Genomic DNA, 72089 nt, shown 5'->3' with positions numbered 1-72089 from the left:
CAGGGTTAACCATGTGGACACGGCCTTCTTTGGTCATGGTAATTTGGTTATAGCAGTTACTTACGGTTAGTGGTCTTCAACATACTCCCGTGTTGGGCTTCATGGTGGGCGGTCAGCTTAGCTGCTGAAGGTATATATATATATATATAATTCATAGATAAAACCCCCTCTGCAGTAAAACATTATCGAAGGCCGAAAAGGCACCGGATCAAAGTAGTAAAGTTCAATTAATTTAGTGATTGCTTGACAAATGTTTCTGCGATTACGTTTGAAACGAAACGAAAAATTCAAGACATGTGCCCCTTCCTCATCGCCATAGCATTCAGCGAGTGCATTGACCAGACCCACAAAGCGAGAAAATGAATTCTAGAGGCCTCTTGGCTCAAAGTTACGACAGGCGAATTACCAGAGAGATTAGGAAACTTGTCAGCATCGGTGACAACACAGTGTTGGTCATGCCACATCCTACACAAAAACAAGCTAAGGGTGTAATATGAGACACAGAACTCCTAAAATGCACAGACGAGGAAATCCAAGCATTGAGAGATCAAGGCGTTCTAGCTACGAAAAGAATAACATTCAGGAAAATTAACAACAATATTCTAACCAAACACGTCGTACTGACTTTCAAAATTGCGATTTCTCATGCTGTTAAGGCCGCTTAACTAAACCGTAAAGTGAGGCCATATTTGCCCAATCCTCGCCGCTACTTTTGGTGTCAAAAATATGGGCAGGATCCCAGTTATGTCGCGGAAGGGCAACTTGTAATAAGGGGTCACGCGGATCACGGCGACTAAACATACACAAACAAGTGGCGCTGTGCGAACTTCAAGGGTCAGCCCTCGGCTTTCTACAGATCTTGTCCCGTGTGGAAAAAGGAAAAAGAAGTGACTGCACTGAATGTACGATAGAACATATCATACATTGAAGCCAGAAAGAGAATCGCATTTGTCGATAGGGGCACTTACGCACAGGCTACGCACAGAAGGCATGCGCCGCCAATGGTGTCAATTGGCACCCAGGTTGAGCTTCCGAACAAGGTGTGAGTGCTGCGGGCCTCACCCTGACAAAAAAACAGACGCATGTCCCACCGCTCTCTCCAGGGGCCTCAAGGCTTCTGCAGGGGGAGCACCGAGAGCGCACCGCAAAGCGTTGGCAAGACGGGTTATACAGCGCTCTGTATAATCCGTCTTGGCAACGCTTCGCGGTGCGCTGGAGGGCAGCGAAATGCACGGATCGTGGTGGCTGGCCACGATAGAGAACAGAAGGGACGTGTTTTACCTCCGACTCTGATCAGCCTCTGTGTGACGTCGAGTGAATGGAAGCTTCGCGGAAAGATCGGTGGCATACAATTATCTATGGTCGCCACTGCAGCGTCATATGATTCTCGTCATACTGTCGTCGTGGCACCACCTTTGCTTTGCAGTCGTCGTTAACGAGAACATCATCTTACCCTCTTAGCCATGCCATTGTCCCGATACCTTTATGATGACATCGTCGTCACTGCGTCGTCATGATGCATACGTTATCATTCCGTCATCGTGGTGTCATTCGGTTCTTTCCATCGCCATTATTATAACTTCACGATGCTATCGTTGTCACGCCATGGTCATCACACAGTCGCAGTCATACGTACCATTGGTGCCATGCCGTCTTCTTCATGATGTCATCGTTATACCTTCATCATTGAACCGCCTTCGTCGTTCCATCAAAGTCTTTCCATCCTCGCCGCTGCCTCGCAATGCACTGCCATCATCGAGGCATCATGCTCATGCACAATCTTGGCAGGCGAGTGTCATAGCAAAGTGGACCGATACCATGGCTGGTGTGTACTTAGCAGGCAACCGAAGCAACGGAAATCTAAGAAGGACCACTGAAGATTCTAAATGAACCTGTTTTCAACAATATGGCATGTCGCAGCCTTTCTTCATTTGCTAATCGCAGTACCGACAACACTCTTCATGCGATAAGTTCTGCCAAAATTACGTTACACATTTCAAAACCTATTTTTAGTGAGTGTGGCCAATGCATTGTTGTTTCCATTCTGTTCTACAGAGGTAATCTATTGTTTGCCGTCTGTTCACTTTTGTATTTTTTCACTTTTAATCATCCTCTTCCTTTCTTCTTTATTTTCTTTCCCATAGAAACTAAGGTTGTCCTGTCTTTTTTGTGCTCTGTTTGTGCCCCAGTATTTCGCGCTCCGAATTTAGCCATGCCTGAACAGGCATGCAACGCAAGTTTGCCAATGTGCCTTTAACCTTTATTAAAGCCCCTCACTTTAATATGTGTGCCACGCAGAGCCCTTACAATTACCCCTTCTCACAAAATTTCAATTCGGCGCCTAATGAACATCTTTCGGCATTCAAAAGAAGCATGTAACGTTTCCGATCGCTCATAATTGCACTGACATCGTCATTTTAACTCAGAAGCAACCCCGCTGAGCACTTAAAAGTGTTGAGACCTATTTTAATAACATTTTAGTGGACTAGCAGTTAGCAGGCGGCCGTAAGCTCTTTGTGAGCTGTTTGTTGTTGCTTTGCAAGCTGTTATTGTTTGCAAGCTGTTAAGTAAGGCTTTTGCAAACTCGCCTCAATGTGACGATAAAACAATGAATGAAAGGCAGGGATGGAAACCATGTGGGCTAAAATGGGCCTCTATTTAAGAGCTGCTGGGCCCCGCCTTCCAGTATTATCAGAAAACATTTTTACAAGCTACGCTGAGGCATCATGCACGGGTCGGCTCACAGGCGGCGGGCTTCTTTCCTGCCCCGCCTCGCTGAGCTTCGGAATGACAAGTGATAAATCTTTCAGAGAAGGAAGCATTCGGGCGTAGTCATTTCTAGCATCATTTGCCCAACTAGGTCCGCCTATAGCCAACAACCTTCTCATCGTCCACTTTGACTTGTCGTTCGTACTTTCACGCTGTTAAACGTTGACCGCAAGGCTGAACAGGAACACCCCACCAACTAGCACCAACGAGATGATCGCAGCATGCGGTCACGTGCCGCGGACAACAGAAGCCCGACATGGCGGTTAGAACCCGGCTCACTTGTAGCCGCTGCCCCCCTCGTTCACTTCAATGGGCGATTCCATGTAGCTGTTTCCATCCACTCGTAAATCTCTACCAATGTCAGTTTTGATCGAGGAGAAAGAGCGCAGGATTGAAGAGCGCGGCATTTAAGAGTTAATGGCAGCAGAACAATCTTTAGGTGGAATGTCAGAGTCATAGATATGCGCGCTGTACGTAACAGGATCGAGTGGCACGAAACAGCCTTACCGTGTGTCAAAGCACATTCGTCTAAAGAGCTTCGCGCAAATGACAGTGCGTTGCTCTAGGACATGCTGGTGAGGCAGGCTAAACAGCAAAACTTGCCCTGCGCTCTTCGTGTTTTTCCCTCGCCAGCGCACAGCCTGTATGCCGTTATAACTAATGTTCAAGCAATAAACTGGAGTGTTCGCAAGCTGTCTAGAGTTCCAACCGTTGCCCTACGCAGATCCCATCTGACAACGAATGCTTTCTGCTTCCATCAGCTTTTTTTTTCCATCCAACAGAAGTCATCAGCCCCCTCCGCCCAACAACGTGTCAAGCCTGCCATACCGCAGTTAAACGTTTTTCTGACGCAGACTTCATAATGAACTTGCCGAGAACAACGGATGTGAAAAAAATGTGAACAAATTTGGGAGAAATTCAGTTTCGTTTCAAGTGACCACATGAAATGCAACCACAATAATTATTGGTTTGAGTTCTGTGCACTGTGGGGCCTTGCTTAAATTTGAGGCGGAATACCCGAGACATAGCAGGTGACAATAGGAAAATAACAAATAAGTAGAGGTGGGTTAATATCATTCATTTAGCACACGAATCGAATACAAGTAGTAAGTACCGAATATCGTATAAAACTTCAAATAGACTTGGACGCATATACCCACAAGAGGAACATCTATTTCGATATAGTTAGGTACCACGCCTTAGTGATTAGTGCGTGAAAGAAAGCCAAATTTCAGCAATGAAGGACCCATTTTATGAACAATATCACAAACTGTCATGAAAAACTGCTTCTATAGCCGGACAAGTTTATATCCTAGTTACAAAAAAAGCCTTTGAAAGAATTGCTGCTGTATGACTGTGGTGGTGTGGGCACGGAGGGCCGTTAGCCCAATAGCAACAAACTCGGAAACATGAACGTCGCCATGCGCTACGGACGACTGGTTATCTCTATTGCACAGCGCACTTGTATGCATGACCACACAAGCTACAGATCACAGCGCCATATCTTATGGCATCACAAAACCAATACCAATATACAACATATTCCCTCTGCTCTTTTTCATGGTTAGTAATGGTTGGTACACGTTAGCGAAGAGTCATTTCATCCATTCCCAGTGTTTACACATCAATCTAGGCGCTCAAAATATACACACAAAGGCACAGTGCAACAATGTAAATGCAACAATTATACATGACACTCCTTAAGGTCCTCTCTGAACATAATCCAGATATCTTCGAGGTGGTCTTCTAGTCCTCGGGGGTAGTTACCGACGAGGAAGGTATTCAGGAGAGGGTCGAGAAGAAACAACGTGTTGTGGTGTCCCTTGAGCTGTTACACGAGAGCTGCACAAAACACTAGGCATTGAACTGAGGGGAGTACTGTGTGGCGCTGCCTTTTTCCCACTCTCAGCACGCACCGATGTAGCGCTTGGAGGCTGTGCTGGCTCTGCGTGAACACCTGGCACCGTGAGTACCTTCGTTTGAATGACTAGGCGAAGCTGGACGGCTTGTGCAGGAACCTTGCTTAGCTAGGATGAGTTCGATGTTCTTCAATCGTCGAGATAAGAAGAAGCTGGCCCCCATTGGTCCACCACCTTCTGAGGACAATTGAACAAAAGGACAACATAAATGAAACTGCTGTTCTCTTTTTCACACGAGCTGTGTTTAGTTTCTTGGCTGCTCGACGGGAATCAGAGTACATCTTGCTGTACACTTGCATTTGTGTGACCCTCTTGCGAAACAATGTTCTTTAGCCGAGTCCGTGAAAAATAATGGGCACGGGTGCCCTATGGTGTCCAGCCATTTTCGGGGTAGTCGTCCATGCAGGAGCAAGGCTGGTGCTACTCCCGTGGTTGTGTAAGGTGTGCAGCGATAGACACCCAAAAACTCCAGTGCTGCTTGTAGAAAGTCCTTAAAAAACATGATTAAATCTTTAAACAAGTCCGTTGGCTTGGTATACTATTCGGCCCCTCGCTTCAGTGTGGCTGCGGTCCCATATGCTGTTGTGAGCATTAAAATCACCCAATAACAAAAACGGCTCTTGAAGTTGGTTCACGAGATTTCCTAGGTCGTTTGCGCGATATTTTCACCTGGCAGTAAGTACCGACAGTATACTGTAATGATTTTTTTCATCTGAACGTTTACCAAGACAGCTTCTAAATCAGTTTTCAGCTTTACCTTGCGCACAGGGACTCATTGAGCAACCACTGTAGCGACTCGTCTCGAACCGATTGGGGACTGTTCCCTATGTTTCCGAAGAACGCTATATCGATGCAGAGGTTGTTTATTGCAACATTTCAAATTAGTTTCTTGTAAACACACGACAGAAGAGTCATGCTCTTCAAAACAACTAAAAGTCATCAATAGTACCGCCTAAACCGCTGTAGTTCCACTGCAGAATAGTATCCATGTTTCATTATGTGGATTATTAAGCACTTCACCAAGAAATGCTATCTAGACAGTCACAACAATAACATAAGTAATTGTGCAAAAACCTTGCCAAGATGCCTTACAGGTCAAGTGCTCTTTAGAGGGGCAGTGACAGGAAGGTTACCCCCTTTCTGTTTTCCAGGGGGCACAGCTGGCTGTTTCAACCGTGTCCGGCGAACCCACTTCCATCAGCTCAGAGTCCTGTGGGCGGTCTTGGTTACTGGTACTTGGTGAAAGTGCCGTTTTTCTTTTCTTTTGTGACCCGTGCATTTGTCCAGCCATGAAACAGGTTGACTACAAATAAGATGGCTTGTTCAGCTTCTATAATGGGTATATTGTTGTAGTACCGCAACACCTACTGGCAACTCCAGAATCCGTTACATGTGCAGGCAACACTGTCAAAATAAACAGAGATCGCTACGACATCCGGGTTCCCGGCGGCGCTTTCACTTGATGCTGCGCTTGAGCGTTTCTCGTTCGCGGCGTCGAATACAGGTGTTTCGTCGTAGCCGAAAGGCTCCGTGCTGCCGATCACCTTACTTTGATGGTCTCAAGGATTTCAGCGACGAAACCGCGGAAATCGTTGCGCTCTGCGTGCCAACGTCTGGCCTGCCCAGCGAGCAGCATCAGACTTATTTTTAAAGAAAACGATCTTTTCAAGCAAGCCGAAGGTTTAAAAATGGAGGCGTTTGTGCGTAGCAGGCCTCCGAAAGGTGCAGCGTTAGCTGCGTTGCTCCACTGGTGCCGGTACGATACTCGACTGTTTTCGACCTTCATAGGCAAATCCCCACTGTGGCTCGAGTTGTAGTGTATCACATATAGCATCTCACAATATATAGGCAGTAATGTATCTCTTGCTTCCGGAAGCTAAAACAGGTTTCCAAAATTTAGCGAAGGTATTCTTTTGGGCAAAATCACTTGTATCATTGTAAGGCATGACTTGCAAACGAACTGAATCAGTCGTAATGGAATTTAGGTGTGTGAGCAGTGTTGGAAAGCAAACTAACGGCGCTTTTGGAACAAGTTGGAACAAGTGCTGTTTGCTGTTGCTTCTAAATTTCTTACGAGCAAATAAACTGACAAGTGAACGCGTTGAATGAGAAAACAGCGTCTTCTGCTTGCACCGTTAAACTAAAGCACGCAGAGAAAATCGCATGCCGCCTCGAGGCATAACATGCGTCAGAATCAACTTCAAACCTTCCGAGGTAGATATCATTCCTCCTACCTCACCTGCAGACAAAAACACGTTAGCGAAAATATTCCTGCTGCTTAAAACGTTAGCAACACTAATGCTAGAGCAGAAAGCTATAAACGACCCGCCGTGGTTGCTCAGTGGCTATGGTGTTGGGCTGCTGAGCACGAGGTCGCAGGATCGAATCCCGGCCACGGCGGCCGCATTTCGATGGGGGCTAAATGCGAAAACACCCGTGTGCTTAGATTTAGGTGCACGTTAAAGAACCCCAGGTGGTCTAAATTTCCGGAGTCCTCCACTACGGCGTGCCTCATAATCAGAAAGTGGTTTTGGCACTTAAAACCCGAAAGCTATAAACGAACAAAACTAACTGAAGCTTAAACGTACATCGCGGTATTAAAGCCTCTGCCTAAACAAAGCAGACTGCGCGATTTCAAACGCCAGTAAGATATTGAAGGCAATGTTCTGCTCGCCGGCAAGAAGTCTCGAGTGATGCAATTCGAACAAACCGGTATAGTATCAGTCGTCACCGTTGGCGCCGTTGGCGCCCTCCTTTTGGCAGCGCATGCAGAGGGCACTCCACGTCATCGCGTTGCAGGTAATGCGCAGAATAATGCAGAACGACCTGCAGTGCCGCTATAAGACTAGAGCTATGTCTGGAGCATCTGAAACTCAGTACTAGTCATCTTTAATAGCTATGCTGAGGCATCTTGCACGGGAAGGCTCACAGGTGGCGGTCTTCTTTACAAACCCCCCTCGCTGAGCTTGTTGCTTGTACGCCGGTCTTGGGCTGCGCTTCTGAACGACAAGTGAGGAATCTTTCATGCAAGGAAGCACTCGGACGTAGTTCTTTCCTGCATCTTTTGCAAAACTAGGTCCTCCTGTCGCCAACAACAACCTCCTCATCTTCCGCTTTGACTTGGCGTTCGTAATTTCACGTTTTTAGACGCCGACCACAAGACTAACAGCAACGCCCCACAATCTAACGCCAACGAGATGATCGGAGCATGCGGTCACGTGCCGCAGACAGCCGAAGCCCGACATGGCGGTTACAACCACGCTCACCTGCGCTACCCGACTCGTTCGCTTCAACGGTCCATTCCTTGCAGCTGTTTCCATCCACTCGTAAATCTCTGCCATTGTCAGTTTGAATCAAGGAGAAAGAGCGCAGGATTGAAGTGCACGGCATTTAAGGGTTGATTAGCAGCAGAGCAATTTTAGCCGGAATGTCTGGGCCATAGATATGCGCGCTGTACGTAACAGTATCGAGTGGCAGGAAACAGCCCAACCATGTGTCAAAGTACATTCGTGTAAAGATCTTCGCTCAAATGACAGTACGTTGCTATAGGGCATACTGGTGAGCTAGACTAAACAGCAAAACTTCCCCCAGCGCTCTTCATATTTTTTACTCGCCAGATTACAGCCTGGAAGTTTAGTGTCAATTTCGCGATGCCTTCTGCTTAGACGCAAGCGAACTTACCGCTTCGCAAAGTGATTCAAAGGCCTGAAACATTTATAGCAGCACGTGAATTGAAATGCGAAAAATAGGGGATTCAAGAAAAAGAACACGCACTCTATTTCAGAGACGCAGCCACAGTGACCTACGTGAACCGTCTGTGCCTGCTGCAAAAATGTGTGTGTGGCACAGAAATGACGGAAGCAAATTCAGAAGCTACATTTATGCTTGCATTAAAGAGTTTAGATGCGTAACTTGCGTTAGAGTTTGTGTGATCTTAGGGCCCGTGTTTACAATCAAGCTCGCTCCCGATTAATAGTGGGCTCGTTTGTTCTGCAAAGAATTTGGGGTGTAAGTTAAATAAATTTCCCCCCCCCCCCCCCCCTGCCAAAGACTGCCCTCCGTCGCTCGAACTCACCGCAACTTTAGATGTCTGGGTCTTATGGCACTTGCCTCAATCTCCTGCGCTTGCGCTTTCTGTGTAGACGGACACGTTCCAACACGGTCAGAGGGATTGGACATCGCTTGGTGTTGTTTCCCGAGTCTCTACACACCATTCCTAGACCCTACACATCGGACGCAGGGAAGGGGGAGGCGGCATAACCGAGCAGAAGAACAGCCTCTTCGTGTTTTTACAGATTTTCTTACTTTTCTTGTACCACTAGAGCTGTTGAATGTTTCTTATTGTGTACCGGTGTACACCTGCAAACAAAGAGCATGGGGAGTTGTATGAAGTAGTGAGGGGTACATACCTGTTGGGTTCATTAAATGAGTTAACGCGGTTAGAGATACGCTAGAGTCTTAAGTGCTGCTCACAGTACCTGAATACCTTGCATCAAAATTGATAAAATACCAACTGAGTTAAAGGAATCAAAGAGCCGACAGTGTGTCAAAGGCTGTTCACAATAACTAAGATTAAAAGAATTAGAATCGAGAGAGCCTTGTGCTATCTTAGTTATTTGTGATGTGATGAAAACTGAAACACTCCTTTGAGCAAAGCTCTAGAATCATGGCTAGAGCTACGACTAAAAAATGAAACACGTGTTACCCAACTGCGATGTAATTAGACCGTTTGATGCAGAGAATGTTCACTTCACTATAATTTCATGCAGAAATTATCACTTTGACTACGCGAGTGGTAAGTGCGACGAAAATCTTTGTGACGGAACAATAATATAGGGCCCTATAACGTAAAACTATTCCAATAGTTTTCATATCAATCTTTTGACACCACATTTACGTAACCACTGATGCAAGCATCGCGTTCTGACCCGCAGTGCTGCCTTAACAGCCCAATCAAACGCCCTCTCGTTTATAGAAGGTCGCTTTTGTTTGCTTTCAAAACGAATAATATGGCCTACAATAAGCGCTTTTTCTTTTCTAATTGACTGACAACAGGCGAGGAGCACGCTCATTTGGAAAGGATTTCGATGGGGCCCAGCCAGTGCACTGAAAATAGATAACCGGAGGAAGAGGGTGGTGCCGGCGTCTGCGGTTGGTCCGCTTCCCCTCAGTTAGCTTGCGGTGAATGGTCCAAAATTGTGGTGGCGTGCAACGGAAAGTTAAAAATGCCGCCAGAACGCATCCCTAACAAAGGATAGATGGCAGAGCGATGTCGCACACATGCCGAAAGTGCTCGACAGTGTTGTACTGCCGCGCAAACCTTTCTGTTTTATGCAAACACATCAATGTTCCTTGTCAGCTCCGAGTATACGGTTCCAGAGCGATCAGCGGGCAGCCATATTCTGTTCCTTTCGTAACGGGACAGTCTCCTTCTGTTCAGCAAAGTATTCACTTCGGCATATTAATGCATGTTTAACGCGTGCACGTCACATTGATGGGCTGAGTCTTCACTGTCTTGTGACGTCGCGCGACAGACAGCTGAAGTTGGTGTAGCCGGAAGACTTTCGACCAATAGCAGAAGGTTAATGGCGAAAAAGCATCAAATCAAAAATAGTTATCTTTCTTCTGTTCGGTCGAATCAGGCATAAACAATATGTACACGTCATATCAGATGGGGAGCTGTCCCGTTTTTCATGACGCCACGTGACCGACAGGCGGAGTGGGGGTGGCTCCAAAAAAGGTTTTGACCAATTGCGGAGAGCTGATTGCAGAATTAGAATAGAAAAGTTTCGCATAGCTTTAGGTTATGGCACCCATACATTGCGTAGTCATGATGCATGCATGTGTATATCCTAATAGAGATGTTCTGCAGCATGCAGCCCACTATAAAACCATATTTATGTTTTGATAAATAATGATACAGTGAACCATGTTTCAATACCTTTTATATTTTATTCATTTAGCCTTTCTTTTATAAGCACTCCTGAAGCTATCGAAACCCTCTGACTTGTAAGTCTTCGCTGAACACGCACTAGAACTTCACAGTTCCAGCTTTACAACTTTAACTCGGATCTGCGCTGATGTCACTCCAGGGTGAATTTTTGTGTTCGACATCCGCTTGGCTACAGAAGATGAGAGCTAAATAGTTATATGGGAAACGAATAACAGTGACTAAGCCAGCTACTACGTACAGCACCCATCTCTCACACAGAGTTCGTCGAAACAGATGGTCTTGTTTTTGTAGTCACCCTCTTCCGCTTATGTGATTGCTTCATCGGGAGGTGTTCCCGCGTATGATCAAACTTGGCGCCAGCTTTACAAGCTGGGAACAGTTCTATAAAAAAATGCATTTCGAACTCATCGCCAATGCCTTGGCTTCGACGCGTAATTGTATATGACACAAAGCACAGAGGAAAAAGAGCAAATGCAGTGTGAGTTCAGTCTTGTCCATCATCTTGTGTACTTTTTGCTATAAACTAGTGGACAATTGAAGCTGTAGTATACGAAGCAGGCGTGCCACACAAGAAAAAGAATACAAAGTTGAAATTTCTCGAGGCACAGCCTTAGTATCGTGGATACGAGAATCACAGCCGAAACTCATGAGCCAAAGTGAGCGTTTGGTGTTGTGGTTGTCATAGCAACAAAATTAACAGCGGGAGTAAAAAGCGACGGAAAGAATTGAGACGACCTGCGCGCACATTTGACGCTGTTTGTCCAGAATGACGTGGTATATTGTATGAACAAAACAAGCTGAAAAAATGAATAGACAGTGTGCAAGAATTTGAGGTAACGAAGAAACCAAACAAACAAACAAATCAAACCTTCAACTGAGGTATATGACTTCTACGTGCAACAATACACAATTTCGTAAATTTTTTAGCAAGTAATGGGTACGCTGCTTATATCGCTGGGAACAATTCTATATCCCTTTGCTGCCTCTGGTAAATTTGGTATATATATATATATATATATATATATATATATATATATATATATATATATATATATATATATATATATATATATATATATATATATATGTGTGTATATATATATATAAACGAGAAGAAAGGGGGTTATTACATAACGTTATTACATAACGAGGGTCTCGAATCCGGCAACATTGATGCCTTCAGGTAGCATATGTGGGTTTATTGACCAGTTGCCTTCATCCGGAAAAGATCACGTTCTCGTGACGCCTGCGGCAAAAAAGACGTTCCACGTCCGCCGCCAAGGTCTGTGAGTGGGGGCGCTGGCTAACACTCCCAGGGTTCTACTAGTACACATAAATACCCAAGAAAGTGGATGGGGAAACGCCGCCGCGGTAGCTCAATTGGTAGAGCATCGCACGCGACATGCGAAGGTTGTGGGTTCGGTTCCCACCTGCGGCAAGTTGTTTTTTCATCCACTTTAATTTCCATTAATTTATCATTACTTGATTTCATTTAGTAAGCACATGCAATTTCCCCTATGTTGTACTTGGTGTCAGTGTTTGTTGGCTTCTCATTATATGACTATATATATATATATATATATATATATATATATATATATATATATATATATATATATATATATATATATATATATATATATATATATATATTGTAAGCACTATTAACGTATTTCGTCGTTTTCATTTGTATATAGCCATCATCATCTTCCCTGTTCTTCGACTTCTTCGCGCGTAAGCTGGGGGCGTTGCCTTTTGTGGAATAAACAGCGCTGGACAGCTTGATCGGTCTCGGTATTATAAAGTGGTGGAGGTACGTCAAGATCCCGACGTCCTCTCGCGTTCCCGTCCTCCCTGCAGCTCCGTTCCGGTCGCCGCCTGCACCCAGCTACCCCTACAACAATGGTCACTTCCAACCCCGGCCCTTCCGGCGCCTCAAACCCTACCACTCAGACGCCCCTTCCTGCGGCGCCCTCTTGAACTGTGACGAGCCCTCAGCGCGATCCCCCTGTCTTTGCGGGACTCCGCGGTGATGACGTAGACGATTGGATCGACCACTATGACCGCGTGAGTTCTTGGAACAAGTGGACCGACACCCAGAAATTGAGGCACGTCGCCTTCTACTTGACCGGTGTTGCAAAGACGTGGTATTTCAACCACGAATCCGACATCGCGGATTGGTCCACGTTTACCTCGAAGCTGCGGCAAATCTTCGCTTCCTCGTCTGGCCGTGCAGAAGTCGCCAAACAGAAGCTGGGAACGCGCCGCCAACTTCCCCAAGAGTCTTACACCTCATACATAGAGGATGTCTTGGCTCTGTGCCGCCGTGTGGATCCTAGCATGACGGAAGCCGAACGCGTTCGCCACATCTTAAAAGGCATTGGGCCTGTCGCGTTCAACGCCTTAATCGTGCAAAATCCGGCTTCTGTCCAAGACATCACTTCAACGTGTCAACGCCTCGACGAGCTGCAGTCTATTCGTCTTCCACATGACAGCAGCGATCCTCAGGTTCCTCATTCTCCAGATCTACGTGCTCTTATCCGCACCATCATCCACGAGGAGCTTCAACTACAAGACCTAAAGCGTCCTCCTGCTGCCTGCGCACCAACCCCCACCTTCAACTTGCGCGAGGTTGTAAAGCAGGAGTTGACAGCGATGACTACACCCACGACGCATCTTGCTCCGGTAGCGCGCTCCACACCTACCTACGCGGATGTTGTTTCGCTACGCACCCCTACCGTGACTTCCGTGCCTACTGGCGTTTCCTATGACCATTTGGCTTCCATGGGAACCAGAGCACTTGATGCGCCATCGTACCCTCAGTGGCGTCCACCTCGTCCGGTTTGTTTTTACTGTGGTATACGCGGCCATATATCTCGCTTCTGCCGCCGGCGCCAGCAGGATGAAAGGCGAGGCTATGCTGAGCACGAAAGAGACCGCACTCGCCGATCAGACGACTACTATCCCGGACCGCACTCGTTCCCTCAACAGCGCTCTCCGTCTCCACCAGCTGCTCCCAATCCGCCTCATAGTTCCCGTTCGGCCAGACGTCGTTCTCCATCCCCTTACCGGCGCTCTACATCACCGCTTCGTCCCACTTCCCATTTCGTCGACCAGCACTCGGAAAACTAACTGTTGCAGTTTTTGGAGAAGAAACTGCTTCTTATCGGTATTCAACAATTCCTCCTGTTCGCCCGGCCAACATGCTTTCTGTGACTGTCGAAGGTGTCCGCGCGTCCGCTCTCATCGATACCGGTGCCGCCGTTTCTGTTCTTCGCAGTGATTTGTGTTCCCGGCTCCGTAAAGTAAAAACGCCTTATCTTGGACCTATTTTGCGTGGTGCTAATAATGCATTCATTCACCCTGACGGACAGTGTACTGCTCGTGTTCTCATCGACGGCATACGCCACCACATCGAGTTTATCATCCTTCCAACGTGTATACATGAGCTTATACTTGGTTGGGACTTCCTACATTCTGCTTCAGCCGTCATTTCATGTAGAGAGGAAGTTGTCCACATCACGGATACAGAGCTTGAACCTGTTGCCGACTCTTCTCTTTCATGCGTGAACTTGCCCGTCGCTGCAGACTACGTCCTGCGTCCTGGTCACGAAGACATTGTAGCCGTAACATCCAGTCAGATCGCCGACGGAGACGCACTAGTCGCCCCTTCTTACCGCTGTACTTCTCGCGGAATTCTCATTGCCACCTGTCTCGTCCGGTTTTCACGCGGCCGCGCCCTTCTGTCTGCTTGCAACACGACCCCAGATCCTGTGATGCTGCCCAAAGGGATGACTGTGGCAACCCTCGCCGACACTCATCCTATCTCTCTAGTCACGCTTTGCCCTTCTTCATCGCCAGCACCAACCTCAAGTGTGGATGATTCTTTCCCTCCTCCAGCCGTTCTTGGTTCGGACCTAACAGCCGCGCAGTCCGAAGCCCTAATGGTGGTCTTGACAAAACACAAAGCCTGTTTCGATAGCTGTTCCCCTGTGCTGAGCCAAACTCCTGCGGCTACACACCGCATCGAAACCGATGGTTCCGCTATCATACGACGACGCCCCTATCGTGTATCGCCGTCCGAACGAAAGGTCATTGAACAACAGGTCGCTGACATGCTTGCGCGGAAGATAATACGACCTTCATCTAGCCCATGGGCGTCTCCCGTGGTCCTGGTAAAGAAAAAGATGGCTCAGTTCGCTTTTGCGTAGATTATCGAGCGCTCAATAAGATCACACGCAAGGACGTATATCCAATACCTCGAATTGACGACGCTTTGGACACACTACAAGGGGCGGAGTATTTCTCCAGCCTTGATCTTCGATCAGGATATTGGCAAATTCCGATGAACGAGACTGACAAAGAAAAGACCGCATTCGCTACACCGCATGGCCTTTATGAATTTAACGTGATGCCTTTTGGCCTTTGTAATGCTCCTGCCACATTTGAGCGCATCATAGACTACGTACTTCGTGGTCTAAAATGGAAGACATGCCTCTGTGATCTCGACGATATTGTCATCGTTTCGTCTGACTTCAGCCAACATCTTCATCGATTAGACGAAGTTCTCAAGTGCCTTGCGAATGCTGGTCTCCAGATCAATACAAAAAAATGCAAATTTGCAAGCAAAACAATAAAAGTATTGGGTCATGTCGTCTCAAAAGATGGCATCCAGCCTGACCCCGCAAAGATTAGTGCCGTTCTTCAGTTTCCTCGCCCCCAGCAACAGAAAGATCTACGTAGTTTCCTCGGCTTGGCGTCATATTTTCGTAGGTTTACACGCAACTTCGCAGCAATAGCAGCTCCTCTACACAAGCTACTGGTTACCGGTGCCTCTTTCACGTGGACTAGCGACTGCGAGTCGGCTTTTCAAGCTCTTAAGCGGCATCTTACTTCCGGACCAGTGCTTCGCCACTTCGATAATCGTGCCCCCACCATACTCCATACTGACGCAAGCGCACAAGGTATTGGCGCAGTACTTCTGCAACGTAATACAGCATCTAAAGAGCAAGTCATAGCATATGCCAGCCGAACACTTTCTCCAGCTGAGCGGAACTACACCATTACAGAGCAAGAGTGCCTGGCTACCGTTTGGTCGATTCAGAAATTTCGCCCATACCTTTACGGCCGCCACTTCACCATCGTCACCGACCATCATGCTCTGTGTTGGCTGTCATCAATGAAAAACATGTCAGGGCGCTTAGGACGCTGGATACTCCGCTTGCAGGAATATGACTTCACTATAACGTACAAGTCTGGAAAACGCCATCATGATGCAGACGCATTGTCTCGCTGCCCACTCTCACTCTCTCCAGATAACGCGCCCTCGTCTCCCCAACCACGTCGTTCCGATGCTACGCCTGCCTCTCACCAACTCTCGATAACGCCCCTGGACCAAGTTACGCTTTCATCACGCTCTGATTTCGTCTCGCTTCAGCGGGCCGACTCCTACTGTCGAGCTCTCATGGATCGCCTTAGTGGGTTCGCCGAACCACCCAACAGCCGCTTGCGACGCCAACTTCGACAATTCCGCCTTCAAGGTGGCGTGCTACACCACTCCGTTTACCACCCAACAGGTAACCGGTGGGTCCCAGTTCTACCTCGCTGCCTTCGTTTGCGGGTATTAGAGGCACTTCACGACGATGTATCGGCTGGCCACTTAGGCTTCCACGAGACTTACGACCGCATAAAGACCCGCTACTTCTGGCCTGGCCTATCCTCAACGGTGGCCAAATACATTGCCTCTTGTGCGTCATGTCAGCACCGCAAACGCTCGACATCCCCTCCTGCCGGTTTACTACAACCTCTCCCTTGCCCGGACGCACCTTTTGAATTTGTTGGCATTGATTTATATGGTCCCTTGCCGTTGACACCCTCCGGTCACCGTTGGATTGTCACTTCGGTCGACCATTTAACAAATTATGCCGAGACTGCCCCTCTGCGATCCGGCACCGCTTCTGAGGTCGCCGACTTTTTCTTGCGCGCCATCGTCTTGCGCCATGGGGCTCCTCGCGTTCTTCTCAGTGACCGTGGCAAGGCGTTCATTTCACAAGTTCTCGAGGAAGTTCTTCGAGCCACTAATACCGTCCACAAATCTACTTCTATACTTATCATCCGCAAACCAATGGCCTTACTGAGCGCTTCCACCGTACGCTGTCTGACATGATTTCCATGTACATCCGTCCTGACCACACTGACTGGGATAAAATTCTTCCTTTTGTGACATTCGCATATAATACTGCTACTCAACGGACTGCCGGCTACAGCCCTTTCTTCCTTGTGTATGGACGATCTCCTTCCACCATATTTGACAGAGAACTATTTTTCGCACCTTCTTCGCCTAACGCGTCGCTTCCAGAAGATTTTGCTGCCCGAGTTGCACATTGCCGTCAAATCGCCCGGCAAAGCACAGAAGTTACCCAAGCTGAGCGCAAGCGTTACTGCGACAACAAACGCCGTGACCTACGTTTTCACCCTGGAGACCAAGTACTGCTTTGGACTCCAGTCCGCACCCCAGGCCTCTGTGAGAAGTTCCTTCCATGCTACATTGGCCCATACACCGTTGTGCAGCAAACATCTGCAGTGAACCATCTCGTCCGCCCTGTCCACTCCGTCACTGACCGGCGCCGCCGGAATGTCGAAATTGTTCACGTCTCGCGGATGCAGACCTTCACTCCCCGTTTAGATAATCTCTAATCTGCGGCCAGGCTGGCCGCTTCCATGACGGGGGGAACTTAGTGTAAGCACTATTAACGTACTTCGTCGTTTTCATTTGTACATAGCCATCATCATCTTCCCTGTTCTTCGACTTCTTCGCGCGTGAGCTGGGGGCGTTGCCATTTGTGGAATAAACAGCGCTGGACAACTTGATCGGCCTCGGTATTATAATATATTTTATTCCTGCTTCACTGAGGGGCGGTGTATAATTTTCACAGTAGAACCATTTTTATTCATGCTGCAGTTGATAAACGCTTGAAAAACGTAACCCTTAATCACAGTCTTAAATTGGATTTTTTTCCTGTTTTATATCTATTAACCGCAATCGAGCCTGTCACTTCGCGCAGCTCTGGAAAAACACAGAGCAAAAAAGTAAAACACGTGCTAGCTCTCGGCAGCTGTTCACCGCCCGATGCACACCCTCTGTACTCTCTTTCGGCCTGCCAGGGTGACTGCACGATAAAGCCATTTTGTCGTTCGTCGCTCAGCGGGCGTTCATTTGCCGGTAGTCTGTTGGCGAGAATAGTAGTGCGAACTCGCGGGAGCTGCGAACGCCATTTGCCCCGTAGCGAATCGATGGCGTCTCTGCGTCACAGTGCAGTAAGTACCCCCAGAATGTTTTCACCTGTTCCCGAGTTGTCAGGCAGCGTTAAACGCACTAGGCGCGTATTGTCAGCTCTGGTTCTTTTTTCGAAAGAGGACGAGAGTGTAGTGGCACAATCGGAAACTGTCTGAACCATTAGCTAGCGGAGGGAGCGATTTGGGGAATGAGCACTCGGTTTTCTGATCACTCACTGCTGACCGACAAATTTATCTGCTTTCGTGCTCCAAAGCTAAACTCTTCCTGCGAGGGGCAGGCAGGTATTTTGTGTAGCAAAGATTTCGATCCATTTTGTTGCATTACGTTCGCCGTACTGCCAATGCGTGGGTATTTTTTGTAGCATGCCTACCACAGCCGGAAATTCATCTCGCGCATGCTACCACTCGCTTCTGAACCTGCACGACTGCCAGTGAATCGCTGACTTGAATGTCTACCATAAGTGCCTTTGACAGCGTAAAGTACTTTGTTAGGATTGACAGTTATCTTGGAAATCCTGCTGGCATAGGCGAGCGAAACACGCTTAGCAGCCGGTGATTTAGCTACGAGCTATTAGGTTTCGAATGCTTCTACCTCGCGTACCATGGTCCAGTGTAATCTAGCGTCAGAAAGAAATGCACGCTTAGCTTTTTCTCGAAAAAGTTTCATTTTTTGCTCAAAACTTACGAGCCAATTCAGAACGATAGTCATGAACTTCTCAAGAAGTGGTACCGGGGTTCTGACCTATTCGAACCTATGTCGTGTGTAACGAGACTGAGATTCTAGAAGGCGCTAAATGTTGAACGAGAAACTGCATGGCCGATTCGCAAAGCGAAATTTTGTGCTTAATGTTTTCGACTACCAATGGGATCCAGAGCCCCTACCGAGCATGCAAACAAGGCTGGTATGCAAGAAAACTGACACCAAATTGAGGACATTGCCACGAAGCACATACCTACTTGCTCGGCTAAACACAGAGTTAGCGATAACACAAACTACGCTGTCACTCTCTCGGGCAACAATAAATAGTAGAGGTTGGTGAATATCAACTTTTACAGCGTAAGCTGTTATGGGTTCATTTGAATGGCCGCTTTGGTTGGCGATCGTGCCCACTGCCGCCGCCCCTGCCGCCGGTGCCCGTCCCAGTTATCGCGATGCTCCTACCCACTGTGCCGGATTGGCCTAGAAATGGTTAGATTGTCTTGAGGAAGGTAATGAAGACTACAGAGATGTATAAAAGAAATGATAGAATGACACAAATTCAAGCCCATTCCATCCAGAGAATGTGGATACTCAGTGGAGCTGTAAACATCGTGGTGAGAAAACTTGCGAAAAAACTTGGTGAGAAAACTTTATTGCAGCCCTCATTGCTTCAGGAAGACTCCATTTATTTTCAGGAATAGTACATCCTTTCGAATTTTTTTTTTCTACTTCTCGATCGCTGTTTGTCATTTTCAGGCCCTTTCAAGCCTATACAATTGGGTTGTATTGTTCTTGCGCTTTGTTACAAAATTTTTTTTTGTTGCTCAATGTTATTTGAACTATTTGTGCATGACTGACCGTCATCCTGCTGTTTTGCCAATTGTAAAGTAGTCGGGACCTCGTCAAGCTGTTCAAGCTTTTAGTCTCATACTCCTTCTATTCCAGAGGAAATAAAGTTGTTTGGTTGATTGATTGATTGATTGATTGATTGATTGATTGATTGATTGATTGATTGATTGATTGATTGATTGATTGATTGATTGATTGACTGACTGACTGACTGACTGACTGACTGACTAACTGATTGATTGATTGATTGATTGATTGATTGATTGATTGATTGATTGATTGATTGATTGATTGATTGATTGATTGATTGATTGATTGATTGACTGACACTCAGTAACGACGGTCACAATGGCTTTGTGGTCACCATACTCGCTACTGCTAACACATTCTTTGATAATGTTAAATCGCTACCCATGCGCCACCTGGTGGTCAGTTGGGCCGGATCCCTGTGGCATCGCAAGTGATATGTCTGCAACACGAAACGCGTAAGCCGCTCCCTTTTCGGTCCCGACACATCCACACTCAAATCACCGACGCCCACAGAGGTAGTGTCATCGCAACTAACCCAAGCACAGTGATTGGCCATGACCTTTCGAGGCTATGTAAGCGTATATAAAGTGCATTTGTTTTAAGGGGAGGTGCGCCTCAGAAATCTCCATTCACTTTTCATGAAGCTAACTGATTATATTTATGCCAAACATAGCGTTTGCTCTCCAATCTTTATTTTTTCTTTACTTTTCCGCTACATTTTTGTCACTCTATAGAGGGAGAAAAATGCCGTCGCTCATGCAAGCTTTGGTCTTCTTATCAGGCATAGGAGACTGTTGGAATGTGTGACACATTTCTGTTTATCAGCAAATAACTGCAATTAGGCTTAAAAACTATTCTTCCTTTAGTTTTAATATACGAAAAAAAATTGTTCCTGCCTATTACTATTCAGAACTTCAATTAGTGGCTTCCTAAAAAGCACGTAATTAAAGTTGTAGAAAATACAATATAGCCTAGATACCGCCATTTTACACAGTTTTGTATTTCTGCATGAAAATTTTGAGAGATATAGGGTCAGGTTAAGCGGGATCATAAGTGCAAGTACAAGAATTTCGCTCCACAAGCAGTGAGAACAGCTAAACTTGACGAAAGAGAAAAACAAAGTGAATTTTACACCTAAGTATTTGTGGTTATTTACTTCATTTAGGCAAATTCCACCGAGAGGGTAACAAAATTCCGAGGGAATGTTTTGTGTTGTAAAGGACATGCGTACAGATCTCGTAGTGCTAACTGGCATGTGCCATTCTTTGCACCCGTTCCACACTAGCTCGAGCTCCCTGTTTAATAGCAACTGCTCAGCGTAACACAGAATTTCTTTATAAATAAGAGTCATCCGCAGAGAGCTTAATACTACATGAAGGTTAGCAGTAATTTCTTTAATAAAGATTAAATGGCGTTATTGATGTGGATGAATCAAAATGAATATTTTTATACGCTCAGGGATATTTCACTGGTTGCGGGGCTAGCGCTTCCACGTAATGGGGACTTGCGTACTGCCGACATGCCTGTGGTGCTGTCCGGCGACACAGGTTTTTGGCGCATTCCCTCCGAAGCTCTCCAGATCCTAAAGAAAGCTGGTCGACAGCACTTCGATAGCACCGCGATCGTGTGGTTCCCCGCGCACGTCGCCACCCCCCACTGACGAGGGCCCCCCCTAACTTGAACGAGGTAGCACACCGCTCTGCGCGAGAACTGACCCGCCGCGCAGAATCGGAGACCGCCTGTTCGAGTTCGGAACTCCTGGTTCAAAACACGCGCGAATGCTTGGTAAGGTACAATGACATCAGCAAGCACTACGAGCTAGGCAGCTGGTCACTGCCCTCTCGCCCCAAACTAATATGTCGCAAGGCAGTCGTCTGGCGACAACTGCAAACACAAACCTTCCCCAGTCCGGTGTGATTGCGCCACATTTTCCCCGCGCAATACCCGAGGGCTCATTGCAAGTTGTGTGAGGAAACTAGAGCGCCGCTCACACACATATTGTGGGAGTGTTGTGTTATATCAGCTACAATGGCAGTAGCTCCGGACGCTCTTGCATCGAAGTGGGCGGCCGCTTTCCGCAGCTCTGACCTTAAGACGCAAGAGTGGGCTATCCACCAGGCCCGAGAGGCGGCGAAGAGGCAAGACCTCGAAGTGCCCTCTTGGGAGACCTGAGCCCGGGTCGTCAAACTTTGCCGGATTTAAAATAAAGTTATTTCTATGCATTTATTTTGTCCGCCATAGTGAGGTATAGACACGGGCGCGCTTCAATGCCGGCCACCTGCGTCACCCGATCGCTTATATTTTTTCTGTTTCCTTAGCATTCGTTCGTTGAAATTCCACATGCCGACATACAGCTGTGCGCCGCAATGAAGGCAGAGTGACTACATGTACCGTTTCGACCGTAGGCATACATAAGTCCGTAAAATTACTACGCTGTTGAATGCAGCGACTTCCCCTGTCAACTAGGGCGCTCCATTGCGAGTAAGAGTAACAGTAAGGTCGCTAGCTTTCATTCCACAATCACTCGGTTCATTTACAGGATAAAACTTTTTAGTTTTAATGCGATTAGCATCCGTCTGTCTGTTTGTATGTCCGTCCGTCTGTCCGTCCTCTGACGCCAACCCAGGGACTCATACAGTTTACCAGCTTGGGCCACCAGGTACGTGCTCACATTACTGATGCCGTCATGGTCATTGCGTCGTCGTTGTTAGGACTTGGTCGTCCAGCCCGCATCATTCTGTCCTCGTCACGCCATCGCGTCATACAGTCGTCATGCGTTTGTTGTAGCGTCGCCGTGATGTTTGCATGTTTATTGTGTCAACGCCATTCCATCGTCATCGTCCTCCGGCTCTCGTCATGTGGTCGTCGTGACTCGTCGTGAGGCGGCCTTTTACTCCGACCCAGCAGAGCAAGTTGCCCATTAGCTTGGGCCGCTGCCTAAGTGCTCGTGGTTGCGATGCCCCCGTTGTCGTTGCGTCGCCACTGCTCCAGCTTCGTCATCGCACTCTCGTCATGTTGCCGCTGTCCCGCAATCGGCCCCATACAGTCGCCAGGCACTGGTCATGCCATCGCCGTGATTGGCGCCGTCATCATTCTATCTTCGTTACCTGACTTTCGTGATGCCTTCCTCGTGATGCCTTTTACTCCACGGCTTCTATTTTATTCCATGGCTTGTAGACTTGAACTGTGAAGTCCTCACGTCCAGTTCATCGATCTGCTGAATGTTTATCTACAGCGTGTGGAAATCTGTGAAAGCACTTCGGAAATACATCGTATCCCAAGCCTGAGACTCAAGAGCTTATCACTTGGTTATTAGATACCGGTAAACCAGTGAAGCTACAAGTACTCAACTACTCTTCTGTTTCGCGAAGAACCTATTTTCCTTTCTTTTTTTGCTTTTCCGCAAACTTCATTTAAATGTTCTTCCCCAATGTTATATATCAGAACAGTGCACTTTATTCTGATCAGCAAGGGAGAAGGAGGAATCAGAATATGTACAGACAGCCTTATTGGTTCTCTCCCCCTTTCCGGGCACACCAGGTGACGCTCAACAAGGTTCGGAAATAAACAAAAGTACAAGTAGGCAGTCTGTGATGTACATTCCACTAAAACAGAAACGAAACGACTGAAGATGACAGAACAAAGAAATCTGAAACATATTGTTAACCAAAATGTAAAGTCACGAGAATGCAATTTAGCTAAAAAAAGAGAAACACACGCACTGAAATATACCTTACTTGCACTCTACTCAAAGGGGTCAAGTGTATAACACAATCGTTCGCTATTCATTGAAACAGGTATTCGAACTAAGATAAGAAAGTACTTATAGATATCAGCATTAGAATATTCACGAGCGTGCTTGTTTTATCTTTCTCGGGTGGCCACTTTTTCACCGGCTGACAAAGGCTAACCGTTATCGCTCAGTGCAGGACGTGCCTGCATGTAACGGAAGTTTCTCCAATGTTATCGATGGTTCTATCCGTTTTCGCTTATCACCGAACCTTATGTTATCTGAATGTATGCGCGACGCGAATTCTGTAGTACTTTATGGAAGGCAAGCGGGCGTCAGCGATTACTCTGGAACTTTCGATGACTCATGCATAAAAGCCGACGTGCGTGACCCGCAGATCAACCTTTGACGATCGCCGACTGCGTTCGCCGCTATCGTTGTGCTTTGAGTGTGACTTGCTTTGTGGGCACAGGTTCACCTAATAAAAAGTTTGGTCATTCACAGTTTTGCAACTGTTTTCTTCATTGTCACTACAACGTGACATCTGCTGGACGTGCTTTTGAGTTCATGTGCTGGACGTCCCCGTCAATCCGACACATCAAAGACAACACCAGCATCGCCCCGGACCACTGAGCAAGCCACAGGTTGCAAAACCGGGCCCGGGGGCGCGGACTTCTACCTCACACGACAGGAAAGATCGTGGCCCAGTGAAGAACCACAATGGCCACCCCACTGTCACCCATCGTGCTACAACAGCGCATGGAGGCACCGACCTTCCTCTGATCATCGTATGGAGACGCGGAAAGCTGCCTGGAAACGTATGAAAAGTTTACTACATTTAACAACTGGAACAGCGAGGACAAGCTGCGCCATGCTTTCTCATTGGAAGACGCTGCCAGGACGTGGTTCGAGAGTCGACAAACCACCTTAACAGGGGGGAAACTATTTTGCCTCTACTTCCGGCAGACTTTCACGACCGCTGTGCACAAACTGCGAGCGCGAGCTCTGCTGGAAACCCGAGGGCAACTACCCAATGAGAGTATCGCCATCTTCACGAAAGAGATCACCCGCCTTTTCAGAGTCGTCTATCCGGAAATGTCAGAGGAGAAAAAAAGCCCGCTTCCTGATGCAGGGCGTAAAGCAAGAACTTTTCGTCGGACTGATCCGTAACCCCCCGAAGACCGTAGCTGAGTTTCAGACAGAGGCGACGACTATTGAGAAGACGCTGGAAATGCGTACCCGCCAACACAACCGCCAAGTTCTTTCGCCGAAGAGCGAAATTCAAGCACTAGGCTCCGACGAGCTTCGAGAGACCATGAGAACCGCCCTACACGAGGAACTAGACAAGATGTTCCCTTTGACGAAGCTTCGAGCAGCATATATTGCTGACATCATCCGAGAGGAGATTTAACACTAACTTGGGATCCCCGAATCGCAGCGGCCTCAGCCGGAAGCGATCACCTTGGCCGCCGTAGCCAACCGTTACACTCCTCCTCCGCACCCGCACCAGGGCCCGGTAACGTCGCAGTTCTATCGTTCGCCGCCACAGCCACCAGCTTGCCCTCCCGTCGCCCAGCGCAGCCACCTGAGCAAGACAGATGTATGGCGCGCTCCAGACCAACGTCTGCTCTCTTACCATTGCGAAGAAGCGGGCCACGTCTACCGCCGGTGCCCATACCGCGACTTAGGACAGCGAGGACAGCGAAGCACGTCCACTGAACATTATAGCATCGGGCTATTGAATTACTTATTCCTTTATTTGAGTCATACTATATTGAAAAGATTTATTACTTTCTTTTATTCATTCTATATTTAAAGAAACCAGATGAGAGAAATATATTTGGTAAGATGAAAACAAGATGACTTAAAGTATGGCAACCACAATATACCAGTCTTCTCAGGGTGAACTAAAGAGAAAGAAAGGAAAGCCTACGTGCAGCTCATATTATTCATGAGTAGGAACTGCTCATAGCGGTTTGTGTGACTGAGAATAATCTAATAAGGTGAATATAGGAGACCATACGAGTCAAGCTTTTCATGCACTATTCGAAATCACGGCTTTTTAAGGCGTGAAGCAACAACACGTTCTCTAGTCTGACTCGGATGGATAAAATCAGAGAAGTGGTAGCCATACTGCCTTCGCAGTTAGCAGACACCGTATGGTCTTGGGTAGTTTTGCATAAACAGTGGAAACAGTCCGACAAGAGGTACAGGGGGCCCCAATAATCGCACGGGAAAATTTGTGGCAAGCATTATGGGCCTACCGCTAGCGTGTGGATAAAAGCGTACGCGTGTGCTGCCAAAACTTGAAGCTTCGCGAACGCTGCTGAAAAGTCTGAAACAGCACTTCTTTGTGCGGGTTTACAACGGAAAAACCACGCGGAAAAAGGCCAAAGACCGAAACGTACAGAAGGGTTTGGCAGGATTTCCGAGGAATCGTGTTTACGATTAGAATTCGATTTTTGCTCGCGAGTGTGTTAGCGTGCCATCGACGTGGTTGAGGGTACAGCAGGAAATAGCCTATGGCGAACACGGTGTGTCCACATAGTCATGGTGCACTTTTGAGCGGTCCCATAAAAGCAACAAAAGAAGATAGAAACGCTAAATTTTCAGCGTATACGAGTACAAGGAAAGCTCTCCTGGTTTCTGTAATATGATGTGCAAGGTTGTGCGCACTCGGCTGACGACGCAACACCACGAAGTGCCGCACAGGCAGTGATGCAGCACCACCAAATGCGCCACAGCGGATCGGCCTACGCCCACGCCACTCGAAATGTGGATGGTACAGAGGAACGTTCAGTGCGTTCTGTGGCTTATTAAATTCAAATCCCTAACCAAACTGCAACGTACTTGCAGTTGCAGTGTTCCTTCGATAGCCTAGTCAAAACGAGTAATTGAATACTTGATACGTAAAGTTACTGTATGTGCGGTAGTTGAGAATGCGTTCTTGCGTGCTAGGATACCGTCTTTTTTTTTCTCTCTTCTTACTAGCGCTCCGCCAAGAGTCTGTTGTGCGTGTTCAGTGTTTTCAATTTTGTTTTTTTTTTCTTTTTCACTCTACCATAGTTGTATTTCGTTGCAAGAATTCTGCTACGTGAGTTTGTTTCATTTCTGGGAAATACGGCTACAAATATGGCCTTGGTTATGTCTTTGCTTCGTTCGAGCGACGGCTTTCGGTCGCGAGAAGAGCAGAACTCAAAGCTTTTGTTGTTGCACATCTGACATTTCACTTCATGACACATCAATTACGAGCTACTGTGTGTATTAAAATCTAGCCCGGCCTCAATTTTTGGTCGACCTCCAATGCTATAAACGCTACCAAATGGTCAGCCGATTGTAAGCAGATAGAAAAAAATAACTATTCGTCTGCGAAGGCACCATGCAACATCTTCGAAACACGCATTTTCGATTATCAAATCACGCAAAATTTTATCCCATGCCGACACAGACAAGTTCGTTCTCTACCGAAGAAAAGCAGATGTGTCGAAGACGTCTTGAAGTGGACTAACGTCTGAGCTTGTTACTACCAACATGTCCAACATTTGCGACTTCCTTTGTCTTCCCCTATATGATAATCATTGTTACAATCATTCCCGCGCCTTAGTGTGTCCTAATAAATTCAGCTATATCTTTCGCCACCTCATCGCATCGGCCTTTCTGTTATTAGTAGTTTATCATTAGTAGTTATTATTAATAATAGTAGTAGTAGTTATTATTAGTAGTTCATGCTAGTAATAATAATATTAATATAATGATTCATACGATGTCCTCCTATGTCACCGTTCATCCCATCAATCAGTGGTCATTGATACATATACGTCCGCCTGCGAAAATGGAATTACTGGACACGTCATCAACCTCTGAATATTTTTACTGCGGCGAGCGTTGTTATTTGCTACGGATAATGAATTAAGCCGATCCTAGGCTAGTGTCACTCTTCCCAATAATATATTTAAAAGCGTATATCTAAAGGCCAATAAACTTACAAAGTCCTGTCATATTCATTCACTCAGATTCCTTTATTGTTGTTCTTCAGATGCGTGCGAAGATTGTTAATGGCATCGTCTATTCACCGTACCCTGACTTGGAGGACTTCAAGGATGTCTCCACATTCACCTACTTGAACCGAAGATTGCAAAACTACGGTGACAAAACGGCACTGGTGAGTGAAATGCAACAATTCATTTCAGTATTATTATTCCTTCTACATGCGTGGAGTTGAATACTGCTGCATGCAACAATAGCAAAAATTTAGCTACATAAATGCGTTGATACGTGGGATATACATATAGTCCGGAGAACAGCTTGACCGAATGGATAAAACAAGTTTATTTTTCAAGAATGAGCCCTCTAAGATTATTTCATTTCTTCAATGAACTGAAGGGTCCTATGTGTAGCAAAGTGTGCCATTTTTGGGGGTACATCGCCGACACACAGCTCGGATGCACTGAGGGCACCATTTTGCCTTGTGCGCACAACTGATAACGTGGAAAGTGCAGGCCTGACACTTCACAAAGAGTCAAAAAACTCTCCCCGTGAAAAGGTTTCCCTCTTGTGATCTCATTCCAATTTGCATGTCATACTCATTTTTCTGTGCCTAGCGACCAACGATGGTTTATTGCAGCTGCCTAAAGCCTCCTGCCACCACAAGAACGCACAGGGACACAAGTGGTGATAATAAGTTAACTTTTTATTATTCCTGTATGTCTTAAAATATTTCAAACACAAGCTACAACCCTTGCACCACGGTTCACAGATTCTCAATATTTTCGTTTTCGATTTAGGAAAACACAAATTAATAATCTCCTTCTTCTGCTACGACACGGAGAAGCTATAGGGCATACGGTTCAAATTATTTAAATTATGATAAAGGGTCTCAAGCGCGACAAAAGTTAGCCTGCAGCCCCCACCCTCATTTTCCATCAATATTAGACCAAAGTATTTGCCCGTATTTTTTTATTATTTTACGAGCTGTATCACTCTACAGCTAGGATTTCAAAAGCACATTAACTACCCGAGATATATGTCTTCCGCATACCTCACTCCATAAGAGTGTGCGAGTACTCTTCCAGAGGCGAAATTTTCAAACCTGCATTTTCTTCCGAGCACCATCGAGGACAACAGCGTGTCTCAACCCGTTTTCACGCCTTCCTCTGTTTTAGATATTCTGTAGAACGTTCTCCTATCTTAGATATTATTTTCTATACGTCTGTAGTGAAGGATTGGTTTGCATTTTCAGTTTTCTTCTTGTTTGATTCTATTTTTTTTAGTGCCCAGAAAGCAAATAATTTGAAACATCTTTTTCTTTGCATTGCTTTATACGTCTAAAGCGAGATGTTGCGCTGTTTCCTTTCCCCCAGACATTTAGATTGGTACATGCCTGAACTTAAGTAAATCAACACTCTACGATATTTGGGGCCAACAAGTGTTAAAGATGAGGCTGATTGCTAGTATGGATTCAGTAGACCCGGAACTGTCACGCCTAATACCAGCCACTATTGAAAACCCCTTAAGGCTATCCGCGAGTAATGGCGTTTTGCACGACCAGCCTCGGTCGAGACACGTGGCAGCCCCGTAGGTTTGATGGAAAAGAAGTGCACACGCAAAATACTGTATACGGACCCTCACAGCGACGGCACAAGTGCGCTTGGAATGTCCATATAACTGATATCGCAATAGAACGGTGCAACCGGAAATGCGGATGATGCCGAGCGACGTGCGAGCCATGCGGGAAGAAAGTAAAACGGACGTAAGTAAAATGAGGCAGGCAAAAAATTGAAAAAAAAAGTTTGCAACCTGATGCAGCGATCAGGCAAGCGGGACTCGGTGTGTCTGCAGCTGTGCTTAGGGGAACAGGAGTTTTTGGCTGGTGACAACTGGCTCGGAAAAGGGAGTCACAGGCAACGCCTTCTCCCGGCGTCCACCTGCACCGAAACAATGTGCTCATGATCTCGTCTGTTATGAAGGCAGACCAGGGATGCTGCACGTCACCGCTCACCAGACCCTCCGTTATGGCCCGACAGCCATGGCATAGCCCCTTCATGGCATAGCCCCTTCATAAAAGCAAACATTCTCATCCAGCGGACGTAGCACTAAGCTAAAACGAAACGCCTACGGCGTCCCCAGAAAGTAGGCCCCCCAGTTGAAGAAAAAAATTCATCTCGGTACAGGAATCATCACCTTCTCCAAAGAGCAATCTCTGGAAACACTTCGTTTTTTTTAAATATTTTCTAAATGTGGGAAGAACAAACCGCCATAAAATGCTGATTCAGTTTTGCATATGGATATATAAACATTTATTTGAATATACAAAGAGTATAGTTAACACAGGTTTTTGAAAAAAGCAAAGAGATTGGTGTGCACAACCAAACAAATTTTGGTTGTGCACACCTGCACAACCAAATTTTTTTCCTTTTGTTTGCCGTCGGGTGTAGGCGCACATCTTCCTCTCACTTTCCTTCTCGGAAAAAATGACAGTACAAAAGTCGTTACGTTACAACATACATTTCGCCCCCTCTCTATGCTCCCGATCTACATGTTTTAGAGCTTTGGTCTCATGAAAACTTGTAATGTGAACAGGCTTGTGAAGTTCACAGCGAAATGAAGATAAGAGCATGTGCCCCTGTTATGAATGTTCTTGTCAAGTGGCTCTCTGATATTTTCGCACAACGGAAAAGTTAGTGTGAACCTCTGTAGCTAGCCTGCGAGAACCAAGCATTTCTGTCAGGTCACGTACAGTGAGAGTGCTTTCAATATTACGAGCCAGTTGGAGCAACGGTATCCTAGGCACAACATCTGCCAAGCTCAGCACATGACCCTAAGGGCACCAATAATGTCTACATTATCTTCCTACCACCAATACTTGCGAAAAATACCGACCCTGGGAAACCCAAGCTGACGCTGTACAAGAATTCTTGATCTGATCTTTGCATAGGACACAGCTGGCATTTAACGTCAGTGTCATCTTGCATAATCGAGAGCGATCATTTCTTCGGAAAGCAAGACGCCTGTGTGCCCATTCTTCATTGCTTGTATGTTGACACAACTGTATTCTTTTTAAGCTGTATTTTCACTTCACGTGCAGCAACGAGAAAAATAATGCCAGTCCATCGAGTCATCTTAACAAGGCCAGAAGTTTGTGGTGCATGTCGAGACTTCTTTTCCATGCGTCACGCATCTTATGGGCTCTTGTAGCTGCATTATGAGAAATGACACTGGTTTGTGAGACAACTGATGCAGAGGTCAAACGCGAGCGCGCGAGCCAAACACTCGTAGCTGTGCACACCAAGGCACGGGTGAACGCTCATACGGGCCTTACAGTCATTCTGTATTCGAGCATTGAAACTGTAGTGACGTAAATTGTGGGCGGCTTTAGTATAGCGCAAGTGGCACCACGCTAAACACTAAATTATAGCGGGATGCCACTGCGCACGCGCAGAGCGCTGCAGCAGCTATGCGCATAACGTGCCTCCGCTTTTTTCTGAATTCAGCAAGGCCCGCTAACACTCGCAATGTACGGAGGCTAAGAAATAGCGTCGTCGAACATGGCGGCTCCCATGGCTCTCTCTGCACAGTGAATTCTTGCGATGGCTACGCTCTCACTCTCGTTGATCACCAGCCAATGTTGGAATGAGCTTTCGCTTCCGCTAAACTCACCTGAAACGCTAGTCATGAGCGCGTAGCGCGTCCAATTTCAGAGATCGTTGGGCGATTCCGGCGCCCCTAGGCCTGTCGAGACGCATCGGTGTAGCAATAACATGATGATTGCTAATGCGCGGTCATGGCTTGGATACGTTTGTCGCGAAGATGGCACTCCCTCTTTGAATGGCATGCTTACGTTTGCGTTCCCGTATGTTAAATTAAATGTCTTGATGGCAGGCGCTTAACATACGTAAGGCAACAAACTCAATTCTAAAACTGCCTACTGTGTAAAAATGATGCTTTGACTTCTCTTGACTAGATGGTGAGCTAAGCCAGCTTTGGAGCTTTGACGACTCGCACGCAGTTGGCAGGGTGAAATTTTGCGCTTCGCGGGGCATCGTTCTTTTACGCTGCACTAAAACTCTATCGAATAGCGCGCCGCAAAGGTTTGGCGTGCGGAAGACGCTAACGCTAACGCAAGCATTTTGCGCTATGCTAACACTGTTCATGGTTATATTGCGCTCAGTTTTACACAGACGATATTAAGGAAGGACAGGACGTGGACGGACGTAGCGCAAACTACCAACTGTTTAATAATGTTAAATAACGCCCTTATATACGAGGAGATATGGCGCGAGGGGGGGGGTATAAAAGATATGACAAGTTCACGGAATGTAATCATAGTTCGGGTCAGGCATACGTGGTTCACTGGCACCCGTTCGCCCTGGCAAACTCAACCTCAGCTTTGATAAGCGCGGTGGACGGAGTGCTTACGCACATTTCTTTTTCTTTTGCTATCGCAAGCGCCTCCCATATTTCTCGCTCCGTTTTTGTTTTTGATGTGCCAATGACTGTGGCGCTTTCTAGAAGCGGAGAGCATTTGCATTGTTTGCAATGTGCAGCCAGGTTGCTGGGTGCTGTCAGAAGCTCGCACGTGTATCTGTGCTCCCGTAACCTATCATTTAGACAACGTCCAGTTTGCCCGATGTATACTTTCCCGCAATCTAGTGGGATTTGGTAAACAACTGAAGTTGCACATTCCACGTACTTTGTCACGTGCTTAGTTTGACAGATCGTAGCACTAGGGTTTGCCTCTTTGGATCCTGCATTCACCCTCTTGCACATGCCTTTTAGTTTTTGTGGAGCAGAGAACAGAACTTGAACGTCATGGCGTTGGGCTGTCTTTTTTATCCTATGTGACAAGCCATGAATCTAAGGCAACACCACGCGCTTTTTCAATTTTTCTTTTTCCTGTGTTTTCTGCCTTTTCCTGTTGGTTCTGATTTCGGGCAACAAGTTTTCACAGATTTGCACCACCATGCTATTTGGGTACCCGCTGTTTCGTAAGCGGCTTACTTGTAAATCGATGCTCTCCCTCACCGCATGGCGGCATGATTTTGACTCATGCCATTCTAAAATCATAAAAAGAGGCATCGCAAAGGCTTGCATCAGTCAAGCAATTGAAAAATCATGCCGCCATGCGGTGAGGGAGAGCATCGATTTGCAAGTAAGCCGCTTACGAAACAGCGGGTACCCAAATAGCATGGTGGTGCAAATCTGTGAAAACTTGTTGCCCGAAATCAGAACCAACAGGAAAAGGCAGAAAACACAGGAAAAAGAAAAACTGAAAAAGCGCGTGGTGTTGCCTTACATTCATGGCTTGTCACATAGGATAAAAAAGACAGCCCAACGCCATGACGTTCAAGTTCTGTTCTCTGCTCCACAAAAACTAAAAGGCATGTGCAAGAAGGTGAATGCAGGATCCAAAGAGGCAAACCTTAGTGCTACGATCTGTCAAACTAAGCACGTGACAAAGTACGTGGAATGTGCAACTTCAGTTGTTTACCAAATCCCACTAGATTGCGGGAAAGTATACATCGGGCAAACTGGACGTTGTCTAAATGATAGGTTACGGGAGCACAGATACACGTGCGAGCTTCTGACAGCACCCAGCAACCTGGCTGCACATTGCAAACAATGCAAATGCTCTCCGCTTCTAGAAAGCGCTACAGTCATTGGCACATCAAAAACAAAAACGGAGCGAGAAATATGGGAGGCGCTTGCGATAGCAAAAGAAAAAGAAATGTGCGTAAGCACTCCGTCCATCGCGCTTATCAAAGCTGAGGTTGAGTTTGCCAGGGCGAACGGGTGCCAGTGAACCACGTATGCCTGACCCGAACTATGATTACATTCCGTGAACTTGTCATATCTTTTATACCCCCCCCCCCGCGCCATATCTCCTCGTATATAAGCGCGTTATTTAACATTATTAAACAGTTGGTAGTTTGCGCTACGTCCGTCCACGTCCTGTCCTTCCTTAATATCGTCTGTGTAAAACTGAGCGCAATATAACCATGAACGTTCACCAACTAGCCCCCTTCATTGCTTTGCTAACACTGTCTTGTCAGCGCAGAACGGTGCACCAGAGCAGAGACATTCCGTAAGCTCTTCTGTCTTTTAGTGCCATGCGAGACGTTCACAATAAAGCTCCAGTCAAAAAGCTACGGAAGCACTATTTTGCAAAGTTCAGTGTATTCCTCGGTTCCTGGTAATCTACAATTTCTCAAAAACTTCGTGGCTCTGTCATTTTGTGTACCTTAGAGGATCCCGATAGAAGTAAGTTGATATTGTTGTTTCGATTCATTGCCAGAAGCACTGCTGATTTTCAGTTTCAAGACTGAATGTTTTAATTCGATATTGTCATTGAGACTGATCGTTATCAACTGGGCGTCAGCATTATCTCTTTGGAAAGGCGTTTTTCTACACGCCAAAATGAAGACCGGCGACTTTATTTGCATCTGTCCTGTTTTAACGTTCAGACTTTCGAATCCATTATTGCCTACACCTTTAGCAAATTTAGGGAAGTGTGCACACAGAGGACGAGCTGGTTTGAGGGGCGATCTTAGGAACAGGTTTAAAATTGACTGGCCTGGTTATCAGCGGCATCTCTCTATCAAAGCAAGGTAATTTTCGCTCGCGTGCTAATGCTGGGCGTCTCGGCGAATTGTACGAGAAGCATGGCGCGAATAATGTATTAACTGATCTCCAGAACCGTATTCAAGTTCGTGCTTGTACAGAAATCTTCATTGAAAAGGTAAGACAATACAAAAGAACTTGTTTTAGAATGTCAGAAGTAATTTCATTTTATAGTATCCCCTTCTGGCCAGCAGTTGTACCACAAGAAATGTCTGTGCACTCGAAAGAAGTTCGCTATATAAGTAGGAACGCGTAAAATCTGACTTTTGCGCGCGAAAAGCAAATAGGGCGTGGATATAGCGAAGCTTCTGGTGGCACTATTGCCGCAGCATTCACGGATAATGATCTTCAAAGCGAATATGGGCCATCATAAAAAAAATCGCACTGCTGCATTTACACTTACTTTTTGCTAGAGTGGTGCTCTGTGCCTAAGCGTGTGTCACTCTTTGTTTTTCATTCGAATCTATGCGAAAAAACGTGCATAAGGTAAAACTGCGCACTTCATTTTTACAAGCACCTGCGCACCTGATGTAAATAAAGAATACAGCAGAGTGAAAACACAGAATAGAGACAACTGAACTGCAAAGTGTGCGCAGCTCTATGTTTTCACAGCAGCTGTTCCATGAGACCTTTCGGATTGCATGCACATGTTGAAACTTTATATTACAATGTTTCAAGAGTATCTATGCTATGCGGCGATGAACGACAAAAATATTTTTGGATATAGCGCCGTATGTCACTTCAAACGAACCAAACCCTCAGAGCCGCAAGCCTAATATCACGATTTTTCCCTCTTTTTCCTAAGACAGAATGAATTTTAAATGTTCATGCTCCGATTTCTGCACACGTTAAACAAGCCCAGTCGGTCCAAATTATTCCAGAGGTCCCACATAATGGCATGCATCATATTGAGATCCTGATTTTGGTACTTGAAACCCCATTACTGTATAGTATTTAATGCCTACGCGTTTATTTGCTAACCCAACGAGAAAAACCGTCAGTCCGCCCTTCTGTCCCATGATACGATTGCTTTCAACATAGCGCCCGCAGCAGCGAGCGAATTAGCCTTCATGCTGCCTCTCGCTTCAACGCGAGCAACGCGGCGAGAACGCAGAGCACACGCAGCTGTCAGCACTCGCCGCGCTGAGCCTCCATCGCAGATCGCTTTCGATACTGGGGACAGCGCGTCTCTCTTCAACGCAAACTCAGCGGCGAGAATACAGAGCACACGAGGTCGTGAGCACTCCTCACAACTACGACACAAATATTACCTCTTTCTTGGACCTGACGAATGTAATGTTTATTGCAGTTGCGTGTGCATACATCGATTGTCACGATTTTCACGCAGATACACGGACAAGACAAAATAAGCTACTCGCAGTTACTGGGAAGACTCAAGACCGCCGCCATCGGTTTTCGGTCACAAGGCATCGGAAGCGGCGACCGCGTTCTAGTGCATGTCGAGAACTGCATTGACAGTTTCGTTGCTACCTGCAGCATCCCGCTAACTGGTGCCACGCTGGTTACATCTGACGTCACGTTTAATGAAGGTGGGTCATGTGAACTACAGCGCGTGAGTAGCGCAGCTGTGGCCTTTCGTCTGCAGCGCATTATTTGTTAACAAAGTCAGCATTGGCATATCTACGCCTGAGACATTGGGTCCAAAGTTAAGCAACTGAGGCTCTAGACAGCCACTTTTACAACAAACAGCCATGAAGAGCACTCTAGGTTAAACGTTCCTGTGCTTACGAAACTACCAGTTTACCTTGCCACCTGTGTACAACACTGTAGTGACGACCACCCCAATGCGTATTCACTGTTAAGCCTAGAAAAATGCCACCAAAATGTGGTTTGACTGTTAATGATAATCAGCAGGCAAGCTGTAGTCTCACGGCACCGTACGCCGCTTCCCTCTGGCCTAGGTAGACGAAAATGTAGCAGTTTTCAAAACCAGTTACTGAACAAAACAGTTTCTGACTGTTAACCACCTGAACGAGTTGGGCTCGCAATGCTTGACACAACTGATACTAGTGAGCAGCGGCAACGGTTGCTCAAATGACGGGCATAACAATGATGTCAGGTTGTGTATTTTTACAGCGAAGCTCTTGATGGCTAGGGTTCGGTGCATTATGGTTCTGCGCGAGCAAAAGCAATGTGTGCAAAAGAATGTGTGCATGGTGATAATGCGGAAAGCTTGGTAATGATACATTGAAATTTTCAAAAAGCTCACTCACCAGCTCCTGAGCTAATGAGCAATTGGTGAGCGTCTTGAGATTTCGGAGGCATTGTCTAGACTTTATTCAATTCGTGGGATACTTAACAAGCTAGAGCTACGCAATTGATTTCATGATACGATGCTTCTTTCTCATGCTTTAGGAATTCCCAATAGGGTGATGGTATTCGTTCAGTGGATTAGTGATGGCATGCTCATAACTGCGTTTTAAGAAAACTCCTCGCATTTAAAAAGAAACGAATGACGAGAAAAAGTTCTTGTTCTTCAGAAGCATGAATACAGCATGCTCTGTATACGCAGATAGTCTCCCATTAGCAATATGTGACGGATGTCTGAGTGACACGATGTTGTGGTGTTGATGAATTGATTAAACTTCGTCTAACACCATCCTGATTAAGTTATATTTCTCGACTCCGTTTGTCCACTTAGTTTCGTTCCACATACATGCAACGCTAAGAATTGAAACCGGATTATTGGCACAATTTCACACCTGTAATTACAAAAGCACCATTATGAAATATCTCGCTGTGCAAGACCTTGCTGGCCTAAATTTTGATGAGCAGTTGGAACAATTTCACATGACAAGTATTATACGGTTTCTGAAAACTGGGCTCCTAAATTTAATTCGCATATCGTGCGGTGTTTTGTAGTTTTCACTGCGATAAGCAAACACTTACAACCTGATGGAGGGCCTATGTGTGGCCTATACATAAAGGCCATAATTTCTGGCCCACCTCCTTGCATAAAACGCTACAGTTCTTCGAAGGTTGCCCCATATTTTCTGTTTTCTGATATGGGCTTAAGCGTACTTTTGTTCACATTTATTGAAAAGGGGTGCTCGCGAAAAGGCCAACAATGAGTTCATAGTGCGTTATCCTGGTATATATATATACTAGCAAAAGCCGTCCACCTGCATACATATACATTCGTAGATCGGTAACTTCATCTCACTTATATGGTCAATATGAGCCTTGTATTAACTATGTCTTACCCTCTGCAGAAGAGCTTCTTGACCACACGAAAAGAACGGACGCAACTCACTTGCTCACAGGAAAACCTTATGTTGATCTCTTCAACCGCATATCATCGGCTATAAAGTTCAAGGTACGTGTGTCACCTTTTCTATGTACAGTGTAGCTGCGTTTTTGTTCGGAAGGAGAGCACATGTCTTGCACTACAATGACAATCGCGCCACATATGAGAAGTGTAGGAGTGGCTCCTTTACATACGATGACTTCTAAGTGAACCATATAACAATGTCTTCGTGCGGCATGAGAGCACGTGCGCGGACACCTAGGAAGCTATCGCTCGGGCTTAAGTGCTGTCGATGTGTTTACATGCTTTCTTATGTTTGTTCTGGGCAACTATAATAGCAACTTTATTATTGCACAGATCAGGTTAGCCCAGAGCTTTACATTTACCATAACATATCAGTCACAATGCCAGTCATGGCGCAGCACGACTGGGAAAGAATCATGTGGCAAAAATTGCAATGTCCATAACTGTCAGCACACGAAAATTCAGCGTCACCATTTGTCATTGGTATATAGCACTTTCTCTAGCTTTATCCCGATGAGGTGCTCAAAGGGATAATACAGTAGGCAGGTTTCTACCTTATTTAGTGATCATTGGTGGCACTGTTACTTTTTACCAAGCTTTCATAAATAAAAACTGACAACCATAAATGTAATACTAGTGTCGCTTTTTTGTAACTTTGTTTCAGTCAGTGTTCTCCTTGACGGACATACCTGGATACATCAACGTCACAAATGTTTCGAGTAATGAAATTGCGAAGTACGGGGAATCTCTGGGTCTTCACACTGGGGCCAAGTTTGTTTGCCATACTACGGGAACAACTGGCGTTTCAAAAATTATTGAAATCACGGAGGAAACGTTCCTGTCCCAAGTTTCCTGCCGAGAGTAAGTTCAGCTTCATTTCTTTTGCTTGGATATACAAATTGCCACTTTTCTGCAGCCAATAAAATTTATTGACATGAGCAATCGAGTGACACAAGAAAGATGCACGTTCTGAAGTCCAGGCTGTCTTGATGACTCCGAAAAGTTCGATATGAATCCAAATTTGGCGGTTTTGTTGAGCAAACTGAGTGCCGAAGCCGGAACTTCATTTGGCAATGGCTATACGATGTTTTTAACTAAAACTTCAATGAAAGCACCACTTTCAGAATATTTGAGCTGCGCACTGGATCAACACTATCAGCTAGTGTTCTACGTACCTTTGTCCGCTAATTTCATGACCGAGTCAGGCTTTTTGAGAAATGTTAGCCAGAACCTTCGTGAATTGTCCGAAACATTTGAGGAATAATTTCACGATACCTGTGCTATTCTACACTGTAATGTTCAATGATTCATTGTTGCGAAAGAAGAAAGGTCAATTACATTGCACTCTCTTTAAAAACGTTAACTCTATCAGTTAAATAACGTCGCGTAACATCAGAAACTCCCGCGTTTACCAAACCATGTTCTCAGCCTGCTATTTGGATGAAATCAAAGAACAGTAATTAATATTTGCAAGAGCATTAGATATTTGCACTATGGCGAAACAGAGCGTACTTGCATTTCTTGCCTCTCCAGCTAATGGCACAACAATAATGGCAAATTCACTGTGAAGAATGAGCAATGCACGAAAGCATAATTTTAAACAAACTCTAGTAAAGAGCAAATTTAATGCAACAAACGTTCCACGGACACTCGACGTTCAACGATGGCGTTCATGCCATCGGCGCCGCCGTGCTGTGCAAGGTTCATCTGCGCGCACGCAGCCGCGTGCTGAGAGTTGGAGATCATGTGATGCGAAGGCGCTAGGGCGAGCTGACAAGGCTGCAGCCTTGACACACGCTGTCGTGCCACCCGCCCATTGTTGAAGGTCTCGTCATCTACCAAGTTTCTCATGCACGACACATTTAAATCGTAAAAGGAGCGGCAACACGGAACGTTCGCCTTTGAACGAGCATGCGCGTTAGCCACTGCCGTCGCTCTTCATCACGCTCACGTCGCGGTCTCGAGTGGTCGCGCTCCTCTTAACTATGTCTTTAAGCATGCGCCATGACTCGTGTTTAAGTGGGAAATCATTATGTGCCCTATGGAGCGGAAAATCAGGCAAGCGTACGGCATCGACCTTTCGAGGTTCAAGAACCCACGTGACCAAGTGATTACGATACGTTCCCGGCGCGGGACCTGCTGCGGTTCGCTCTGCGAAACTCCACGGTGAAAAGCCACGGCGTCACACAGATGCCGTGTCCCTCACTAAAAATAAATTGGCTTTGCCGCATTCGAAAGTTGGTTGGACTCCCGTAAAAAGTGGGCTGAGCCACTCACAAAATTGAGTTTGCCCAATTCGCAAATTCAGTTCGCTTGTGTTCAAATCCTACCTTGCCCACTCCCGAAATTGACTTGGCCCACCCTCAGAATTAACTTTGCCCTATTCGAGCAAATGGCCAAGTGAAAATTATCGCGCTGTAGAGCCACACTGCTTTCGCATTCAGTGCACGTAAGAAAACTTAAGTGCCTCTGTAACGTTTTGCTAGCAAGCGTATGTTTCCTATTATGCATACTGGTCATAGAACTACGAGCCTTACTTCAAGTGATATTCCTTTCTATTGTTATGAACGATCCACACTTCGTGAAAAACTGTTGCGCTTTCTTCGATACCAACAACTAATGCAAACGGGACTGTCTCATACATGGTGATTTTGTCAGAAAATAAATGTACGCGGACCCTGGAAGTTAGATGTACAGCATGAGAAGTGGAGGCCTTCACTAACACAACTCTTGAGGGAAAATGGCTGTTGAAAGGAAAGGAAAAGCAGCCTCTACCGGAGCTTGTTACTAAAGAAACTTTATTCTACGGCACCTCTTAGAAAACTCTAACAACAAAACACGGCATTTAAGAAGAGGAAGCAAAATATTTTAATATGGATGGTTATATTATGATATGGATGGATATGATAAGGAGCCATTCCTTGCTTCGGCTACATGTCTAATACTTGGCTACCATCCCAATTTACTACGGCACTCGTTTCCCAATATCGCACGTCCCCTATGTTGTCCTTGGTGTCAGTGTTTGTTGGCTTCTTGTGATAGATTGAGTATAGCTGTAGAAGATGTCCCCAGAACGCTGGAGAGAATGGAAAGGCTGATATCTCACTTAAATTACGAAACCGTGTTCTTTTCTAGAACTTTCAATCATTCCCTATCTTTCTGCCGATTGCTGTTGGCAGTTCTCTGCTTCAACCAGACTGATACAACTAATAGACTATGTACGCTTACGTATCAGCCTCAAGTCAAAAACTTCGCCTCCTTATGTTAAATGCAGCGCCCTATCATATGCACCTGCTGAAGGGTAAGCTTTGGGCAGCGATTAAGATTGTACTGTTTAGTATGCAAGTTCACTTATAGGCCAATCGACTAATGTCCAAGTCCGATCTTTGCAGAAAATTTGAACTTGCGGTACCGGAAGATGTGTGCATCGGAGGAGGCAACATTTCCTTTTACGTTTGTTTTACTTATGCCTTCTTCGTCATCTCAATCGGAGGAACAATTGTGCTACTCGACAAATACAATCCAGTGCCTGACGTCTTCGCAGCATTCCGAGATCACAAGGTGAGGTAGTCCGTATCTATGGCTCTTTTTCAAGTAGCCTGCGCTAAATTGAGATATCATTTCAACATTGCCTGAAAGTTTCTTGAACAACAATCCAGCGCATTATTACTTTGAATAACAAAGTGAGTGCGTAAAGTAGGTTCGTCAATTCCCAAAACAAAGTACTGGGTGTTATGCAGGCATGTTTCACTTAAGAAACGCTACAGATAAACATAGAAGTGAGAAGTTAGATAAATATTGCATAGGAAGGCATGCCTCAGACAGTGAGATATCGTGTTAAAGGCAACGTACCTTTCTGTCAGTGGCATGAATTTTCTTTTCTAAAACAAAACTATTCCTCTGAAAACATTCAGGAAGAGACAGGCGGTGTGTTCACCATTTTCCTCTCCATCCAGCCGTCGCAGTGAGCCTCTTATACATAAAACTCCCTCACTATTGTACGCACGCCAATGTCTGAATAAATTTGCAGAATCCATTAGGAGAATGTGGCACATGACTTGCACATAGAAGCGTATACAGACCTGCTGCTCATAGCTCATAGCGAGAAAGTCTGCTTCTTGAGCTTTATTTACGTCAAAGCATTCTCTGTCGTTGTGGTTACCGCGCGTATTCAGTAAAGCATCTTAACTGAAGCCCATGCATGACTTGATGTAAATGGCGCCTGCTGTGAACGTGTCCAAGGCGTGCATTGCCTTTCTTCAGCGCGCTCACTACAGGCGTCATTTAAATAAAGATGGTCGTCAAGTTAGGATACCTTTCCAAACCTCCGACATAGCTTCAAGCAAGGAGCAATGGTCAAGCGAAACGTGCCACAAGTAAACATCTCAAGTAGTTTTCTGCTCGAACGAATCTTAAAGTATTTCTTGGAAAAACGCAAATTTATTCAACTGATCGCAAATTCAGCATCCACTTTATTGTATTTTATGGCTGCTCTGAAGCCTACTAAAAAACGCGACGCTCATGAAAACGAATTGTCCCAGATGCGTCCCTACTTTCCGCACACGAACGTCAGTATCAGGTTTAAATGACCCTAAGGGAGTAGCATCAAACCATTTTAGTCTGTTGAAGCATTTCTTCATCACTATTTTCGTAAATTTGGCGACAATAAGTGGGTTATTTGAAGAAAGAAATAAACACTATAGAACTTGTCTCACTATTACTGCCGACGGCAATGCGAATTACATTTGAGCAATGTAGCGACATACGACATTCTTCAGGTTACGTTTATTTACCATTTGTAATCTTAATTCCGAGACATTCGTTGCTTCGGCTATATGTCTAATACTCCGCCACCATCCCCAATTCATTAGGCACGCGTTTGCCAATATCGCGCGTGAGCGTGGAGGTGCGGCGACGACTGCATGACGCGGACGAAGTGAAGATTCAATGACGACGATGAAATTTTATGGACGGAATGGCAAATGCGTATAACGACTACGTCATGACGACAATAAGATATCGAGTAAAAAATTATGAAGGGAGTATAACGACGACAACAGGTATGACGACGAATACATGATGCCGTCTGTGTGGTGATGACGCAATGACGACGATATCATGGCAACAGCTGTATGATCACGACTGAATGATGACGCCATGACTACAATTGAATGACGAACAAAAAATGACGGCAATTTATTTATGAAGGTGGTATGACGACGGTGACATGAAGATAACGTGATGGAAATACGGAAGTGATGAAGCTGGTGAAACGACAGCATGACGACGGTGGCACGAAAACAACAGTATGATGAGAGCGGTCTTACAAAAGTTATATGTCGAAGTTACAGTGAAGTCGATTCAACGACTGCGAAGCACTCCGAGTGCGGTTTGACAACGAATGCATGAGGACGGCTGTATTACAACAATGCAGAGAAGATGGCGTGACATTGGTATAAAGACAATGGTAGAACGATGAATGAATGACCAGCGTATCATTAAACTTGTATTATTACGACAGCGTGACGAAGAAGGCATATCGAAGCTGGAGTGACGATGGTAGCGCAACCACAATGGCTGTACGATGGCGGCCTGACGATGGGGGCATTATTACACTGCCTGACGGTAACGGTATGACAAGGGTAAGAGAATCACGATTGAACGACAGCAGTATGATTGCAATACTACAACAAAGAAACATTCGCGGAGATGGCACGACGAAGGCGCATGAAGAAAATGGCGTGAGGAATACGGGATTATGTTATTGAAGTGATGACAATAATAAAACGGTAACGTGACGACGACAGCATGACGAGTGCCGGATAGCAAAGCTAGAATGACGGCCATGCGAGGACCACGAAGGCATTACGACTATGAGCCCATTAGTGGCAGAAGCTAATAGACAACTTGGGCCACAGGTTCGGGGTCAAAAAAGTGACGACGACGAAATGATGAGAGCTAGATCCCGAAGCTGGAATGAAGATAAGGTAACGAACACGACGGCATCGCATGCAGGAACATATACCTAGTAGGCCAAAGAGGTAGACAACTTGGGACACTGTGCCAACATAAGAGGACGGACGGACGGACAGAGACAGACAGACAGACAGACAGACAGACAGACAGACAGACAGACAGACAGACAGACAGACAGACAGACAGACAGACAGACAGACAGACAGACAGACAGACAGACAGACAGACAGACAGACAGACAGACAGACAGACAGACAGACAGACAGACAGACAGACAGACAGACAGACAGACAGACAGACAGACAGACAGACAGACAGACAGACAGACAGACAGACAGACAGACAGACAGACAGACAGACAGACAGACAGACAGACAGACAGACAGACAGACACAGACAGACAGACAGACAGACAGACAGACAGACAGACAGACAGACAGACAGACAGACAGACAGACAGACAGACAGACAGACAGACAGACAGACAGACAGACAGACAGACAGACAGACAGACAGACAGACAGACAGACAGACAGACAGACAGACAGACAGACAGACAGACAGACAGACAGACAGACAGACAGACAGACAGACAGACAGACAGACAGACAGACAGACAGACAGACAGACAGACAGACAGACAGACAGACAGACAGACAGACAGACAGACAGACAGACAGACAGACAGACAGACAGACAGACAGACAGACAGACAGACAGACAGACAGACAGACAGACAGACAGACAGACAGACAGACAGACAGACAGACAGACAGACAGACAGACAGACAGACAGACAGACAGACAGACAGACAGACAGACAGACAGACAGACAGACAGACAGACAGACAGACAGACAGACAGACAGACAGACAGACAGACAGACAGACAGACAGACAGACAGACAGACAGACAGACAGACAGACAGACAGACAGACAGACAGACAGACAGACAGACAGACAGACAGACAGACAGACAGACAGACAGACAGACAGACAGACAGACAGACAGACAGACAGACAGACAGACAGACAGACAGACAGACAGACAGACAGACAGACAGACAGACAGACAGACAGACAGACAGACAGACAGACAGACAGACAGACAGACAGACAGACAGACAGACAGACAGACAGACAGACAGACAGACAGACAGACAGACAGACAGACAGACAGACAGACAGACAGACAGACAGACAGACAGACAGACAGACAGACAGACAGACAGACAGACAGACAGACAGACGGACGGACGGACGGACGGACGGACGGACGGACGGACGGACGGACGGACGGACGGACGGACGGACGGACGGACGGACGGACGGACGGACGGACGGACGGACGGATTCGACTATTCTGCACACTCAGAATAGGTGAATTAGGAAAACTGCTATTTGCAATAAAAAAATATGGATAGCAACGTTTTATTTTAAAAGGCAACGCACCAACGTCACCATGACGTCATGAATTTCATCGTATTCCTCGAGTGCTTGGGTAGTTGTGCCTATGTTAAGGTTCTTGAAGCTCTCTAAATTCAATTTGTAGCTCCTTCTAATTATAATATAAGCAATCTTTGACAGTCCACTATTACATGGGATAAAAAAGATCACTTCAAAGTTTATAGCACCACATCTAGCTCGTTCGAAAACGTTAAGGCGGCGAGGCCATCCTTCTTTTGCTCTGGGGTTTCCTTTTTCCAGACTCACCAAGTCCCGTCTCAGGGTAAGCACGGCTTTTTTTTAATATTCTGCTGTGAGCTTGTTTTATGCATTCACGCCGACTATAAGTATACAGTGCGACAAACTATTGCAAACAAATAGAAGAAGCATTGCAAAAGTTTTGGTAGTTTACGTCTAATTAAGGTGCTTCCTCCATTTGGCAACATTATCTCACTAAGATGCGTAGAAGGCGGAAAACCATTTTTTTTTGTGCGTGCTGCAAATGCCGTCGTAATCTATGTTACCACTCGAGCTGTTCCTGTAAAGGGAGTGAGTACGGTAAACAAGACACTTGGGATGGTTAATAGAGCAGAATTCACATTTTTGGAAGAGCGGCATTTATACGAAACACAAGCAAAGGAGTGATCTTCTTTACACCATCCTTTCCTTAAGCGTTGGTCTTCTGAAATGTGTAGGAAGTTAACGCTGCACTACTTCGCTTATATTTAAGTTAAAGAAAAGTGTTTGTTGTTAGCGGTGCTCCAGCAAAAGGCGATGAAAAACGTTCGCTTGCAGGTGACCGTCGTGCACGGAACGCCAACGAAGCTTCTTGAAATTGTTCTTGAAGCTAAGAGAGCTGGGCAGTCGTTTCCGCTAGTGAAGAAATTCACCAGCCTGGGAACACCTATCACGGAAAGAACAAAGTTGGCCATCTTGTCAGCGTGGTCACCTTCCGAGCTGCGAAGCTGCTACGGAATGACTGAAGTGAGCGGTTACCTTGCAACGCCGCCTAGCGGAGAGATCACAGCTGGCGACGTGGGCTTCCCAGTCTCTGCAGCACGAATGAAGGTTAGCCACTTGCTGTCTTTCTCCCTCTCACTCATTAATATATATATATATATATATATATATATATATATATATATATATATATACGTTTGGCTACAGTGAACTATTCCGCCCCGCAGTCAACGCACAGAACCTTAATGAAGGACAACGCGCGAACACCTGGTTTGAGTTTGCTGTCTGCTGCTAGGCTTCCAGGAAATTCTCCAAAGCTACTACAGACACCTGTCGGCGCCCGGGAGAAATACTAACGCCAAGCCGCAGTTAAAGAGCAGTAAAGAGAACTCAAAGCCTAGCGGCGCCACCATAGGCACCCGCTGTGGATCACAGGCCACGTGCTCGTGTGCTCCCTCCGATAAAGGCGCTGCGTGTACGTGTCAAAGTCGGTGTCGGTAATTTTGAGAGGATGGTCGCTAAATTTAGTCAGTATAATAACGTCCTCCCTTTTGAAGCATTGGTGACGTTGATGGCTGTTGACTTTGCTCCCGCTAAGTGCCCCTCACCCCTAATTTCTCCCAACGGGGAAGATATGCATCTCCATTTGTCGCTACATTTAAACACACACCGAAAGCCAGTCTTTGTGAATGGAAGCTATTTTTCTCTAGTCAAGGCCCGATTTTGTGATCTCCTACCATTTTACGAAATCAGATGGCGTTTCCATTTTTCACATGCCAACCCTTAATTTGATAACACAGCATTTCTTTAAATATGCAACTTAAATATAAGACGCCTAACAACATATATAGCATACAAAACGATAAATTTTTGAAAACACCACTTCTTCATTTGGAGAGTTTTCGGTAAATATATGTTTATTGCGCTGCGACCCCCCGCAGAATCTTCCCAGTACTGGCCAAGATGCTGTGTGAGAGATTGCAGGCATTGGCAGTGAAGACAGTTTTAATTCTTCAGTAGAGCTAGAGAGGCTGTTGTGAGGTTTTTACCACAGATGCATTAGCGAATATTGGAATACCTTTAAAACAGACAGCTGCCTTTATGACATCTCTCGTAGCTTAGGGCCTACTGAGCGCTCAAGCCGCGCGCGGCACCGCATGTCCACCGTACGCGTGCGGTCGTGCGAAAATTTTCACGTGTCGCAAACAGCTGCACAAATTTAACTTTACAACGAATCCGCACAAGCAGCGCAGACGAAAATTTTTACATCCGTGCTCGATGTAGCAGTTTTTTGCGTAAGACCGCACGCGTGCGGAAAACATGCGGTGCGGCGTGTGGTATGAGCGTATGTCAACCCTTGCATGCGGTGCGGCGTGTGGTGCGGCCTGTGGTATGAGCGTATGTCAACGCTTGCTAAATCAAGTAACGATGAAACAACGCGCTCTTACTTAAATAACCAGAAAAACTTATAACGGAATTAAAGAAATTCAAATTATTTCACTTTAATGAGGTATACCACGGGCAAAGAAAGTTGTGATGTACATAACCAAGAAAATGTGTGGCTTGGCATGTGTATACACTACACATGCGATTAAGGTACGCACGAGTTGGGGAGAGGAAGGGGACAAGAGTGGAAGAAGAAAACCAGCCGAGCGCGAAAAAGCAGATGTTATCAACTGCGCCAGCGCAATGAGTGCTCGAATGCCATACAAAATGATTCCGGCCCCATGGGGGGCAAATCTCCGTGACGAAACTCAATTTTAAATGCGATCTTAACTTATTCAGCTCAGAGTTGCTTATTAATTTTGCTACGGAGGGATCTACAGAAAAGGGGGTTTATTAATACTATCTACAAGGAGGCTAAAAGTGGGACAGTAATAACAAAGATCGAATGTGAGCAACTCGCACTCGGTCGAGTTGCGATCGAGTTGCGAGAAAATCGAGTGCGAGCACTTTGACGTGCATGGTCGGCAAGGGCAATAGCCTCTCGAGCGTAGTAAGTGAGTGGACATCCATAAGAGTGCACCAGGGCCTCCATGAGTAATGTAAGGTTGTAACCGTATAAAAGAAAAAAGAAACGGGGAATAACCGTCGGTCTCATGCCTGGAAGTGTTGTACGCGAATGTCACAAATGGCAATGCAGCGTCCCAATCCTGGTGGTAGTCGGACAAATACATGGCCAACATGTCGGTTAGTGTTCGGTTCAGACGTTCTGTCAAGCCTTTCGGCTGGATTTCGTAGGCCGTAGGGTACTTATGCTGGGTCGAGCAGGACTTCAGAATCTCCAGAATTACCCTCGATATTAACTGTCTGCCTCGGTCACTTAGAAGCTGCCGGAGAGGCCCGTGCTGGAGTATGAAGTTACGCAGCAAGAAGTCTGCAACGTTGGTAGCGCAGCTAGTGCGCAGTGCATGCGCAATGGCAAACAACGTCGCATCATCTGTGGCAACGGCGACCCACTTGCTTCCAGAGTCGGATAAGGGAAATGAACCAAGTAAATCAAGGCCGACGCCGTGAAATCGCTCGTACTGTTGGTCCAGAGGTTAAAGAGGCGCTGATAAAGATCGCTGAAGCCCACGTTACGGTGCCCTGAGTGGGACATCCCAGGCCAATAGGAACATCGGCTTGTACGGTCGTATGTGCGGGACACGACGAGGTGCGCCGCCGTTGGTCGTTCGTGTACTTGCACCAGGACAGTGGAACGGAGCTGAGCCGAGATGACAAGCAGCAGGTCAGGACCATCAGGCCGTAAACTGCGACGATATAACGTGTCATTTTTGAATGCAAAAAAGCAGAGGGAAATATCAGGAGCGTGGGAGTAAACATTTTCGGAGATATTGCATAGAGACGCACCTAGGCGTTATTCGGCAGCGAGCTTGAAGAGTTGAGAGATGGAAAGAACACAACAGCTCCTGTCACTCAGGGCAGTGTCCGGTGGATCGACGGGGTAGCTAGAGAGGTAGTCTGCGTCCTAGTGCAAGCGGTCAGACTTGTCAACAACGCTATATGAGCATCCTTAAAGTCGCAATGCCCAACGACTAAGGCGACAAGTGGGATCTTTGAGGGAAGACAGCCAGCAGAGAACATGGCGTTCAGTAATGATGGTGAAGGGCCGGCCTTGAGGTAACGGCGAAATTTCGCGATGGCCCAAACAACATCGACACATCCTCTCTTTCTGTGATCTAATAGTTTCGCTCAGTAAAGGCAAAAAGGCGGCTCGCATATGCAATAATGAAGTTCTGACCTTGCTGTCGCTGGGCTATAACTGCGCTAATTCCGTGAAAACTGGCGTCGGTATGGATTTCCGTGGCCACGGATTCGTCAAAGTGAGTGAACGCTGGTGGTGGTGTCAATAGTCGAATGAGTTGTGAGAAGGAGGACGCTTGTTCAGGAACCCAGGAGAAAGTCACATCTTTCTTAAGAAGGCAGGTTAGGGGCTATGCTATTTTTGCAAGATCTTTCATGAATCGTCGAAAATAATAAGAAAGGTCAAAAAACCAACGAACGTCTTGAGCACAACTAGGTGTCAGAAAGTTTGTAACGGCGCTAACTTTGGCAGGCGCTAACTTGCCGTATACCTATAGCGTTGACGCGACGGCCAAGCACAGTGGTCTCTCGGCGGCCGAATCGGCATTTTGCTGAGTTAAAGTGATGACCTTCTCTGCGAAAGCCGCGCAGATGCCAAGCGTCTGTGTAGATGACTGGAGAACGTAGGTGAGAAGATGACATGCCATCGAGATAGCACAAGGAAGTAGACCACATGAAACCGTGACGAAGGGAGGCTATAATTTGATCTAAAGTTGCTGAGGCATTGAACAAGTCAAACGACATAATTTTCAACTGATGGAGCACATCGGGTTTATATCAAAGTCGTGTTTTCTCTGTCGTTTTCGTCAGCGGTCATTTGCCAATAGCCGGACTGAAGGTCTATAGAAGAGTACTGTGCGGAATGCATAGAGCCGAGAGCTTCGTCAGGTCGAGGCAAAGGGTCGACGTACTCCTCAGTAAACTTGTTTAGATGCCTATAGTCGACGCAGAACGCCCAGTTGTCCTTTTTCCTGACAAGCACCACAGGGGATGTTCAAGGACTCGTAGATGGTTCCATGATGTCCTTAGTGGGCATTTTCTCGACTTCCGTCTGGATTACGTGACGTTCCGTCGCAGACACTCGGTAAGAACGCCTATCGATGGGACTGGCATTCCCGGGGTCATTACAATGAGTCACAACTTTTGTAGGGCTGAGATGGGACGGAGCGAAATCGAAAAAGTCGCTGTAAGCGGCTAACAAGCGACAGAGGTCGTCAGGCTAAGCAGCGGAAAGGTCTAGGGCAATCATATTCTGTCAGAACGGGTGTTAAAGTAAGTGCTGGTATTAGGGCCTCCAGGAGAATGCGGAATGTCGATAGTAAGGGCCAGAGGGCGCTATGCCGCCCAGCTTGATACCTTCTGGAAGCAACTGTGGTTATGGTCCGAAGCTCAGAATAGGGATACATGTCCGGTTCATAGAAACAGTCACAGCTGAGTGAGGGAGAGCTACGCGCCCTGTCAAAAGAGCGTCTAATGAAAAAGGGATCTCGTAGTCATGATCACAAACCGGAGGATCTGAGGTTAAGATGCGTAGCGGTAGCTGGTCGAAGGCGAACAAACTCGGAGACGCATAAACGCGATGGTGCCTCGGTGGTGAAAGCGTGCACAAAAGGAAGTTCTAACTGTAAAAGGCTCGACGAGTGGTCTATCAGGGTAGAATGGGTAATGGCCGAGGATGAAGTCATGGGAACATTTGTGAAGAACGATGAATGGAACTGAGGTCTGGTGGCTAGCGAACTTCACATCCTCAGTACACATGCCAACGACGCAAGATGTACCGCCGTCAGCGACAAGAACGGCAGGCAACGCCGCGGGTGTGAGACCTTTGCGGAGACGAAGAGAAAGGCTAGCGCTCATAACCGATAATTGCGTCCGCATGTTTGTGAGCGTAGACACAGGCACGTCGTCCATCTCCCTGTCCAAATAACTTTGTCGGGTGGCCAGGGTCAACAGAGGACTTCTGGGTCGGTTGGCCAATGCGCCAATATCTCAGAACACAAACCCTTTAAAAATATCCCTCAAATGGTCGTACGTTCGAGGGCATTTATCCTCAATTTTCTTATGAATAAAGGAGCTTCTTTTTATAAAATAACATTTTCTAAAAACCGCCTGTGTTACATACTAAAATATTAATCGTTCAACTTGATTACTCGAACAGGCGGACTTTACTTCCACGGGAAATGCGTATGAACTAATTGAAACAGTTTCACTACTTGGGTCCTTACCTAATTTTTACTTGGGATGCTAATTACTTTACTATATAGTTTTTAATAGGTGCTTGTGGTGTGGTGATTGTTTTACCTACAGTAAAACTAGTCTTCACGCATTAACCAAGACGCCTGCTTATTTGTCGATGCTTGATATGCTTGAAAGCCGCGTATGTATGATGTGAATGAGTAGTGAACACGTTACAAAAGGCTCGCTGTTTAAGCACGCATTTTTTTTTACTTTGTGTCACTTAATAATTTGTTGGTTTCCAAAAGAAGGAATTTCCCAAACAGCCACAGGCAGAAAATGTAGACACCAAGCGCGCCTAGCGACCACCAATCACAAATGCGACCCATAAACAGTGTCATCGACGTTTTATCGGGTCCGTGACGAAGTCTTGGTTCTTCTCTTAAAAAATGTTACCGTTCTGGCCTTGTTGAGGGGGAAGTATGCGTGGCATACGTTGCTGCATATTGTGCCGGTATTTCTCGATACCTTTTGTAGGTCAACACCTTTTGAGTCTGCCGAATTCATCTCCCTTAGCACCAAAACACAAGAAAACATTTTAGATCAAAATGCTACATTAAAGAACTTGGGCCTCTAACGTAGCTGTAATAGATGATTTTCTATCAATGTTGATATTTTCTTTTAAAGAGCTCTTCCGCTAATTATGGAACTTTTAGTCATACATAGAGTTTTCCCGAACATGATCATAAAGCATTCGAAACATTACATGTAAGTGATTTCATGGCAAGCAACGCTCGTACAAGTGGCAGTAGTTAGGTTTTGACGACCGGTCACTGTATACGGGGTGATCATTTTCACATTATGGCGGAAGTTTTAAAAATCGCCTATTGCAGATAGCATAATTCTAGTCATTAAGCTATTTTGTTCAGAAAGGCGGACATGACTTGCACATGAAATCGAACCACATATTCAATTAATGAACAAAAACTTAATAATTAACTTCTCTATTACTTTACGGTGCACAAAGCAATTTACGAATTCTAGTCGGTAAGCTTGCAAGGCGTATTCACTTGCCGTAAAGATGCTCTGTCTTTGCACATGTCTTTTTAGAAAAACGCTTGTTTATTCATGGAAGCACAAAAGTAACAGAAAATGTATTGAAATGTATTCCATCCCATTTTTCGGGAAGTCTTCCATCATCTGAGAAGGCAATGGCCATGGTGGAAGGTATAGAGGCCACAGTATCAATTCACTACACGCTGCAGCTCCCGCGAGGGCCAAGTTCTTTCCACGGCGGTCTTTTTGAAGACATGGAAGACTGGCTGGACGACTCTGGGTGACTAGCAGCTTCCGGCAAGCGGGACGATAAAGCGAAACTAAGGAACGTGTATTTAAGCATCGAGGCCAGCGCTCGCACCTGGTTCCAGAATCGCGAAGAGGTGCCGACGTCATGCCGTGAGTTACGTCGGCGACTGTTGAAGACCTCCAATCGACGCGACCTCGGCCCGACGGAGATTGGACTATGTCTGTACCTCATCCGGGACACAAGTTCTGAATGCACATACCTGCTCTTCGACGGTCGAAATGTCACTGCGCTATCAGACACTGGTACTGGTTACTCGATTATTAGCAGGAAACTGCCGAGCGTACTCAAGAAAGCCTCAAGAAAGCCTTTGACTGGGACGCATGTTCGCACAGCTGGAGGACATGTTGTCACATCGCTTGGCGAGAGTTTGGCTAGAATACGAATTGCTGCATTTTTGTGCGTGAATGTTCCCTTGATTTGATACTTGTAATTGATTTGCTCCGAGAACATGGGGCAATCATCGACGTCAGGAAGCGTGGCATCACTTTCTCTAAGAAGAAAGCAAGATGATGCCTGCCGCCATAGAGCCGGTCTTCGTGTCCCCAAGGACAGCATCACGATACCAACCCGTTCCAGTGCTATGGTTCAGGTGATATCAGAGGGAACATGCAACGGTGAAGTCCTAGCGAAAGGCAACATTTCCCTTTTGCGGACCCTGGGAATTTGTGTGGCACGAGGCTTCGTTTAACTTCGGGATCGCCACACTGAGGTATTGCTTAAAAAATTTTCCAATGAGCATCGATACCTTTTTCGCTGCACTGCCATCGCCTACGCTGAAGCCTTGGGGGACGTTATTGAGTCTTTTGCGTCGGAAGGATCTGCCATCAATGAAGCATCGCTTGTAGGCATTGGCATTGTAGGCAAAGAGCTGCTGGAGGAAGAAAGAAGGCCCTACGTCAACTATAATTTCAATTCAAGGTGTGCTTTGCTCGTTCCTCTAGAGTTAGCAAGACGCCACACAGAATAATCACCTATGGTGATGCACTTCCTATCCACCAGCATCCTTATCGTGCCTCGCAGAAAGAAAGCGAAGCAATTAAAACACAATTAAAGGATATTATTGATAATGGCGTTATTCTGCCTTCAAGCAGTGTGTGGTAATGACTGGCTGTACTCGTTGAGAAGATGGCAAACTTCGCTTCTGTGCCATAAAAAGAAGATGTTTACCCATTGTCGCACATTGATGACTCTCACAACCAGCTATGGCGAGCTGAGTATCTTTCCTCCCTTGACTTAAAACGCGGCTGTTGGCAGATTGAGGTCGATGAGCGGGACTGTAAAGAAACTGCCTTCGTCACTGCGGGTGGCCTTTGCGAGTTCTGGCTGCCTCAATTTCATCTCTGCTCTGCTCTAGCAACTTTCCAACGGATGATGTACATTGTACTGGCCTGCTTGAACTGGCAAAGCTGCCTCATCTTCCTAGATGAGGCAGCCATTTTTTCAGTCTGCTTTTGCGAGCATCCAATGTGACTACGGCAAGTACTTGAGGTAATACCATCCTCTAACATTGAACTAAAACCTCAAAAGTGCCACTTCGACTACCTAATGCTGAAGTTCCTCGGTCATGTCGTAAGCGCGGGTGGCATCCGTCTTGACCCCGAGTAAACTGTCTCTGTGGCCACTTTTCCAACCCCGTCCGATAAGAGAAGTGTTCCACGCTTCCTTCGTGTGTACGCGTACGACCTACATCTTAACGACTTCTCTCACAAGAGACGATGTGCCGTTAATTTGGAGCACTGAACAAGAAACAGCTTTCACTGTGCTCTGACACTGCCTGGCGTCGCCACTAGTCCTCGGACACTCTGACGAAGACGCCGACACTGAAATTCACGCAGACCCGTTATATTCTTATGGGCTCGGTACTCGTACAATGGCAGGAGGGCGTTGAAAGAGTTATCGCTTTTGCTAGTCGCGCTTTGTCTCCCAGGGTCCAACTATACTACGAGGGAGAAGGAGTGCCTTGACATCGTATGGGTCCTTGCGAAGTTTCGACCTTATCTTTACGGCCACCCATTCAATGTCGTAACAGATCACCAGTCGTTGTACTGGCTCGCAAACTTAAGGCGTCCTTCTGGACGACTAGTACGGTAGAGCCTACGCCTGCAGGAATACGACGTAATCATTGCGTACAAGCCCGAACGCACACACGAAGACGCCGACACGTTGTCGCACACGCCTGTCGAATCTCCTGATTGAGACATTGAGGACAACCGCGCTTTCCTTGGTGCTGTAAGCATGAAAGATTTGTTCACATAGGCGCAGACTGGGAATTACTACCTATAACAGACTGGACCTACCAGACTGCAACGACCTGCCCAACGACATCGCAGCCATCACTTGCTGATCCAACTTTGCCAATAATGTTACCAGTCATGTTTCGTTCTGTTAACACTTGCTCGCCAAAATATATGTACCCACCCCTTATGTAGTACCCCTCATGAGTCTTTAAGGTAATAAAATGAAATGAAATAATCGTACATCTATATAGAAAGGAACACAGACCTAGTCAAGCCGATTTTATGGCTTTTTGTATGTGCTCCTGTCATCTGTACGTTGTATAGATACAAAATAAAGTTCAAAGTTCAAAACTGCAACACACCTCTATCCCGGCAAATGCCTCGTGTACTCTCATCCTTTCCTTTAGGACAGGGGATATTGTATAGGGCCGTGCCAGCAGGGCTTCGTGACCAAATTCTGTTCGCCTGCCACGACGAGCCTCCGTCTGGCTAGACTACGTCAGAGCCCTTGCAAGAGTGCGAAAATTGTACTGTTGGGGCCTGTCGGGAGTGCCAGCGCCGAAGTGGCCAGCTGTGAAACCTGCGCAATTACTGAAACCCATTGACCCACCTCCAAAACTTTTTGACCAAACCGACATCGACCACTTGAGCCCGTTTCTTCTGTCATCTTTGGCAAACAATGTGCAATGATTGCCACAGGTTATTTAACGCGCTACGCTGAAGCAAAGGCTCTTCCTTGAGGCACGCTTCCGAGGTTGTGCAATTTTTTGTACACAACATGCACTCAGTCTTGGCGCCCCATCGTGCTTCATTAGACATTGAAGAACGGCATTTACGGTAAGACTCATTGAAGAGGTTTTCCAACTAAGTTACACGATGCATCAGAAGATGACTGTCTGTCACCAGCAGACAAATGGCCTCACCGAATGGCTGAACAAATTATGACTGACATGCTGTCTATGCAGGCAGACGTAGAGCTCAAAACGTAGGATGAGGTGCTTCCGTACGTAACGTTTGCGTACAACACCGTTACGCTAGGGACCACACACTTCACGCCATTATACCTTGTTTCCAGTCGTGAAGTTCGTACAATAGTGGAAGCAATGCTCTCATGCGACAACTTTGATCACCTTCACAAAGCCACTGAACTCTTCGTGCAGCTCGCCGAAGAAGCACGGCAACTGTCTCGCGCGAACATAAGGAAGCAAGAGCGAATCGACAAACGGCACAACAACCTACGCCGTCGACGAGTATAATACGAACAAAGAGATTCTGGTCTGGACCTCTGTCCGCCGCAAAGGCCTGTCCGAAAAACTTTTCAGCCGGTACTTCGGACCACACAGACTGTAGTAGTAAGTGATCTTGGAATTAGAAAAGAAGAGATAAGTGCAGTACCGCAACTGTCTCTCGCTTAGGAGGTCACCACACACAGAATGCTGTGGCGACAGAGTTACGTTAACTACGAAGTTCTCCTGGCGGAAACCAACCAACTCGATGTTGAAAGGCACCATCCAAGATTGCGCACATTGTGCGGCTAAAACTATGCCGCTCTTCACAAACACCGTAATTTTTGGGCGATGTCCCGTTTTTTTTTTCGTTTCATTTTTTTTTGTGCCCAGACATCAAATGGCCTTTTGAGCGTAAAAGCCGGCATCTGTAGCAGCGACACGGCACCTAAATTTCGATTGGATGTGACACCCCGTCACGAGCGCGGCTCAAAGGAGCAGAGCGGACGAAACGGAACACCTGCTGCAGCGCAAAGGCGTTGCGTGACGGGAGACGGCAGTATGAAGCCGACACGTGGTCCATCTTCCTCTCTTTCACCCTCACTGAGCATAGCTTCTGCGCGCCCATGCCGGCCTTGGTTGCCGCTGCTGCTTCAGTGGTATCTCGTCCCTTGCGCTGGGTACGTAGCAAATATTAAATAATAATAAATAAAAGGCCGCAATTTCGTCCGAAAGGGCCGGGAAGCACCGATTGCGATAACATATTAGTAAATGGCTATACGAATCAAGTAAAGTAGTTTTGTCGACCGTATAAACTTGTAAACATTCGCTAAATAAACTACCGATGATGTAATATGCAAGCGCGACTAAACGAGGACATAGAAACAGCCACACAGAGGCAACGCTGTCTCTTTATCTGTGTCTTTGTTTTTGCAGGTCATCGCTCAGTCGCGCTTACGCATTCTATCATGTATTCAAACCAACTAACTCGCCAACGTGTTTTAACTAAACAAACACGCTGTCATGCGCGCACAGGCATACATGAACGCATCTCGCTCTATGAGCGCGAAAACCCGCTGGCATAATGCTGGAGGGAGGAATCGTGGCAGCAGCAGCGGTCGCATTGACCTTGGTGCATCTCCCGCTTCATCGCGAACGAAAAGTCGAAATCACTGCGCATACGAAGCTACCGCCACTACGCGCGCTCTGCAAACAACGCAGATCGTTTTGAGGATGATAGCGGCGCGTGCGCACACTTTCGCCACGTCGCCGATCGCTTTCAAGATAATAATAATAATAATATTTGGGGTTTTACGTGCCAAAACCACTTTCTGATTATGAGGCACGCCGTAGTGGAGGAGTCCGGAAATTTTGACCACCTGGGGTTCTTTAACGTGGACCTAAATCTAAGCACACGGGTGTTTTCGCATTTCGCCCCCATCGAAATGCGGCCGCCGTGGCCGGGATTCGATCCCGCGACCTCGTGCTCAGCAGCCCAACACCATAGCCACTGAGCAACCACGGCGGGTTACTTTCAAGATAAGGCGCCCACACAGCCGCGCCGTAAGCAGCAGCCGCCGGAGAACTACTAATGACTGGTAATGACTACTAATGACTACAAAATGGCCAATATGTCTAACGACCGCTTGTAATGACCACAACTGATTACAAATGACTAAAAATGCTTACTAGTGGGTAGTAATGACTAATTATAAGGGAAAAGACTTGCAATGACTAGTAATGACTACGAAAGGACCAATATGTCTAACGACAACTTGTAACGAATACAAATGATTAGAAATGACTAAATATGCTTAGTAATGACCAGTAATGACTAATGCTGACTGAAATGACTTGTAATGACTGCATATTGGCTATGATATGACCAACATGTCCAACAACGGCTTGTAATCACCACAGTTGATTAAAAATTAGTAAAAATGCTTAGTGGTGAGCAGTAATGATTAAAACAAAGAAGAGATAGACAAGAGGCAAAGAGGAAGAGGCGAATGATAAGAGAAGGAAGAGTAGGCTTTCGCCGTTCACCTCTTAGGAGAGATCTCAAGAGACCCTGTAATTTTTCAGCATGGAGTCGGTGCTAATTCGAGAGAAGGGAATCACAAGGTCTAATCTGTTATCCTTAAGACGACTTGAAGGCGAATGTCCAAGTGCCGATGGAGTAATTAGCCTGTTTATTTAGCCACGTTAATTTGCCACTTTATTTCGCTGCGTCACGCATCTTAATTGGCTGAGGCATCTACTTTAATTGCTGATTCATGCACCTTAAATCGCCGAGGTATCCGTCTTAATTTGTCTTGATTTCACTTAATTCGCGCTGTCATCCCTCTTAATTTGCTTCTATTTCTTTTATTTCCCTTTAATCGTTCTTCATTAGCTTTCATTATTCTTAATTTGCTTCGTCCTCCTTCTTAGTTCGCTTTGATTCCGTTTAATTTGCTCAGTTATCCTCTTAATTCACTTAGTAATGCACTTCAATTTGCTTTGATTGCTCTTAATTCAGTCTGATTCCTTTTAATTCACTTTCACTGCTCTTCAATCGCATTGAGTAATCTTAATTCATTGTGATTCCTCTTACATCGCTTTGTCATCCTTCCTAATTCGCTTTGAGTCTTCTTAATTTTCTTTGATTACTCCTAATTTACTTTTATTTCTTTTAATTCGCTTTGTCATCATTGCCCTGTCATCCTTACTAATTCGCCCAGTCATGTATTGGTCCACTTTAACTGCCCTTAACTCGCCACCCTTCAACTAAATGTCGTCTCGGACTTTTACTAAATCTTTCTCGGACGTGACAGTATTTTGAAAATGGTGTTATAATGGAAATTCATTTCAAGTGGATGTGTTGCAAGCTCATCAGCTACAATTTGAAATTTGCAATATGTGCTCTAAAGTTATTAATTGAAAGGTTATTTGTGCATTTTCTTTAATAAATTGATATTGTGTTTCGAATTCTTTTGCTAGTAATGCCCGCCTCTGCTAATAATCCAGCTCATGGACAATAATGCTATCTGCTATAAGCGGTTCCTAAAGATTCCGTAAAACCTAAAAATTACCAGCCCGAATACTGCCCTTTATATTCCCCTCGTCATTGAGCATAGTTTGCAATTTTGCGATTGCAAAATTTGCGATTGCATAATTTGGAAGAGTGGGCTTCTACGCTGCTGGTATTAAAGTGTGCTCCGAGGAACACCACATGTCGAAATCATTGCGGTATAGCGCTTACATGAGAAACTTTCTCTACGTTGCCAGGTTGTGGATCCGAACTCTGGAGCCATGCTGGGGCCAAACCAGGGAGGGGAAGTGCTCTTTCACACACCTCACGTTATGGTCGGCTACTACAAAAATCCGGAAGCAACCGCAAGCTTCACCACGAATGACGGTTGGATACGTACAGGTAAGCCAGGTATCCCGATAGGTCTTATGAGTATAAGACGGCAGTGTTTCAGAACGACAGTGAATTTCAAGGCGTCGGCTCTTCTCAACATACTCGGAACGTTTGTCAGATTTAACGTGGTACCTGGTAATAATTAGTTGCCTAGTAATACAACACGGGGAGTAATAAAACGCGTTTAGAAGGAAAACAAAGCAATTTAATCGAAGTGTTTCTAGTAGTCGAACTCCCCAAGAACCTGAAAAATTGATATTCACTTTAGGGCCAAGTGTCTCTCGTTACTTTGTAGACAATCGAACGAGTTTCTTTAGTCAGTGTTCAGCGGTCACCGATTGAAACGCCATAACCGGACCTCGTGACCGTCGGCGCTTTTTGCTCCGCCGGTGAAAGCTGGGTGTTCGCTGACGAGCCAAATGCAGTCACAGTGCATCACAAAGGCTCTGGCCTTCATATGATACAAAAATGCATCTACTCAGTGTTGTCGGTGCCCTCCGGAGGCGCAAAAGGTGCCTCGGTAACTTCGCACTCCGAGTGTCGCCTTTCCATCACTGAGCCCAAAAAAGGTCTGGAGCTTTTTTTTTCCCTGAGATTCAAAGGAAGCGCCCGCATAACGTGGCGAAAGAAACTCCTCAGAATCTATCTCATTACGAATGTCGACGTTAATTAGATTAGCAATGAAGCAATGTAGCGACACCAACTGCAGTGTAGGGACATGACTGGGACCGCCAACGCCGGAACGTGCACGGTGTCGAGCCCTAGCGTCATTGTAACCTACTCTGGGTTAAACGCTCCCCATGGCACCCATGCATTAAAATCGGCAGCCAGAACTGCACCGCCATGTTGCTAGTCTGTGCAGGCGCGCAGGTGCAAGCGACGAGATGCGATTAAGACGAGACGCGCTTGTCAACATGATCCGTAGCCTCCCTCGCCATTGTGGCTCCATCTACTTCAAGCACCTGGAACCGAATTCTTTCACGTGCCGTAAGATCTAGGGCTACGTCAAAATTTCACCAAATTGCGTTCGGAGGTTTCTGAAAAGTACACGGCATTAATTTTACACAATGTCCATACACAAGTGCGACGTGTAAATACTTGTTCTTGGGTCATGTTTTGAATGATTTTCGCGCTACAAAACTAAGAGCTAACATGGCGGCGCCTCCACGGTTGGCAATTTTTTTTGCCAAGCTTTTCCTCTAGGGCTAGTATACAAACTCCCTGCCGCCGGGCTCTTCTTTATTCCACGCTTCCCATTGCCCCTTTGGCTCAGCGTCAGATAGGTTCATTGCAGAGTGACACTTTTCTGGCGGCACGTACCCAGTAACCCAAGTGGGCGTCAAAGAGCAAGGTAAAGTTGTAGACCAGTTGGTGAGAGGTTGTGAATAAAACCACAACAGACACAGGATGGAGGGACAACCGCCCTGTGTTGTCACCTCCCCTCGTCTTGTGTCTGTAGCGGTTTTATTCGTAGCGTCAAAGAGGCTCATTGAAGAGCGGCGCATAACTAATGCTGCATGGCCAGTTATCTAAGTTGGTTCTACGGTTGGTTTCGAATCCTGTTCCCTCAGCACAGCAGCCCGATGCGCTATTCATTAGACCATGGAATACCCAATGACCCAAGCAGGCCTCAAAATCGTTGTTCGAAAGCTGAATCAAATTGGCGACACGTCGATTCTCGGCAGAAGCATAAGTGAACGCGTGTGGTTGGCCTTGGAGGGCTTCCCACACAAAGAAAAAAAAATAGGCTTTATTAAGCGAAATATAATTTCTTGTGCGCACGTCTTCGTTAACTGGCTCTCGTGTGACATGCGTATTTCTGTTTAGTGTTGCGTGCGCAGTCGTGTAGTTAAATGATTAAGGGTATATATATATATATATATATATATATATATATATATATATATATATATATATATATATATATTCGTTGTCATAAGGAAACTAAAGCAGCTGCTATTCAGCGCTACTGCTTGTCTCGTCTCCTTTTTGCGGGATGGTTGCTTCTTAGTCCCGTTTCAGTAGCATTCACCAATGTTCGTGGTACATAGCATAACAGACAATTTCTCGATTCTGAAATGTCACTGCCAAATTCTTCTGTCCTATCAGGTGACTTCGGTTACTACAACGAAGACGGAAGGCTGTTCATACAAGGCCGCCTAAAGGCCACAATAATACCGACCAAAATATGTACTGGACTTCCTGAAATCGAGGAGTGCCTCGCATTTCACCCCAGCGTTGCCGAGGCCGCTGTCCTGTCGGTTTCGGACTCTTACGCTAAAGGATTGCCTGCAGCCGTTGTGGTCACCAGGAAAGACAAGGAGCAAAGTCGAGATCTTGCAGAGGAGATCAAGAACTTCGTCAGAGGTGTGGTATGGTATTTCAGACATTAGGGGTCTTTAGAAGTGGAGGACCTAAAGTTAGGGGACGTACTCTGCTGGCGGTAAAAAACCAACGCCAAGAAAGTGCAAGAAAATGCAAAAGGGCCTGCAATGGTGTTAGAGTTTTCGCATGAGCTAAGCTACATGGATACGCTATTCCTGAAACTCTCAATTTTCTTTTTTGCGTCGGCGGGGGAACTGCTTTTTTTATCCTGAATGCAATCGGACATTACAGCAGCTCTAGAACAGGCAAATAAAACAAAGCCTGGTCTAATTGGAATATACAAGCATTTGTACCGTCAGTGAGGAACGTACGTACGAGTATAAAAAAAATGGTTGAGCAGATTTTCTGCTTTTTCGTTCTCTAGGTGGTTTACAGATGAAAAGCAAAGTGTGCAATAAGGGAACAGGGTAATTGTTCCTACTTGAAATATTGTTATATCATACAAAGTTCTCAAACCAAACAAGCGACACCGTACATGATAATAATTGGTTCCCGCTATTTGTGTCAAATCAGCTTCAGCATTAAATGTTTTCACTTGCCCAAGAGTCAGTCCAAACCTTTATTGCGTTGAATGCGCGCATCCAATATTAATAAGCGATGCTTTCTGACTCACGCCTGCAGTTGACGTAAGGTCACGGAAAGCCAAAGTCGCTTTATTCACTGACTGGCTTGTCCGCACTCGAATAACGGCACACGAATAACCGCACATAACGGCCAGCACTCGAATAACGGCACATTCGTAGTGCCGTGAGAGCTGTGGGTGTTGTCATCTTGCGTAAAGCAATCGCTTGTGCCTAGTACACTCTGTTTCTATAGATTATTTATTTCCCACGAAGTGTAAAGAAAATGAAAGAAATCGCGCTTCGCCATCTGCTAACAAAAAGTGGTAGTCGGCTGTTTGAGTGCCGTGGCGTCAGGGTCCCCGCTTCTAAGATGACGCGAAGATTGCAACTTGCTGTCTGTGCGAGCCAAGCCACAGGATGGCATACTATGCTTGCTACAAAAAACGTTGCCGCCGCATCGTTCAAGTAGTGTGATATTGCTACGACTTGCCACGCCATCACGCTGTAAAAATTTTTACGCCCATAAAGGTACTCAATTCGTCACAAGGCTAACGACCAACCCTTATTGGGACCCTAAACGTAGTAAAAAAAAAAAACGTTGCGGATCTGTTAGCTACCTACCAGATCCGAACTACCTGCTGTCAAATGCAGTGAAAAATCGCTTGCTTTCTCTTTCGGCATGGCGTCATGCAGCGTCATAGCAATCAGCGGGATCCACAACAGCTATTGGCTGATTTATTAATCGCGAGAATAATTTCACTAATACAGTAACTGCTCATTTGAGTTAAATAAAATAAAAATGAAATGCGCTCCGTGCTCTGAAACTTTCAGTCAGTATTGCCTTGCAGGCGAAGAATTGATTGTGATGGCAAATTGTTAGACTGCTGTAGAAAGTAAGGTTAGTCGTTTCGGTAGCATATTAGCTGTTAAAGAAGGAAAATGAGATCTCTCCCGGACCAGGACAAATTTTCGGTCAACTACGAGGCTTTTCTTTCGAGGAACCCGTATTGGTTTCCTTTGTAGCAATTAGCTACGTTTGGGTGAACGTCACATTTTCCGTTTATTAATTTGTTCTCTTAGGTTATATTACCTTGCTGGTTCCCGCACAACTATTACGTCATAAAATTATGTAAACATTCGCTTACTAATTAACAGACAAACGCGAACACATCTCACTCGATGACCGCAGGCACTCGCTGTCAGACCGCTAGCGTGATCAAGAGGTGCAGCAGCGGCGGCCGAATTCCCCCTTCGTGCTGCCTCCAGCTTCTTCGCGAGAACACAACGCACACGAAGCCATCACCTATATGAGGTCGGCTATAGCCATGTAACCCTGCGCAGATTGGCTCCAGGATGGGACGCGGGCAGCACGCTCAGGTGCCGCAGTTAAAGTAGAACCAGAGATTAGTACTAATGTCCCCGTTCTTAGACAATCCTGCAGAATGGATGTGCTACTGTGAGCCAAGCAGAGTGAATCCTTAAATGTATTCAACTATGTGTGGGTAGCTCTTTGTGCTTGCAGCTCTCACCAGCATTCTTTCCACGACAAGCGTCATACATCACCTCTTTCCTCGTGACGCAGACAGCTGACATCCGCAGGAAACCAAGCTATGCTTATGTCATCCGCTATCGCTGCACCTCGCTAGCTCAATGAATATTCGCGTCATTTAGAAGACAACGCTGCGTTGTATGAGCATGTTTTTTAGTAATACCAGCCAACAATTCGATGATACGAATCCATATACTTAACGTGGACGCCTCCTTCACCATTTATGACATAGAGCGATTCTCTGGGCTTCGAATTCCATTTCGTTTACGGGGTACGGTATTACCATAAGAAGTCGTTGAAATTTGACGCTTATATGGGTTTATTTGAGAGCACAGATAATGCAGCTGTGAATGACTGCTAGTGATTCCTTGACTGAAATTTGTCTGGCTTTGTAGAATTTTACGGGACACTAATGTAATTCTGAATCTTTCAGAACACCTGCCTGATGCTCCTGACATGGATGGTGGTATTTACTTCATTGACGCCATTCCGAGGAGTGGGTTCGGGAAGATCAAACGACGTCTCTTATCCGAGATTCTACCCTCTTTACCAAGAATGGATGCGCCGTGTCTTAGGGCGGACATGTTACCTGTGCAGTCTTAAGCGTTTAAAATTGGTAACCATCAAATAGTTTATCTTTAGTCAGATACCTGTATACGACCACTGAAATAAAGAAGTGCTTCATAGCTGGGTGTAGGCTTTTAATATCATAAGCTTAAGCGCGTGCAACAGAAAGAACATACTGTTTTGGATATGTGCTTCCGCAACGAAATCTTTAAATCGAAGTTTTCTTGGCCCACTATGCCGGATTGTTGCACAAGTTTTATTTGTCGTAAACGAGTATGACTTGCCTCTATTGGCGATGACGCTCTGGGGAGATATGAGAGCGAAGGGGAGCATTCATAGGAGAAGCTATGCCTGCACGGACAACTACGTCTCGCAGAAAGATTCCACGACAAGCCGTGATGCCCTTTCTGTACTGGGGCGACCACCTTGACCTTTTCCATTGCTGAAAACTTACGGGACGGAGGGCACCGGGCAGACTGCTTATAATCTTGCGTCGGTGACGGATAAAGGCGGTTCGCCCCCATACGACGGGCAAGACGTCGGCTCGCTTTCAGATGCTACGCCTCAAACAGCGATCTCTATACTGCGTTTCATACAGAGCACTCAACGCTGTGGAGACTAGAGAGGCTTGTTTCAGTGGCTCCGTTCTTCCTTGGATAAAGTTCGATGCTTTGTGACCGCGATTGTGCGCCGCTGTTTTTTAATGTAGGCTCAGTATTGAATGAAACAAGTTTTAATTCTTAGTAACACACACACTGTGGTATACGGCTGCCAATGCGTTGTTTGACATAATTTTAAATTTTTCTTGATTTTTTTTTCTTTCTTTCCAACCCGCATCGAGGTGCCTCCCGTGCATGCTCGCGCTTGCAAACACTGCTGGCGCGCAGCGAAGCGTGGGCGGAACGCGCGGAGTGATCACTTTTCCTGACCGAATTACTGGCGTAGCTTCCACAGCGTTGACTGCTATTTATGGAGCGGTGTATAGATGTGTCTTTGCCGCTTTTTCAGGAATTCGTCCCTTTGGAGATGAGTGCCAGCTTCGCAGGTGCCCGACTCGTGCGCTTCCTTACTCTCCTTAAAAGGGTCCGGAACCGGCCCTCGGGCTCCGTGAACAAATACTGTGTGCGTATAACAAACGCTGGTATGAACATCTCAGCCAAACTTCGCCAAACTTTGCACCCCATGTGTATCGCGATAGGTTTTAACATTTAGTTATAACTTTTTAACGATACCGAGCGTTACCTGAAAATTCCTTTATTTGGAAAAAGACATATTCGCTGATAGCTACATCACAAATATTTGCTCCAAGAGCACGGCTCATGCAACAAGAAACACAGCTAGGTCTACGGAAAATTCTGATTGTCTCACTAATAACGGCTCTCATATGCTTTGGGTCGTTCTCTAGTAGTGATAAATTACTGCAACTGAAGGCAAATACAATGGGTTTTATTTATTTAGCAGTTCTAGCAGATCCGCATGTTATGTGACTTAGGCCTATTACTGAGTTTTGGCATTTCGCAAAAATTGTACAATTTCACAGCTTGTACTGTAACGAGATGCTGAATTATGGAGCGCATCAATAATGCCTAAATCCTTACTGTGTCCGGCTTGCATTGCATTTGAAGTACCGTTCATATTGCGTTTATTTGTGGCTCTAAGGTGATTCGTTAAAAAAGTAATGTTCAATCTACGTTCACATTACATGGGAATACTGTATAGGAAATACGGCTTTAGGTTTTACAACCACGTTAAGTATTGACCAATTACGCCACAGGTACGAGCAAGGTGCTGCAGCCGTGGCAATGACGCCTCAGCATGCTCAGCAGCTCGAGCGCCAACGGCCGCCTCATAGGGTCGGTTGCAATAATGGAAGAGACGTCATTGCCTCCGAGGTCATACTGCGCGTGACACACCTGAGGAGCTCGTGGTGGCTCCGTCAATAAGCTAAATGGCTTGTAGACGGTAGTACTTTGGAAACAATAATGCGCGAACTTCATTTTGCGTAACCTTGCTGCTTTGCGACTGTAGGACCCACACACGGGAGAGGGAAATGTGACATTGAGAGATAGAAAACTTTGAGTATAATGTTAATTTAATTTTGCTTGTATCTTGAAGTTTCTGTGGCCGATAACTTGGGCTTGTGTGCGTTAATTATTCTAATTTCCGTTGCTCTCAGTCCTTTGACGTGTTAAGAAAAGATGTGGAGTCTCGGTCTGTGGCATGAAAAAGTTTCGCACGGCCTCTTTAAGGTGGCAGATGGTTGGCTGACGAGGGAGGTGTGTTGGTGGGTTTTCTAGTATACCCATTTACCTGGTGGACGCAGGTTGCAATTCCCCGGGAAGCTCAATAGCTCGTATAAGACGCAGGTTGTAGCGCGATTGCACTAAAATTTTCGTATAACGTAACTCAATTGGATGTCTTGCTTCCTGCTTCACAAGAAACACGAACCCCTGTGAACGCTGTGAAACCGATACTTACATTCCTGTCAGCCAACTCATTTGCGGCAGTTCTTTATCTTTCCAAATTTTCTTCCAACGCAAATCATTTGCGCGAGGAAATAAAGTTTAGCAAGATCACCTTCATAATCTTAGTCATCATAATCATACCGTTCGTTGCACAGGACGAAGCCTTCTGCCAAAGACATCTCTGTCTCACATCTGTCATTAGCTCACTCCGTTCCATCCCTTCAAATTTCCTCATTTGTCCACACCACCTCGTTCTCTACAGTCCTTGAGTGCTCTTCCCTTCTCTAGGTATCCATTCTTTTAGGAAATAGCCCGCCGGTTATTTGCCCTACGCCTACCCAACTCCATTTCTTCCTCTTAATATAAACTACAATACCGGCTATGCCCATTTTCTCTCTAATCCACACTGTCATCTCTGTGTCTCAAAGAATGCAGAACTTCACCATCTTTGCGATATGCCTCTGTGACTACGCCTAACCTCATTCCCGCCATGTTGAGTCACTATGGGTAGTGCATGGTAAGACGGGAAGGGAGCCGGATTGCGGTACAGGGAAAACTGGGTTCAAAACCAGTCATCAGACCAACTTCAGTCACTCAGTACATAAATTTGGGCATATGGTGCTCTTCAATGAGCCTCTTTGAAGGCAACGGCGGTCACTTAAGTATGTGCTACCTTGTGTGTGGCGCCCTTCAATGTACCTACTTTATGCCAACTTGGATATCAGGGTGTTTTCCATCGGCTACGTTGCCGCCCTTCAAGCAACCTCTTTGATGACATCTTGGGTCACTGGGCATGTGTCACTGGTTATGTCCCACCTTCCATAATATTCAATACATAAAACTTATCAACAATTACCCACCAGCCATAAGATAGATTGCTAACAGCATTACCGTCGTTAATCATCTGTAAAAGATAAACACGCTGCTAAATATTTTTTTCCGTCATTAGGAAGTCCGTAACTGCTTGTACTCAAGCTTCTTTATTACGCTTCATGTTTCCCCACCATTGGTTGGTGCTCGCTGAATGTAATGATTGTCTGCTTTTCTTTTCGCCGGTATTGATGCAAAAGTCAGCTTCGCCTTCATTTAAAGTGTTCAGCTTTTCAATTTCTTACGTTAAACACCACAGAATTCAACATTTGGTGTTATGAAAACTATCGAAATCTTTCTGCACAAATGTTTTTTGTTCAGAAATAAAGCAGTGTACAAATATTTTGTTAAATAGAAAATCTGAAAAAAAAATGGCATTTCTAGTTGGCAAACATTTTTTCTGCTTCTGTCTTCATTTTATTTAATTTTTGTTTTGTAGTTGCATAATTGTTTCTGTAGATGGCTATTTGCCTCATTTTATAGACTCAAATTTCGGCATGATTCACTTCTTTCTGAGAGCAACTTTTACTTCACCAATGACTTGCAGCTTTCAGAGAATGCGCAAAAGTCAAATTTAGGATGCGATTGTAAATAATAGGACTACATTTAACCACTCACCATCGAACATAATCAATAAGAGCGTGCCAAGACCCGGAAATTCGCTACGCAACTGCCAATCAACTCTATCATAGCCACGTTTGCCTTGACTGGCCCTGTGTATTGCCGTAATATTTCTTTTTTTTTAGAATTTAGGAACAACTGGATCCTGCATATGAGATATGCCTGCGTAACCTGCACCTACGTCCATGGGGAAGTTGCATACAGACATTCATTGAGGATAGCAGTGAAACGAAGAAATTTAATTCCGCTTGCATTATTTATGACATACATAGCGTCCTTCCTTCTTCGGTAAAGCCTTATAAATCGTGATTTTTGCACCCCGAACAAAATTTATGAAACTCGCATTAAACCCGTGTCTCGGAGAAGCTAAAGGATAATAATAAATGCAGCTAGCACAAACTAATGAAACACGGCCACCTTTTTGTGACCAAGTGGTCAAGATATATTAATGCTATGCTTAGTAGTATTACTAAATGAATTTGGTAAATGCCTTATTTTTACGCAATACTTCAGCAAAAAGCGACATACGTAAAAAAATATACTATATTCAGGCTCTGCTGAAGTTACTGAAGGAAAGCGTGTTGCTTCTTCAGTAGCCGCGTTTACATAAATGCGATAGCGAGGACACTGGCGTATTGCAGCGCATTTCCCGCACGTCGCATGCATGTAAACTGCACTAATGGGCTTGGAAGCGAATCCACGCAACGTTGACGTTTCTCTGTACAGCGAACGCTAGTTGTGACGTTGAGAGGATGTTTACACTACCTTCAAAGAAGGGGTGCTGATTCGTCTTGTTGGTATTTCGTTAATTTTGTTGCAAGATCATATATTGGAAACCCATAGAACAAAAGGCCCCGCATGTCCAGGGTAGGCACATGAATGCTCGAAATTCACATGATATATCACATGTCAGCAAGGCAATGTAAGTTAAAAACAAACCACACACCTGCTGCGAAGCATACCGGTGTGCGCTTTTTTTCTGGTACTTTATTCCTTTGTTGCAGGCGCCATTAATTAGGCCACCGCTTCGTATGAGTAAGTAAGGATCCGATAATTATTCCACACACTCTACAATGTCTCTCATATCAAAGAAAATTGTGTTGAGCGCTCCCCATATGGCTAACAGTTCTGCATGTATGCGGTTGCATCACCGGGCAGCCGACATGTGTGAAGGCCATTGTGCTTGGGTGCTGGGAGGCCGATGTGCTAACCCCGGCCATGCCGGTGATATCGTTCGTGATTGCAGCGTGTTTAGATGGTCAGTGGGACAAATCAGCAAATCCTGTGGCGACCGGGGCAAACCGGTGCGGATGGGGGAAACGCACCTACTCACGCCGTTCCCACGCAAGCAGGTTGTTGGCTTGACTACACGTACAGCGCCCCCGCCCGAGTTCCTCGTCAAACCCCACGGACCGAAATCCCTGCCTAAAGATGTGGGCCGAAGGCTCCCCTATCAGAGCGCTGATGCATTGCACTAGCACCAAAATAAAAGCAGACAGCAAAGACAGAGTATTAGAAGCTATTTCAGTGCACGTGTTTCTGGACAAGAGCGGGTTTACTGGCACGCGATGGTTCTTTTTTTTTAACGTTGTTATTTCCAACACGCATACACACTACATATACCTGACAAGTGGCACCAAGCCAGACGAGCTACGACTGCGAGCAGGTACCCCCGATGCACACATTGTCAGGAGACCCGCAGAGCAAACACAAAACTTCATTTGGAGCTGCGTGGCTTTTTTCACAATTATGATCGACCATCCAACACTTACTGATCGGAAACATTATAAACCTAGGAAATCGAATACAAGCTAACCATGAAACACAGAAATTCATTGTTACATATGGCAGACAAAGTGGCTTGTTTCGAGTGGTGTAGGAGAGGTCGACCAGCCCATGCGGGAGCGACGGAACTGAACATGCGCGTACAAGTGGCAGAGGACCGGAAGACCAAAGAGAGATGAAAATGCGCCTCGGCAAGGCAATCCGCGAAGCTAGATTGCGTTCCTCACCTAATCCTCAAGAGCGGTCGAGAGCCATCCCCTTTACTAATATAAAGGCTTTACTTATTGTTTTGTTTGCAAAGTGCAGGGAACAAAGTAATGAAGGGACCGTCAAACCTTTGTTTATAGTACTTGTTCTTCTTGTTAACTTGATTTGTTCTCAATGTGGTATTAATATGTCACAACAAGGGTTTGTGTACATCCCTTCATCCCACAATTTGCAAGCAGCTCTCTTTTCCATTACCTTTTCCTGTTGCTGATTTCACTCACTTTAGTACAACGCTTTTGACCAAACAGGAACCACCATACGTGTTTGACACTTGCAAAAGTTGCCTGAAAAACCCGAAACTTTGACTTGCCAGACAACATAATGCCCGATTCCTCTCCTGTTTTTCATTTTTAAGGTAACGCCCAATTTCTACCCCCGAATTTTAAAGAATATGAAACACAAAAGCGAAAGACCCTACAATACCCTATTGGCACAAATTCTGTTATAATCACAAGAAAGTCTGCCTTTTCCTGCAAACGGAAAACAAAGTCATATTTGTATCATGCAATCACAGCCGTACTCTCTCAAATAAATATTGTGTAGTAAAAATATGAATATAAATTACTTTAGCCATTGGGTACTGTATGGTTACACTTTTATTTCTGAATAAATAAGAGTAGTAACTATGTCAGGACGCTTCGCATGAGATGCATAATGTCAAAAGCAATGCAAGAAAGCACTTGTCAAAGTCATACCGCACTGCAACACCCTTTCTAGCCTGTCCATGTCCTTGACAACCAGTTCGGCAGAGTGAGAGACTGATTCAGCTGCTATGTTCTTATCCCGAAACAGCAATGCGCCCTCGTTCGCCGTCTCTGAAAAGGCCTACAGCAGTGTTACTGCAGTGCAAATGAGCAAAAGAAGTATGCCAGGTGCAGTGCTGCGAAGAGGGTAGGGGGGCGTGCAGAGGCTGGGAGGCCCATTCCCGACCCGTTTTGCAATACCCTTGCCGCCGACGCTCCCTGAGCGTGAGTCACCCTCCAGACTTCCGGCTACAGTTCGGCGAAGATCGGAAATTCTTCGCCAGAGACGCCTTTGCCTGAGCGCAATAGTTTGGAGGTCACCCTCCAAATAGGCGTGCTTTGCGGCGATCACGCCACCTGCCGGCGGTCGTCCTTCCCAGACAAATTGCGCGGGTGGAGAGAAGCGCTCCGTCGCAAATCTCACTGCCAACTATGCACTAACAAAACATATCCGGTCACCGCCGCGATGCTGCGCCTACAGGGTGGTGCCGTTTTGTAGAAATGCGCCAGTATTTACACAGAACTACCTACCTTTTTTAGTTGTTATGATTTTATCGATGTCTCATGTGTCGCACTTCATTTGTTTCATTCTATGCTTACTTAATACGTAAGGGTCATGTATAGGGATGGAGGGTAGGGACAAATAGGAATTTTACAGGCCAAATTGAATACAAATGGCATAGTTGTAAGAGTTAATCGAGGTAAAACAAACGTAGAATACTTTTGTAGTAGTTTTCGAACACTGATAAGCCTCTTTCTCCATCATTATCAAATAATAAGGACTTCCCAACTATATCTATGTTAAGAAGCTTATCATTGCACTATGATCCTTTGTAGCACGTGGGGTAATTCATTAGCAGAATCATTATTAAAAAGTAGCCTTCCAGGTTTGTTAAAATCGGTGTATATCTGCGAAATAAATTGGAGATGTGTGTTGACTGCAGAGATGTAGGAGATGGAAAACTTCTTTTCAAGGGGTGTTGGCGTCGCGTAGGGTTCGACTGTTGGACATTGCTGCACCTAATCATATTCAGAGTTAATACCACGAGAACACGAAGAAAACAAATGCTGATTGCCAAATTTTATATCTGAGGAAAATTTGGGTGTGTATGATTGGCGGTTTACTGTAAAGGCCTGGCCCACTGTCCATTAGAGAGTGGTCTACGTAACTTTCTGTTCTTCATCCCGAAAGATATACGGACACATGCCCATGGTGTGGAGCCACGCCAACCTTAGGCCA

At 45.9% G+C, this 72089-nt stretch overlaps 1 protein-coding gene across 2 annotated transcripts; it reads left to right on the top strand.

The window, feature by feature from the left end:
• The first annotated feature begins 17826 nt into the window (after nucleotides 1–17826).
• LOC135898274 (uncharacterized) lies at nucleotides 17827–64188 on the top strand. 2 transcript variants are annotated; one of them, XM_065427141.2, is made up of 10 exons: nucleotides 17827–17958; nucleotides 27283–27408; nucleotides 35212–35413; nucleotides 37097–37200; nucleotides 37820–38016; nucleotides 40548–40716; nucleotides 45373–45645; nucleotides 58899–59043; nucleotides 61144–61401; nucleotides 63965–64188. In XM_065427141.2, exons 1-10 carry the CDS (start codon nucleotides 17935–17937, stop codon nucleotides 64132–64134), a joined length of 1668 nt encoding a protein of 555 aa, XP_065283213.1. In that variant the 5' UTR covers nucleotides 17827–17934; the 3' UTR covers nucleotides 64135–64188. The 2 variants fall into 2 exon arrangements, with proteins under 2 accessions (XP_065283213.1, XP_070383436.1); XM_070527335.1 differs by lacking the exon at nucleotides 17827–17958 and adding an exon at nucleotides 22065–22175.
• Nucleotides 64189–72089: the final 7901 nt, after the last annotated feature.

Source organism: Dermacentor albipictus, chromosome 10 (assembly GCF_038994185.2).
Source record: "Dermacentor albipictus isolate Rhodes 1998 colony chromosome 10, USDA_Dalb.pri_finalv2, whole genome shotgun sequence".
NCBI lineage: Eukaryota > Metazoa > Arthropoda > Arachnida > Ixodida > Ixodidae > Dermacentor > Dermacentor albipictus.
The sequence above is the reverse complement of the archived record's forward strand: the minus strand, read 5'-3'. Positions and strand labels throughout refer to the sequence as shown.

Excerpts from the sequence above, each read along its gene's own strand:
- LOC135898274 (XM_065427141.2), top strand. The coding sequence starts at position 17,935 with ATGGCGTCTCTGCGTCACAGTGCA. Across the intron at positions 37,201-37,819 it reads CATCGGCTATAAAGTTCAAG|TCAGTGTTCTCCTTGACGGA; the intron begins GTACGTGTGTCA and ends ACTTTGTTTCAG. Across the intron at positions 40,717-45,372 it reads CAGCATTCCGAGATCACAAG|GTGACCGTCGTGCACGGAAC; the intron begins GTGAGGTAGTCC and ends GTTCGCTTGCAG.